The sequence below is a fragment of the Perca fluviatilis genome, chromosome 22, assembly GCF_010015445.1.
Source record: "Perca fluviatilis chromosome 22, GENO_Pfluv_1.0, whole genome shotgun sequence".
Classification (NCBI taxonomy): domain Eukaryota; kingdom Metazoa; phylum Chordata; class Actinopteri; order Perciformes; family Percidae; genus Perca; species Perca fluviatilis.
In genome coordinates this window covers 11419125-11491213 of record NC_053133.1, presented here as the reverse complement: position 1 = coordinate 11491213, position 72089 = coordinate 11419125, and the positions used below count along the sequence as shown (strand labels likewise).

At 38.7% G+C, this 72089-nt stretch overlaps 3 protein-coding genes and 1 long non-coding RNA gene across 6 annotated transcripts; all 4 read right to left on the bottom strand.

The window, feature by feature from the left end:
* Positions 1-4621: 4621 nt before the first annotated feature.
* On the bottom strand, positions 4622-7946 carry LOC120552242. The gene is made up of 2 exons (XR_005637978.1): positions 7835-7946; positions 4622-5189 (listed from the first exon to the last, which is right to left on the bottom strand). It is a non-coding gene; the product is annotated as an uncharacterized LOC120552242 (long non-coding RNA).
* A 6848-nt stretch (positions 7947-14794) lies between these two features.
* zc2hc1a (zinc finger, C2HC-type containing 1A) lies at positions 14795-25014 on the bottom strand. Of its 3 annotated transcripts, none has more exons than XM_039790095.1 (10): positions 24931-25014; positions 24099-24172; positions 22257-22373; positions 22049-22075; positions 19781-19922; positions 18821-18963; positions 17880-17985; positions 17601-17676; positions 17318-17416; positions 14795-16681 (listed from the first exon to the last, which is right to left on the bottom strand). In XM_039790095.1, exons 1-10 carry the CDS (start codon positions 24947-24949, stop codon positions 16546-16548), a joined length of 939 nt encoding a protein of 312 aa, XP_039646029.1. In that variant the 5' UTR covers positions 24950-25014; the 3' UTR covers positions 14795-16545. The 3 variants fall into 3 exon arrangements, with proteins under 3 accessions (XP_039646029.1, XP_039646030.1, XP_039646031.1); XM_039790096.1 differs by lacking the exon at positions 24931-25014 and adding an exon at positions 24757-24876; XM_039790097.1 differs by lacking the exon at positions 22049-22075.
* A 9624-nt stretch (positions 25015-34638) lies between these two features.
* bco1 (beta-carotene oxygenase 1) lies at positions 34639-40121 on the bottom strand. Its single transcript, XM_039789487.1, has 11 exons — positions 39999-40121; positions 39768-39896; positions 39539-39668; positions 38988-39135; positions 38726-38876; positions 38147-38367; positions 37751-37999; positions 37548-37653; positions 37338-37432; positions 35433-35544; positions 34639-35154 (listed from the first exon to the last, which is right to left on the bottom strand). The coding sequence occupies exons 1-11, from the start codon at positions 40060-40062 to the stop codon at positions 35000-35002; spliced, it is 1560 nt and encodes a 519-aa protein (XP_039645421.1). The 5' UTR covers positions 40063-40121; the 3' UTR covers positions 34639-34999.
* A 5337-nt stretch (positions 40122-45458) lies between these two features.
* Positions 45459-65260, bottom strand: LOC120552213 (TLC domain-containing protein 4-B-like). The gene is made up of 7 exons (XM_039790048.1): positions 64922-65260; positions 60066-60235; positions 58601-58690; positions 56501-56559; positions 56113-56207; positions 50293-50366; positions 45459-49969 (listed from the first exon to the last, which is right to left on the bottom strand). The coding sequence occupies exons 2-7, from the start codon at positions 60218-60220 to the stop codon at positions 49651-49653; spliced, it is 792 nt and encodes a 263-aa protein (XP_039645982.1). The 5' UTR covers positions 60221-60235; positions 64922-65260; the 3' UTR covers positions 45459-49650.
* Positions 65261-72089: the final 6829 nt, after the last annotated feature.

Genomic DNA, 72089 nt, shown 5'->3' with positions numbered 1-72089 from the left:
TGAGTTTTATCATAAAAATGGTTTTCATTTCTGTAATAACTGGTTTTATGATTTTCTTATAATAAAAATAAATTTAATACCTATGTGTTTCTTTCTTCCACTCTCTGCCCATGTAAGCAGGTGTCGCTGCACGTGCATGTTTGATGACTAACCACTAGATGGTGCCACTAAGCTGAGATACAACTTGTTATCCAAATCAGTTGCTGAAAATGATCCACACAACAGCATCTGCAAGTTTCTGCATATTTTTTTTTTTTTATCAAAATAAGCACTTATGTTTATGCATTTTCAATAACAATCCCTTGTCACCGTCGGTGTCAAGTTAGGGCTTTAAGATGCTATTGAATTTTTGCACATCCCTCAACATTTTTGCACATCCTGCACTAAACCTTACAGCCATGTTGTATTATACATATTTGTTTCTATGTTTATTGTTTATTTTCCTATTAATATGTTTAATGTGTTTGTGTATGCACCATCCACCAAGGCAAATTCTTTGTATTACGTGGCAATACAGCCTATTCTTATTCTGAAGATGCCCTACAGTAGCCTACATCCTGTTCCTCTTTACTCCTCAGTCTTGAACGTGCATGTAGTGTTTCCACAATTATATTTCTTTTATTATTTTAAATATTTTTTGTATTACAAGTTTACTGAAATTGTATGTTTAAATATGCAAACGAGGCATTTTCTTGTTAAATATGCACTCATTTGCAAACATTTTCAGAATAGAAATCTGAACATTGGATAAAGTCAGATTCAAAATTCTTGTTTCATTTTATTGACATATTAGGGTCAAAGGTTTTTACAGAGGGAATTTAGGATATTTCTTTTTATCACTCCATAAATGAGAATATGGTGTCAACAGCCATAAAAAAACAATTTTTGCCACATTTGTAGGAATACAATTTTACATAAATTAGGCTATGAATGATACCTGAACAAACCCCTCTGTGAAAACCTTCAGAATATAGATCGGAATGAAACTGTAAAGTTTGGTGTATGTAAGTGCTGCTGGCGTGGAGATTTCTGGCTCTGTCTGAAAAAAAATCCCATTTTCAGAAAACGGCCTTTAAAGATACTTGCTAACTTTTGGTGTATTTAGGAGAAATTTACAGGTGCAAATAGACAAAGTGTGGTAAATTAAACATCTAAATTTGTATTTTGGATGTTTTTTTCCCCCAACAGACTGAAAGAAGACATGCTATGGAAGCAGAATAGCCCAAAAACTTTGAAAAATGAAAGAAATTATGATTTTGCTTGTAGTATCTCTCCTTACACTCAGACACATGAGATGTGTGTGCATCTGATGCTACACTACATTTAAATTATGAGTTTGTGAAACTAGAGGAGTCACCGTATAACAGGCTACCTTTTTTAGACAAAAATATGGCAAAAGATAAGTGGACTGTGAGGTACAGAGAAATAGTTAGTCTATACCGCTGAAACAAGACATGAAATGATTACCTTGAAAGAGACTCATAAAGAGTTTAAAGAGAAAAGGTAAATACAATTTGTTTTTGGCATGCAGTATATGTATCTTATAACTCCATATGAAAACTTACTGAGTAGCAGATGAGTGCACAGAGATCAGATCAGAATAGAACCCACAGGTGGATGCTGGGGAGGTGGAGGGAGTAAACAAAAATGCAGTCAGCACAGCGGGGAAGTGAAGCCAAAGCAGCAAAGAAGCTGGAGCAACAGCATCAGAAAGCAGCATCATTAGAGTGCAGTGCAGAGAGAGCAGGTAAACACAGGAGGGCATATGAGCCGGCTAATTAGGCAGGAGTTTTCTTAAGTAGGGAATATATCGGCTTCTGCCAAAGTTTGCTGTCAGAGCATCACATACACTTTATTTAATGAGCATGAAACACCAAATTGCAAGGAAAAGCCCAGAGAATACTTTTAAAGTAAACTGTCAGGGTAAGAGATGTACACTACTCTACATAAAGTGAGTTTATGTGGACAACACAAAGGCATAACTTTGGGTTCAACATTGGGGAGGGTTTGAGATCTCCAGCTATCTAGGGAGGTCCCGGGACATGTCTCCGTTGAAAAAAGGGCCAAAAACTTAAAAAAAAAAATACTCCAGAAAGGCGACAAAAACGTCCAAAAAAGCAACAAAAACATTGAACACGTGACAGCAATGTCCAAAAAAGCAACAAAAACATATTAGGGACCCCCCCCCCCCATCCGCCCTGTATATTACGCCTAGGACCCAACATTACACTCATTCCAAAACCATAGTCATTAATAAGCTTCTATAACAGCCTCCACTCCTCTGGCAAGAATTTCCATCAGATTTTGGCTGCAGAGATTTCCTCCCATTCAACCATAAGAGCTTCAGTGAGGCTGTGCGCTGATGTTGGCCAATGAGGCCTGGCTCGCAGTCAGTGATTCACCCAAAGGTGTTGGATGGGGTTGAGGTTAACGCTCCGGGTAGACCAGATAAGTTCTTCAACATGACACTGGCATTTTTTTTTATTATTATTATTTATACCTGGCTTTGTACATGGTGCATTGTCATGTTGAAAAGAGGGGAAAATCCCTTCCCAAGTTGTTGCCAAAAACTAAGTTAGGAGTGCACTATTGTCAAAAATATTATTTTACAATATATAGCTCATTCCACACACACACACACACACACACACACACACACACACACACACACACACACACACACACAGGTGTTGGGTGAGTGGAAGTAGGCCATCCACATGTAGGCCTTCCACACTGTTTATCATTTGAATGAAACAAAATTGTGAACGATACAAAGAACTCTGCACTAAGATGAAAACAGAGAAGGAATAGAGACTTTTAAATTCCTGTTTTTTATTTCCTTTTTTTTTTTTTATTCACACCCCAAACCTTCCCATTCATAAAATGTGTTGCAACCCAGTTTACGGGAAACGGTCACAGTGATGTACTTTTCAGGCAAGATTATTAAGCAACTATCTATTCCCGGATGTGTTTCAAAGTCACGCCCTCATGTCTGTCTGTAAGCTGCATACAGTACATGGGTGTGTGTAAAAAAAATAACATTGGCTGCAAAAGCAAAATTGAACAAATGACTAAATGTCTACATTTAATTTGTGCACAGCTGACATGAAACACATTTAAATCTACTATTAACGGCCGCAACACTTCATCAATAGTTGTCACTAAAGATAGAGAAAGAATCAATAACGCTTTACACCACTTATAAAAGGTGACGGAAGGAACTGAATAAAATAATATGTAACAAGTCACAGTCTATTCAAATATTTCAATTTCCTGAAATGATCAAATATGCAACAGTAGGGTCCAGTTAGCATAATAGCCTTATTATACATTGAATAATAAGAGCTGTGTTATGACAGGCTCACTGGCTAACAAAGGAGGGAGACACACGCAGAATTTTCAACAACTAACAACATTACAATTATGCTGCCTTTTTTCTACAATAATGTATCCAGGTACAGATAATTTGGGATGAAAATTAATTCAGGGTTAGTTGTTTTAATCTCAAAATGTTAACTCACTGGGAATGGTCCACAACTTTGAAAATGAATTCCAAAATGACATTTTACTTCTTCCCCTGTGCGAGCAGGGTTGCTGCTTAGTGACTGACTCTGAAGACTCACAGATGCCTCTTCCCAAAAGTAGTGTGCATGCTTTGTAGTAAATGAGCTGAAACAAGCCAGAACACTAGTTTGGTCATTTAATGATCAAATACAGAAAATTATGACGCAAACAGACTCCCATTTCCTCCCAACATTTTCACCTGTTCAGCAGCTTTCATCAACAGCTCCCTCACCACTGGAGTCTTTTCATCTGGTATTAGGAAATTATTATCGTCTTATTATTGTCCTATAAAGCTACAGGTCTTTGTCGAACCCTCATACATTCCTAAGATTAATTAAATTCAGTTGCAGTATTGTTTATTGTATTGTTGGAGAATTTGAAGTTTGAATTTTGAGCATTGCCCTGCACAGGGATCACTCTGCTCAAAGTGTCAAATGACTGTGAGCTAAAATTCAACCTGAGACTGTTGAGGAGAGCACTTCTTTTTTTATCTTTTCTTTTCCTTGTTGCTCGGTCTATGGCTAGAAAAATGTCATATTAGGGCTGGGCGATATGGAGAAAATCAAATATCACAATATTTTTGACGAAATACCTCGATATCGATACTGCAACGATATTTTAGTGTTGACTATTGATGCTTTCACAAAATATTTACACAATGAGATTTTTAATAAATGATCATCAGTAATGTGGATATAATGACTAAGTGGGTAAAGGCAAATAACAGAACAGTTACAGTCTGGTAAAATGACATCACTTTACTGTAATGCAGCCTTTAGAACCAGGAAAAGACAACACTTATGCCATATTACGATACTACGATATCCAAAATCTAGATGATATCTAGTTTCATATCACGATATCAATATATTGCCCAGCTCTATGTCATATAAATAAAGTTAATTATTATTAGAATATAACATTACTATATTAAGGGCAGCTTTAATTAATTATTCAGGTTTTGTTAAATGTTCAACCTATTTAGAGGGACAAGTTATGTTATCATTTGTCATTTGATAGTTTGTTGTAAGCGCCCACACCAAATGACACTTTCAAATACATTCCAGTGTTTTATTACTATCCCACGTGCAGTAGGTGTCAGTCACAGTGTCTCTAGATAGAAGATGCAGAGTACAGCATACACAATGTCCTTCAGTTAGAAACACGTGACTACATTCCTGTCAGAACATTGCAAACCTCACCCATCTAGAACTCAATGGTGGCCATAACAAACAGTAATGATTTGCAATGCTTTATGCACTTGTTCCAATGTTTGATATGAATCCTCAACATTACAGCAGAATACAAAACAATGGAAAGTAACAGGTGAAACAGAGGGAAAGTTAGCATCGGCAGCACTCGGACGATAAACGACAATCAAAGTGAAGGCAATGTAACGATTTGAACACCTTTGACGTTCTGTGTCTCAGTACAGCGCACACATAGTTTGTAAGTGAATCATAACGCACCAGGAAATCAGAGGAATCTTCACATGGGACATCATCTCTGTGTTTGATTGCAGTCGTCATGGTTACCCTGGTCACATTATGGGTCCCACAGTGTAATGCTTCCAGACACCGCTGTCATAATCTGATGGATGTCTTTAATTACTGCAGGCTCCAACACTGTTGCGCACACACACACACACACACACACACACACAACAAGGCATAAGAGGCATTATCATAACAGGTCACATGTGAGTGTAACCTTCTATGCATCCTCCAAACTATGGTAAACAAAGAACACAGCTGATCCTATTTGTTTTCTGCTCTCGTGCACAATGACAGCATCTGTGTATTGCTGTAGCAATAAGGTTTGAAACTTGTAGTACACTAACTGTTGCAAAATTTGAACAGAAAAAGAACCTGGAAATGTTGATGGACTATACTTTTTCACTTAGCTGTCAACAATTGTGATATATATGGTTATATAATGTGATTCATTTGCGTAGCAAGTCAGAATATGCGGCAAGGAAGTGATGTTTGCATGGGTGATTACAAAGTTGGCAGGGACAGCCTGTAATCTTCTTAGAACACTGTTTTTAATAACCTAGTATGCTAAGTTTATGTCCCATATATGAAGATGTTTTGCTTTGCTCCTGTCTGTTATGGAAAACTCAGGAGTAGCTCCACTCTGGTTACGTGACCAAAGTTTGGGAGACTTTGATGAGTTACACAGAAACATTTAATAAAATCTTGTGGGAGGAGATTTAGGATTGGGCAGTACAGTTCAACCAGAGTCTAGTATCATGTAGTGCCATCTCAACTCTGAGAATCTGTGTATTTCCATGAGGCATTTATTTCCTGCTAAAGCTGTAAAGTTTGGATTATGCAAATATATCAATGTTGCCATAACATAGGCACTGCAAACACAGATGCTCACCTAAATCTTGTTGTTTTGCCTAGTTCGGTCTATGTCTCTCTGGGGAAAGGCTGTGTCCAGGTGTAGGTGTTTCTAGCTGTCTGTAAGGTGTGTGTGGCCCCATATAGCCTGAACACAACATTCCCTTTTCATGCAGCTGATTTAGCAATGGAGTAGGGCCAAATAGATCTTCTCGGCCTCTGACCTTTGATCTCGGAGTGACCTGATAGTACCTAACTTTTCACCTTGTCTCATCTTACCAACGACATAGTGTTTCTGGAAATTCCACCACACTGTCAAGATTAAAGAAAATGTGCTCTTACTGGATCTGGCAAACATGTCAGATCCAGTGAGAGCTTACTTCAGGATCCAGCCAGTACACTTCACTCACAGTTTGTAAAAGACAAAAATACGTCAGATCTCACATTCTTTTGACAATTGGAGCTCTCATGAGCATTTTGGCATGTTGATTGCATATTGTATTGACCAAACTACTCCAAAATGTTATTACAAGTTTTTCCAATTATGTCTAGCTATTATCAACGGTCCATTGGGCACTGGCTCTGATCCTAATAACCATGGTTACATTCCATTAGTAGGGTCAACATGGTGGAGTAGGTGGACAATAAGTAACTTTTAAAATTTATTTTTTTTCCCGCAGATGTTGATGGATTTACGAACCTAGTCCTGCTTAATATTTAAACAGCTTTTTGACACTATACCGGGTTTCCTATGTTCTCCTCTTTTTTTCTAATTGCATGCTTCCTCTTGATCAATTAAACCTTTCTATTTCCTTTTCATTAAATGCACAGTTGTGCTTGCATTTATAAGAACTTGCATTGCTACTAAATCCTAATGATGTGTGTAGCTTTTTAGCAGTGCAGGGCATTTTTATTCATTACCAGACTAGCTGTGTTCATTTGCATTTTTTAAATGCAATGACCACAACTGTACCTTATGAAATAACAAATACTTTTATCAAATCACTGACCTACTCAGAGCCATAAAATCCTGTAGATTGACTCACTACCTGCTAGCCCACAAAGAATGGTAATGGTCAGGGAGAATAAATTAGGCCTAATGAATGTATGAAACTGTCAATTAGGGAATGCGGGCAAGTCTACAGAGGGGAGCTTGTGTGACCAGAGGATTCCCCCTCAGACCACCAGCACATAAACTCTAGGAGGGGGAATGGAATGACTTGCACTTACCCTAATTGAGCAAGGCACTTAACTAGACCGCAGCACTTCTAATCGGGTTAGAGCCTACAGCTGCACTCAATGTGAACAAGTTCACCTGTAGTATAATATAGGCTATAGCCACATTTACCCTTTTATGTGTATGACGCACACAGGAGCGCTAAGGGTTAAAATACAGTTTTTCGCCATCCATCCAAACGAACAATGTTGTCTCGTTGAATGTCATTTTTTCCACGTTATTTCATCTGAGAGTAAGTGAAACCTCTGCTGGTGAGGACGGAAGTAAAAATCACATGCTGCGCTTGCACAGCAGCGTTACACAGGACGTAGGGAAAGGACCGCAATATCTGCACTCAAAAAGCCACCAGAACCCGGCGGGAAGAGTTACAGGACCACTGCGTCTGTTTCACGATGTGAACAGCAAGACAAACTGAGCATCTGAGCAGCGATGAAGACACGCGAGAGAGTGTCCCTTTCCCACTCGGGCCTGAATATGAATGAAGAATGACCAATGGTAAGTAAAGAAAGCGTACTGAGCGAGTCGGTTGACTCAAGTGACCTGAAGTGGTGACGCACTAAATGAAATTACAATGAAAAACTCCAAGCTCTAGTATAATTAAAGCCGAAGTCAGGTCAGTTTTTTGCGGGAAAGACGAAGCACACATTCAAAGTTTGCCATGAAATGATCCGTTTTCGAAACTACTTACCGGGTGCCGACTGCACGTGCATCCGTCCACTTGCCTTCTCCGCCGAGCGACTGGCTGATTTACTGAACGTTGAAGCCTTTGTTTTCCCAACAGGGGAATTCCGTGTGAATAACATCCCATATCTGCCAGTCAGAAGGAAACTGAAAATGTTTGGGATTTACGGGAATTGGCTTCGGGTTTACAGGAATTGATAGATGGGTAGGACGTGCTTTAAATTCCACATAAATCATGTTTACGTCCAGTAGCAGGTAAGCTATTCAGATTATTTATTTATTTATGTCAAAGTAGGACTAGAAATACTAGCCCTACATTGCAAGTCATGCATTCAACGTTTTGAGAAACTTAGCTTGGGTGAGAAGTCTTAAAAATGTAAAAAAAAAAAAAAAATAATAATAATAATAAAAAATAGTTATAACGAGCCTACAGAAAGTGTTATATTAGGCTAATATTATTGGATTTAAATTGCTGATGCAATCACGTGTAAACAGTATTATAATCGTTTGGTTGGTCAAGGTGTGGCTGTTTCCAATTAGCTACTTTACACTGTACGGTAGTTTATATATAACCATGTATCATATAGTGTGTGTGTTAAATATTAATCTGCAAAGCTATCAAATAAAAAAGTGGAGTAACAAGTGCACGATTTTAGTCTGAGATGTAGGCTAGTAAAGTTTTAAGTAGAATTGAATTAAAAAAAACTGAAGTACAAGCACAGTAGGTTACCTCATAACTGTAGGCTACTTAATGTACTTTCCATAACTGGATTTACATGTGGCATTATGCCATTCTCTAGGCCAGGGGTCTTCAAGGTTTTTTAAGCCAAGGAGACGGAGCAGGGACCCCCTACTACATATAGGCCTATTGTATAAAATTAAATTGCATTTTAAACTGGGCCTACAATAAGGTGTAATGTGACCTAAAGCCTTTATACATACCTGTTTAGTGCATAGAATACTAAGCTATTAAAATAATAATTACACCTTTTAATATAACACATAGGCACGTGGCACAGTGAATCCTTAGGATAAACTGTATCTGGGGATGGCTATCTTAGTGACTACATTACCTATAGGCCAGTTACCCTATCATCAGTGGGGATTTATATTTGCTAATAATATGGTGTATTCATGTTAAGACATTTTAATTTTTGAAAAAAAAATAAAAATAAATTAACAATGATTTGGAGGCACCTGAAGAAGAAAATGAATTACCTAACAGTTTTAGTCTCATAATCTCATCCTGATGTCCTCTTTCCTGTTGACTTATTAAATTCCTATTGTTTTACCTGATCAACAATGTTTAATGTCTCCAGATTTAATTAAGTATGTCTGCCTTTGCTTAAGTTTAGTGTTAAACAAAGCATTTGCTTGATCACTGTGGATGAGACCTTTTGTTTAGAGCTTAGGTTGGCTCCAACAGAAACTCACACCTTTACTAATGAAAGCACTTTTGATTAGTTGAAGCAGACAGTATTGAGTCCTATAGTAGGGGGTGCCTGCTCCATCTGTCTTTAAGTTAAGGCAGAGATCTTCAACAGAGGGTCCGGCCTCAGAGTCGCTGCAGGGCACACATAGTGGAAGAAAAAGTTCTCTCAGGTCCAATTCATCCCCTGCAGTGAATCTGAGGACCCCCTGTTGAAGATCTCCGCTCTAGGCTATTGTTCTGCCTCTTTGAAGTTCATAATGATGGTAGCAAGTATGTTGTGGTTTTAAAATGACGTGCAAGGTCACACAAATGATCATTTGTGTTCCTTGACAATATGAAAAATAGTATAATATCCCTTTAGCGGTTTTACAGGTCTATATCATAAAGTAAAATGAGAACTGCCTCAGCTTTAGACTGCTTTGATCATGCATCGATGCAGGGCAAAGGAACAAAGCTGTGCGAAAATGAATGAATGATTAGGGCCGAGTGTTATTGCGGGTTCATTACATGATAAATCTTCAACTGCATTACATTACATAACATGTTTTTGATTAGTTGACTGAGCTCTCTGTCTCCCGCTCTCCCTGTATCGCTCACGTGACGACCATGAACTCTCAGCCTCTTCTCTGCATCAGTCTCCTTGCTCTTCTGCTTCTACCTCTATCTCTGTCCTGTGTCAGCAAAAGGCCTCTCAAAGAAGTTGGAGACCATTGGTTACTCGTGGAAACTGATATAAATGACGCAGTAAGTAAGACAACAATTATTTATTCTACCATACTGCACACAAGGCCTGTTGTCATCTAGAAAGAAGCGGGCATTACAGCCAGGAAATGACAGCTCAAGGAATCAATCCCATCGACTTTACAATATGTTGTAGACTTTTTCCTGAATTGCACTGATAAGTTGAACCCAGGTAACAGTCTGTTAGGATAATTATTTACCAAATAATGGCTAAAATCACTGGAGTTCTCTTAAAAGTTTGTTTTACTTGCAGGAAGTAGAGTCAGTTTACAGCACTTCAGCATAAGTACAGAAAATGACTGATGATAGTCATTAACAGCAGCTTTTTTATAAGGAAAAGGGAGTAATATTACAAAGCGATACTGTCTTCTTATCACTGGTCAGGCCCGGTCCCCTCCACATGTGCATTCTTATTCTCATGATTATCTCATGAGAAACAGAAATAGTTGCACACAGACTTCATGCAAATAGTTTAACACTAAAATGAAGCAAAGACTATAGCAAGCATAACTTTTCTAACGCAGTCATAATCCTTTAATGATTTCTCTTATAAAATCGTGGATCGTGCAAAAGCAACTGCTAAGTATTAGATGTCAACCATTTTTGTACATTCAATCAGTCAGATTAACTTTCCCCTCTTCCTTCATTTTTTATATAATTAAAGCTATTGGTTACGAAAGGTGCAGCTAGTCAAACGAGGGAACTAAAGCAAAACAAGGAATGATGCTGGTTTGAACATGTTTCTTCATAAAAAAAAAAAAAAGACACTTGCAGAGTGAAAGATGACAATATCCGATAAATATCTGTAATTCCTCAGAAAGCCCACAGCTGCCAGCTCACAGTTTCTGTCAGTGTCAGAAACCCGAATCAGTGGTCTTTGGAAAGTCATTGTACATTATTCGAGGTTTAGACAGTTGCTCAGATATTACAGTGGAACCATTATGTTGTATTTATTGACTTTTAAACGATTGTTTCCTGGATGGGGACACTTAAGCTTAAATTGTAAATATAAAGTGTCACAATTTTTTATATAAAAATAGTTCAAAATGACCTAAATTTACCTAAAAACATGCTTTGAAAGCAATACAATCTTTTTCCTCAAACATAATTAACAAAAGCTTACACCTAAAACTAGCTGACCTCTTCTATAAAAATATTTATTTATATTCCTAATATTTACCACTGTAATGCTTTCATTCATTCAAGGATGGAATTATCGCAACCTCGCTGCAAAACACATCCTGCCCAGCACTGAAACACAAGCTACGCAACTGCACGCCAGACAACGCCGTGAGTAACGATCATTCAGTAGTTGTAAGCAAAATGTTTTGTAATGTATTTTCCTTCTTATTGGTATATCATTTATTAATGCTTGTGTGGTAAAAATATTATCAAAAATGTACACTTAATGGGGTGACCTCTAGCTCACCCAGTAAGAGCTTGCGCTCCATGTTGGCTGAGGCCTTTGCAGCGGCCAGGATTGGAGTCCGGCCTGCGGCCCCTTGCTGCGTGTTGTCCCCCATCTCTCTCCCACCTTTCCTGTCTATCCACTGACACTGTCTAAATAAAGGGAAAAAATGCCCCAAAAAATGATCTTAAGAAAAACAAAAAACCAAGTATACTTAAGTGACCATTAAACCTCCTCCAGCTCTTCATTTGGTATCTACATACACACCTATATGCAACAGCAGCAACTCTATTAACTTTTTTACACATGAACAGATTTATAAAAGTCATGACAAGAGGCAATTCCACAAGCTTACTGTCACAGTTCAATATATGTTTGGGGATTGCTTTGTGAAAATTCCAGTAAAATTACATTATTGACCAGACTACCAGAAACCAGATATCATTCTCATTCTACACTTTTGTGAAAGATTTGCTGCAAGGAGCACCCACCCATCATTTGGCCAACTGCGTGAAGCACAATTGTCTGCACAGTCAGCTGTTGTATAACCATCATGATGGATAGCAGCCATTATCCAGGCCAAAGGTGGTTGGCTGTGCTACTGACCCAGGTCTCAATCTTTGAGGGTGTATACTGTATGACTCAAATGTTAACTCACATTCCTCTATTCTGCAGGATGTTGTGAGCCCCTTGCACTTCCTAACCTGCAAAATGAAGACTTTAAACATTCCCCACACGGATAGACTGGTCAGGACTGTCCTAGACTCGTTACTTTGCCCTTGTTCTGAGAAACCGGTAAGTCTAAGCACATTAATTTGTTCAAATCATACAGATGTGAATGTTCTTCATAAATGTAGTGTTTTATAATGAAACTAGTAGGGGCAGGAGTAAGATGACTAACTTAAGGAACATTACGATCATTTTGGTTTCTCTGTGTGACATATTGGCACATTTAACTGGCTAGGACAGTTTAGCCACATAGTAGGTGACTCAGCCAGGTTATATAGCCTGCTGTCTGTGTCAGTGTATTCAAACATGAACCTATTTGTACACGATTTGTTTACTTGGTGCTAGGCAGAGGCAAGATACAGCACAAAATGTGCATGCAAAATGTGAGGTTGCATTATGCTTCTTGGTGCACTGCAATGAACAAACACTTATGAAGAGTGTTTGACAGTGTGAAAGCAGGGGCTAGAAATGAACACAGTCATTTGGGTGCTTCTTGGTTCCTCAACTTTTTTGTCTTTCTGAGTCACACTTAAATGCCACATCTGGAAATATTACCAGCATTCAGAAGTGTATTTTTCCAAAGAGATGCAGTACAAATAAAACAAGTTGGAATTAAATTAGTATTTTTTTCCACAATTTTATGGGAAACCCCACCCACTATACCACTGAATCTGTTATGTTTAATCAACCTGTACTTAATTTTTAACAGTGTGGGATCAGAATCAAATTTGATGATTCAGACTCACCGTTGATGTCTGAGTCATACAGTGGCATTTGTAGAGCCGCAGGCTGTATCAGACCAACACAGGCTGAAAATACTGGCTCACACTGTGTCAGCTCACACTTTTTTTAAGGCTTGCATTTGAACAAACATACTGTACTTTGATCACACCCCATATAGACAGAATAGTATTCAGTCAGGGTAGTAAGAAGTCAGACTTTGATTTGTCCTAGACAGAGCGTGCACTGAGCCTTGTTTCACTTGATGTTGGTTGATAAGGGATAAATATGCATCAATAATGTGTGCATTGCAGTTATAGAACATATCACATTATAATTAAGCATTATACCTAACTGATGTTCATGAGATCATAGGGACAAATGCCACTCATTAAAAGGACTGAACACTAAGTTACACGTTGTGTTTGTGTGTTGACTATTAACTAGACCAAAGAACCCAACGTGAGGTGGAAGAGGAGATCGACGAGACAAAGAAGAAACGAGCAGAAACAATACATAAAGGAGACTAAAAAACTTTGCAAAGCCAAAGCAATCCTGTCTGCCATAACCACGTGCTACCAGATGCTGAACACTATTACCATGGACACCTGAGACCACACTTAAGCTCATTGTGAAGCAAAAAAAAAAAAAATAGTGCACGTCTTGCCAGTTCTTCTGTACTACGCAGTCCTCCATTGGAATATGGAAGAGGAAGCTTCTACTTTATTTAAGCTATCTTGTCAAGTAACTGTATATCTCTCTTGCAACGGTTTTGGATGTATAGGATTACTGACTCTTCAGATAAGTTTCCAAGCTACACAGACACAAGCTATTAAGCCAACTGGAAAAGAATGTTTCAAGGCCGTCCAACATAGTGGACTCTGGCACACTGTGCTTTGGGCCAACTGTGTGCTGCATATACCAGCCACCACCCTGCAGAATTCACAAGAATGTTTTTACGGACTCCACAAAAGGTGCACGATGAACAGCACAAAGAAGCTCTTAGATGCAGAAGGTGTATTCTTAAGGGAAAATATAAGATTTAAAGCTACAAACATGCAGCTAAAAGTATTTTTTTATAATTTTTTTTTAAGATAGTATAGAATATGCTAGGACATTTGCTTGCACTTAGCGATGACGGCTCAAGCATGGGGGGGGGGGGGAATACGGTTTTACTTTCACTTTGGATGAGAATGACTAGCGATGACAGCTCAAGCATGGGGAGAAATACGGTTTTACTTTCACTTTGGATGAGAATGACTAGCCCTGGCACATCTTGCAATCTAAAGCTCCTTTGTTAGTTTTTGACTAGGGAGTTGTTTTAGGCTGTGTCAAGTCATTGGTACTCCCTTTTAAAATGACATTGGGTTGATTAATCATTGAGTGGGATTGATACTTTAAAAGCACATTCTGCCACAGATGGCTGACTTTAACTCTCTCTCTCTCTCACACACACACACACACACACACACACACACACACACACACACACACACACACACACACACACACACACACACACACACACATACACACACCTTTCTGGGATACATCCAAGAAGCTTTCCTGTCACATTCAGTTGATTAATGACTAATAATAAAAAGTCTTATCAGGACTGTACTGTAGCTTAGGCTATTTGTTAGTTTGAGGGCCAAAAAATGCAAATAATACATAAGCATGCAGCCTTTGCCCCCTGCAGCTATTTTCTCTTCCTTTCTGGGACCATACATAATGCGTTATCATGTAGCTAATTCCTGTTTGTAAAATGTAGCAAGTATTATTGTATATGACCCAGGGCACATGTATTCCAAATATATTTATACCTAAAAGAAAGTAAAGGCTTTTACGTACTCATTACCTTAAATGATCTACAGTAGTACAAGAATATTTTTTTCTACTTGCTCTCTCTTCAACAGACACTCTCACAACACCATCACAGCAGTCTTCATAGAAATTTATTAATGGTGGATATACATGCCATCAAGTGCACATCCGTATCCAGGCTAACGGCTGTTGTAATCAGTACAGGTAAACACACACACGTCCAGTCTGTTCAAACATTTCTTGTTGTGTAACATAGTTTGGTTATTGAAACTTGCAACAAATTCCTTTACTTTTCAAAGGACACTGTTAAAATAGTGTGGCGGTTAATGAAGATTAACTATGCACCTCAAGTTGAGGCCTTTCCTAGTGTCCCACCTGTAAATGAACTGTGTGGGGTCATAAATAGTGTCTTTTATATCAACCAGATGGGATCAACCATACCGTACACAGCATTTATGACTGTAGTACTATTGAGCCTAAATACCTCAATGCATTGAATACAGACTCAATAGAAACACTGTCAAGGAAAAAGCAAATGCAACACATCCAGGTGCATTTAGGTTTCATACAAATCCAAAGCAAAACATTTTAATTCCACAGAGCATTAACAAAAGAGATGCAGTCATTGTTCATTCAGTAAAATCAAAGGGAATACGAAAATAAATACTTACATTGTATAAAATAAGGGGGAATAAAAGGGTTTAAGTAAATGCTACATTTGTCTAGAAATGTCAGGCCTGTGATGGTAACATTAAGATTAGATAGCTAAAAACAAACTTTACCTGTAAAAGGGACCTTAAAGGGAGCACTGAGCTTTTAACAGCGAGTTCATTTTTGGACTGGTCCCTGTCTAAACAATTTATAGCTTTCCAAAATTACAACACACTTCCTTTAGGAAAAAAAAACAGTTTTCTTCAGTAGTCAATCATATTGCACTTCTATAGGAACATACTTGTGAGGAAGTGGAGGCAAACGGGATTAAGGAATGCATTTCAAATCACGGTTGACTGGCGATTGAGATACAGGGGCAATCACACCCAACCCCAATGAGTCACCCAACACTTGTACCCTACCTCCTCATTCAAATTTTACTTACTTATTTTAATACTACAAATTTTGCTTTCATCTACTCTCTTACTTATATCTTCTCTACAGTATTCTAAGGATGCACCAAAAGCTTTCAATTGCTGATACTGACTCCGCTCTACAGGGTGCTGAACTCTTTATTGTCCAGCGGCGATAAAATTAAGTTTTCTTTAGTAATACGGACTGCAAGTGTTTTTTTTAACTGGAAATGTTTTTTTTTCGCTCATTCCAAATTCTTAATCCTTGTAATGGCCTCTAGTTTCACGGCAATAATGTTCATGTGTATGAGCTGGAGGAAACAGCGGCGCGATGCTGTACCAGCAGTAAGGAGGAGGCTCATTGAAAATACTGAGCTGCGTGTCGCGTTGTGCCTGTGTCAGCCATATGAGCTACTGATATCATGACTCTTACCACAGTTTAACATAACTTTATACCAGATCAGTTCGCCACCGAAATTCATCAGCCTCCAGTCACAGTTATCATTTATTGTAGATTCTGGTTATTATATTTGTGTTTGGAAAATGGCAGAATGTGTACTAATTGGAAATTGTAAACTATCCAGCAGAACTGAACAATGTGATACTAGTGGAATGGGCCAGCAAAATGCATGAAGACTAAACAGCAACTAGAAAAGAAAACGCAACAGCAAAGGGTTGTCTGCCGATTACACCCCTTTACTGCCGTGAAATTACACCCAAGCGGGAAAATGCATGCTTTGGCGAAACCCTCTGATGCTAGTTTGAGTCCCGGTGCATCCCCTAAGAATAGCTTTTTGTTATCAAATACACATCCTCCTGATCCCACACTCACAGCAGAACTTGGCGGATTCAACAGGATACTTGGTCCCACAAGCATGACAGAACTTGGTCTTCATCCCACCGTTGTTAACTTCGTCAGCGCCATCGACATGATTCCTGAAGACATTCGACAAACACGTAGCAAGGTTAGAAACTAAGTACTTTGAGTTGTTATTGGTGATATTTCAGTGCTGATACTGTTGATACCAGATTATGAAGGGGTTTTGATAATATTACTATACTATACTCTAAAACACCTTCAAATCTTTTGAATTGAATGGAGTAAATGTTTTAGTGTTGTGATAACAGTGGGTGGGCATGGCCGTTCGATTAGAAAATGCTTGAGCTTTCCTACAAGGTGTACTGCAAGCACTTTGTGGCAATTGCACCGATATATCACATATTTAAGCTTCATTTTATTAAGCTGACAGTGTCAGCACGCCTATAACCTGGGTAAACACAGGCTGAAGGATTTTGGGGAAATCGCATTGCGATTTGTCTGCCAGATATTGCGATTAATGATTTTTTTTAGCTACATATTGAAATATAATAATGAATAGAGGGATAAAAAATGTTAACTCAAATGTTACACCAAACATTCAAACAGAATGGACTCTACAGTTGTATGCAATACAACACAAAACCACAAGAGGACAGGGAAGTTTAGCAAGACTCTATGGTGGTTGTATCGTGCTTTTTTCATTCATTCTCGTATTACTTTTTTTGAGCAAACCTGTTAGTGAACTGGCTCACCTAGTTATGAAGGTGTCTACTTTCTTCTTGTTGAGTGCTATTCCAGACTGAGTGTTCCTCACAAAGCCAGAGCTCCCTGCTCGGGTCTTGCTTCCCACACTGAGAGGAAAAACATAAGAGGAGAAAGACAATGTGTGGATGTGTAAAAGCCTGAACAAAGTTTAAAACTGCAATTTTCAGGTTCAAAACTCCCATGTGACCTGTATTTTGTGTGTATGTGTGTGTGTGTGTGTGTGTGTGCGTCTGTGTGCGGGCGTGCGTGCGTGAGGGAGAGAGCACTGACCCTGATGGAGGGCTTGTGAGGCCGGAGGGATTATTTCTCAATGAACCTGCAGATGACACCTTACCAGATGGAATCCCTAGAGCAAAAGAGAGAAAAGAAAAAAAATGACACAGTACTACAGAGACTTGTGCATGTTACTATGGAAGATGTAATTATCTTAGCCTAACCTGAGTCATTTCATAAAAAAAAGAAGTCACAAATACATAGAACTGAACCGTGTGTGTGTACGTGGCTGTGTGTGTGTGTGTGTGTGCACGATCAACACAGCTGTGCCCATACCAGTGGGCTGTGCGAGGCCCGATCTCTGCGGTAAACGAGAGGAGGCTGAAGGGATGGTTGACACAGCAGGAGAGGTGGCCTTCTTTACAGAAGCAGGAGGCTTGCACTGAGAGAGAGAGAGGGAAGCAATGAAAAAAAAAAAAAGTACATAATACAAACAAATCATCAAAGCATCAACATAGAACACTCGCTCTACAAAGGAATAGGGATAGGACACACAGGGGATACTGTTTATCACTACGCTGTAGCCTTCATTACCAAGAGCAGACCATACTGTAGATGTAACCATACATGGGGCACTGGAAAAGTGACCCCATGATCAATGGCCACAGTTCTCTTATTAGGATGAAAAAACTGCAGAGCTCTTAACCAACATGGTTTGGACCCTGCTGCTTTTATTGGCTTCCAAATAAACTCCCCGGTCATGTGCCATAGCTGTTGCTATGTGACTGCCAATTCTACGCCTGCTGCAAAGTGGGTGTCTCGCTATGCTAATAATGAACAAGGATTATGAATTCACAGACAACCCTTCTTAATTATAAAGAATTGGCAATAACATAAGTGAGAATTGACAATTGCCTGGCCAAGTATTTGGGTGAGAGTGGCTGTGTAGCTACACTACTACTACCCACTTACTTTGAATGCTGTGGGTAAATAATCACAGCTGTTTATATTTTGAGAAGAGAGCTGAAAGCTGCGTGTGCCATTTATCAAAAAAACATTTTTTTCATACTATCAAATTTGTCAGTGCATGTTTAAATGGTTTTTAAGATGGGAAATGAATGGTGTATGTTATTTATATACAGGTGTCCCGACACCCTCCAAATGTACAACATTCAACCAAAATCAACTCAAGTAAAATAGTATTTTTCAACAAAAACACAAGTTGTCTGTTCATGTGCACATCCAATCAGCTGTGCAGTGTGTGCATGTGTGTGTACCGGTGTGCGACCAGGAGGCTTCTTGGCATCTCCTAACTTGCCCTTGGTGGGCATACGGGCGGCCTGCTCCTGGCAGAACTTGATGTGTCTGTCAGCTGCACCCTGGTTAAACCTCCGCTGACAGTGAGGGCACTGGACATAGTCTAAACACAAAACAGGCGGTGAGAAAATACACCTGCTATTGCATCCATTGCATCTTCCTGTACTTGAAATAAAAATAAAAAATAGAATTACCGCCTTGCGGTTGTATGCCTCCGCCGACCAATCAAGTTGCAGTTTATATCCATGTCTGTCCAGACTCATACAATATATGTAGCGAATACCTTGACACGATTCAATAAAATATATTAAGTATGTTTTGCCAAGAAATATACTTAATATGTTTTGTTCATGGATGCTTCACACACATCTTCAACCTGGCAGCACGGAAGATCTGTACAATCAGCACAGTTTCATGGTGGGCACCCATGATTAGAGTCACCAATTCAGTATCCGACCAACTGTGAAATATGGTCACAATCTCTCATTCGGTTCCTGAGTTAGGGCGTTAGGGCCAGAAAAGCATTTTTGCAGAACAATATGATGTCGCAGTGAAGTTTACCGTTGACCTGTTGGATATTAAATGTCATCAATTCATAATTTTATCCTATCAGACGTTTGTGTGAAATTTTGTCATAATTTGCGCAGGACTTTTAGATTTATGCCCAAAAACGCGTTTTGTGAGGTCACTGTAACCTTGACCTTTGACTTCCAAAATCGAATCAGTTCATCCTTGAGACCAAGTGGATGTTTGTGCTAAATTTTAAGACGTTCATTCCCCGGGGGATCCTGAGATGTCGCGCTCACAAGAATGGGATGGACAGACGTGAGGTCACAGTGACTGTTTGGTAACCATAACACAGTGAACGTTTTTTTTCCTGTTTCTTGCTTAAGTCCACTCTCCACAGAGCTACATGTTACCTGGGTCATAGGTAGGAGGAGGAGGTGGCGGTAATGGCCCCCCCTCCTTCATGACTTGAGTGAGGACCTTGGCAGCCCGGATGGTAGCGATGAAGTCCTCATGTTTCTTCCGCCAGTTGGAAGGCTTCTTAGGGGGTTCTGCCTGGAAGGGGGCAACACAGAGGAGATGCACTGTTACACCAGCCTGTTATTTATTTATTTTTTTACTACAACCTTAGACAGCTATTGCTGCTGTCATGGTAAACCTCATTACTGCCAATCCGATGTGCTGTCATTACTTGAACTGAATGTGTCCTCATTATGTATGTGCTGATGAGGTCACCTTCTTACTCTACTCTCTCTAGTTACTCTCTACTAGGGTTGCAAAGGGTCGGAACACTTCCGGAAAATTAGGGAAGGAAAAGGGAAAAAGGGGGGGAACTACACATAACAAAGCAATAATAGCTCTTCTGGCATGTTTTGGACAAACGTATGCCCATTAAATTGAATTGTAGCCAGCACTGCATTCAGCAGCACACTCTGCCACCACATGTACAGATCGTTTGCCAGCATCCCACTAAATAGGATTTCCGTAAAATCACAACCTTCTACATGCATAGTATTTATCCCATCACATGTGCAACCCACACTACTGCCAACACTCTCTGAGCCAAAGGACTACACGCTTTTATTTAACTTTAAATTATATTCTTGAGGTAAATATATTTATATTTTGTATGATATTTCAGTCACCCAACAACTTGAGCGATCAAACTTTATGCGGCCGGTGTGAACACAATATAAGTTTGCACACATTGTCGGCTGAAATTTTCAAAGCATCTTTTTACATTAGTTAACTTGCTAGCTAGCTAACTCACCATATGGCTTAGTTCACGTGGTAGGTATTTGACAAATGAATAGATTTATTTATGATATGGTAAATGGTTAGCGTCTGTCTGCATATGACATGGTAAATACAGCCTGAGAAGATAACCCCTATATTTCGATTTTATTCCCATTTTTACCTCATAAACTCCCCATAAATTCACATAAGTTCCCATAGAACGTTTCCACCTTGAATATTCCTGGAATTTTTGCAATCCTACTCTCTATCTTAAACAATAACTGAGGATGCATAATTTTAATGATTATGTCTTATTTCTATCTTGTTTTTGACAGAAAATTCCTATAATTTAAGTCATGGTTTTAATGTATGCAACTCTTAACAACACGTTTCTGACTCTCATAACAAATTTACTTCATTCCTTAAAAAAAAAAAAAATCCCCTTTTCTTTCCATAGTGGCAGTCTGAGTCTTATCTAAAGCTGATGCTTTCTGACAGAAGTAGTTCACTGAGCAGTTTCTGTGGCAACATGATAGCCCGCTGACTTCCTACTTCCTCCTCTACAGTTATAGTCTTCAATAAGCATGTTTGTCTGACAAACACAGATGATTCTGAGAGAACTAAAGCAAATGTTCCTTCACTCCCTCTAACCATGCACCATGAACCATTTACAGTATAGTACTCATTCCTCAAGAGCTTGACTGTTTGATACATTTCTATATCATTGTATATTCTGACAACTCAATCAACATGTTTTATCATTTTTGGCTCCAAATTAAGGACTTCCAAATTGCCAATGATGTCATATAGAGAGAATCACATAACAACTAGAGGTTTGTCCTGTTCATGCCAGAACACTGAGAACACAGTTATCCAGCGGAAGGGCAGTGAGTGTAAGAGTTAGTTGAAGCCAAGACATCAGAAAGAAGTTTTTGAGTTGACATTTGAACAACTGCCAGGCAACAGACTTCAAATTGGGAACAATAGGATAAGCAAGTCTTGGTTACTCAGTGTGAGCACCTTTAGCTTTCCTGACAACGTCTATTAAGGTAGTACCATAAACAAAGCTGGGTAGATTTAAGGTGAGTTGTCAAAGAGTCTATGACAGGTTTAAAAGAATTAGTGCAGCTTGAGAAGATAAGAGGTAAGACGGTCAACACAGGGATGGTTAAAGGAAAAGAAAATATAATGGCCTACATTTGAATATTGTCAGTTGCAGAATGTGGTAAGGTAAGGAAAATACCACATATTTAGTGTTTTTTGTAAACTAATACAACCACTAGTATGAGTTTACACACATCCAGACTATTTAGGCCAATGATTTAAAGCAAGGAAACCAGTATTTATAAAACCAGAAAGAGTGTGTGAATGCATTTTGAGCTGTGCCACTAAAACTCATGTACACAGAAAGGAAGGACAAATGAAAAATAGATGAATCAACTTACTTTCTCAGTAGAAGATGAACTTTGTGACTGAAATACAATTTAAAGTGCCTAAATTTATTTAGGCTGAATTACACATGTTAAAAACACTGTTGTTCTTACAGAAATTTCCGGACAATTTCCAGACGGAGATGTACAACTTTGAGCATTTTTTTTTTCTTTTTCTATCAATAATCAAATTGAACTCCCCCCTCCTAAGGTGTGGTCTTACCTTTGGTTTGATGGGTTTGAGTGTGGGGATGTCTGTTCCCTCAGCTCGCTGTCGACTGGAGTCAAAAACCTTCCTCCTTTTGGTTGCTGACTTCTGGCAGATTTTAGCATGCTTCTCCTGTAGGGAGAGAATAACAGATGCACAATACGCAGTTACTACATAAACTTAATCTGTTTCTGCATGTTTTGAAAACACTTAGAAAACCCTAGCTGCCGTTTTGTTACAATCACATTTCCAGAAGCAAGACAAACATGATTTCTGTGACTGCAGCTGCAAAGTAAAGAATGCAAACACATCTTTCAAATAAAATCTAGCTACAATCTACAAAGTTGGTTGTTTAACATTAAAGATGGAGGAGGCAGTTTGTGTTTGTTTTAATGGGCAAAGACTCCATAATAACCTTTTAGCATATAGTTATTCAAGTGGATTGAGATTAAACTAGACTTCAGCACCTCTTCTTGGCATTCCTATTGGTTGTTCTACAGGTGCATGTGCATGTCCCTTCTGGTGATGAAAGCCTGATTAAATGGCAGAAAAAGAAAATCAGCAGAAAGTTGCTATTCCAGCATTGGCAACTGCCTACACTGCACAGTAACCCCGAAAAAGGAAGATGGACTTATCAAAAGAGCTCATGCCTGTGACTAAGCTCAAGGCTGCAGTTAGCAGAATGCTAAACTATTAGCAACATCTTCTCTCCACCTCTCTTATAGTTTAGCCTTCTGCTAACCATAGCAAAAGGCTCACGGCTGCGGCTAGCAGACGGCTGTGGCTAAGTCTCATGGCTACGGTTAGCAGAAGGCAAAACTACTAGAAACATTTTCTCTACATCTCCCCCTTATAGTTCAGCCTTCTGTTAAAGGAGGGCTGTACCTTCATATTATTGTTTTGCCTTTTCCAGAAAACTGCATACTCCAACTTTAATGACACCAGTATTTTTTTTTTATTAATTCTTTTAAACCTCCTAATGTACACAAATACACACATGCCAACAAAAGAATGCATAAAACATTATTGCAGTTATTGCCAATGATGAGGATGAGTGCTTGTGTAAGTGCACAAATGTGTGTATTGGCATTACTGGGAAACAATATGTTCCAATAACTTATTGAAATCATTGTGGCTTTGATGTGATCAAATCTAAAACTGTATTATGTTTTGGTTTAATAATACTTAAAGTTATGATGATAACAGTGGTGGTACTAAAAATATGCATCATAATCGCCTTTATGTATAAAAAAGTGTTGCAAGTCATCTCAATAGTGCATAAATCTCATTGTTAAAAGTGGCTTCAAGTGTACAAACCCAGTATTTTTTTTTTTTTTTCTGGTTTGATTCCTTGGGAACAAATGTCATTACATAGCAACCACTATCTACAATCTGCATGCCTAGATTTAAATTTGACTTCATGACTTCTTCATTTTAGCACTGCAGCAGGTACTTAGTCATGGTTGTAAATCATGTAGTCTAAAATTGTACTTTAACTGTTTGCTTTAACGAAAAGCTTTAGTACTTTGTTAAAACCCTCCCTATAAAGAGCTCTTCACAGGGCCCTACTGGGACCCTATTTGGATTGTAGCCAATGTCACATCCAAACTCAGCTGAAAATAAATGGAAAATATTGTCACCACAGCAAACCCAGTGCGTCTATACACGCTTAACAAAAAAAAAATCATCTTTTTAGCCAAAAATATTGCCCATCAAGTCTCAAATTTTAGATAAACTAAACCAACTGCATCATCTTCAAAATGTGCCTGCTAATACATCACTGTACTTTTCTTCTGGTTATTACAGTGTATCACTTTTATCTCTATTAAGGAATGTTAAAAAAAAGTATTTGTTTACCAGGACTTTAGGGAAGAAGCATCTTTTACAGATGTGGCATTGAGCCAGATCCTCAGCTGGAGAAGCTTCACCGTCTGCAGGAACAAAAGATGACATTCTGATTATAGTGAAAGAGGTTAAATATCAGAGAGAACGGAAATGGACCACAGCTGGCCACCGTTGTCCTACTGATAAAATGACCAGGTGTAACGTTAGGGTAAGACAAACATTGGGTTTGTTGACACAGCCCATATTAACATTAAATGCTAACGTTAAAGTTACTTTCGCTCACATAAATTATATTGTTCCCACAATGACCCAACCACAATGTCATAATTAGTTTCCTTGATTAACGTTAGCTAGTTCATTTTAAACGGATTCCAACACTGATTTCCAAATGCTGAAAACTGACTAGAAGTAACGTTAACTTAGTAAGACAGTAACTGATAGTTTACGGATTTAAAAACGTCGTTCAAATATTTGTGTCGTCAGTATAACGGTAGGTACTATTATCTACATGTAACGGCTTAATGCAATAACGTTACTATGCTTTAATTCATGTCAAGGTAGCAGCATGCTAATGTTGTACAGCTTCTATGGCTAATGTACATGCCAATGTGAGGATCACACCCATTCAGAGACAGTCGGTAGCTAGCTTCATCTTTGGCCCTGACGTTACCTAGCATTACTTGGGCTAAATCCCACAGAAAAAAAGCGGTCGCTGACAAAAACTGTTGAGCTAAAGTATTAATGAATCCGTCAATTTAGAAGGATAAAAACGGAGAGCTTATGAGCTCGACTTTGCCACAAAACAGTTAAAATAAACATATAGCTAGACGACAACTTATATCACCTTCAAATTCTTCCATCATTGGGTTCTCTTGTCTGATTCTGCTGTTGTTACAGACGGCCAAAGTAGCCAGTGGGAGTGAGACCAATCACCTCTGCCCACTTCCGGCTTCGTGAAAATACGGGGGACAAGTAATTTGTTGGTGACATTACCGCTATTTTTTCAGAAATATTACAATACATGCGGAATTTAGCAATGTGTAGGGTCTTTGTAAGGTACTGATAGTGTTGTGACAACTAATCATTTTGCTTAGATCGTATATGCACAAGGTTATGCCTTATATTTAGAGGGTTAGGCTATATTAAGAGGATTTATTCATAATATTATTGCATTTATATATCAGCTAGATACAGTTATAAATAATGCTTTATTTATATTCAGTTTGTAGGCTATTTTACCTATTTGACATTATAATTAAGTTCTAACAGACACTGGTTTTCATTGGCTGAGATTGAGAACTAACTATCTTGATATTACTTATCTTTGGCTTCCAATAGCAACTGATTTGTCTGATGCCGCTTCATGTGCTAACATCCGAGCATTTCATTGGATGTTACTGCACTGTTTATAGCGTAGGCTACTTTGAACAGCGATCGGGCGTGGTAGGCACCATAGGGAGGCAACCCCATTTCTCGCCTTCACATCGTTTTCCCCAAATATGGCATTAAAGTAAATCAAGTAATTTGCATTTTTTGTAAGGCGCCCTCCCTCATTTTACTGAAATCTAGTCAATTCAGGAGATGCAAGGACCTAATAATGTTAGCTTGCTACAGTGATTTAGGCCTAATAAATATAAATATAGCCTAAGTGTTAAAATCCCCAGATTGAAAAAAATATTTGACCATATGATATGATAGACAAAGACACATTTTTCCTACCTATGATTCAGCTTAGCTAATTGTCTGTAGGCTTGGCTATATACAACTTTTACACACTACAACAATATGGTCAATGAAATTAGGCTTTTCTTCCTATTTCAACCTTGTCTGATGACAGACCTAATTTAAGGATGACTGTGATCACAGTTTACGAACAATGAAACTATTGTATCCCCTTGTTGCATTTGTTGGCTCAAACATTTTCCCAGAGCACTTGAAGGTTCCAGTTTGGCATATTGAGCACATGTGTCATCTGAATGGAGTAATTCACAGCCAGATGCTATGAGACCACAGTAACCGTGTTACTAAATAGCTTTAGCCTCTCTGCCATGTCACAACAAGATCACTGTTCTCAAATACTCTCTGCTCTCTATCTCTCTCTTACACACACACACACACACACACACACACACACACACACACACACACACACACACACACACACACACACACACACACACACACACACACACACACACACACACACACACACACACACACACACACACACACACACACACACACACACACACACACACAATAACTGCCCTGTTTGATCTGTCATCTGACCTTTTTGACTTTCATTGAAAATTGTTAGGGTGATCTTTCTGGGTTCATCTGAATAAGGACAATCCAAGCCTCTTTTGGACGTCTTAAGTAGGGGCTATGCAAATGTATTTTAATTTAATACATAACAATAACATAACTGTGCAGTTGGCATTACAGTTTCTTTATATCACTGTGATGTAGGCCTACAGTTAGTTAGTTTTTTACCAAATGCCCTACATCTGAATGGATGCAAGTAGGCTACTGATCTGGTTTATATGATCAAAATAAATTAATAAATAAGCCAGAGGAAACTCAGAGAGCAGGCAACTTGGCCGGTGATGCAAAACGATTTCGACGTGCTCTGACTGTAGGCTATATTACTTCACAATAAGGGCTTTATTTTGAAATTTTACCCGGAAGTAGTTGTATTCTGGCTTTGACTTGACATTGGTAAATCCTCTTTTGTGAGTGTAATGGGGAATACCGGATGGCATTTAAACTGATGTGAGTGACCCCTGCGAATATTGGGAAGCCCATTAATCCAAAACAGGTACCCTGCTGCTGATAATAATAATAATAATAATAATAATAATAATAATAATAATAATAATAATAATAATAATAATAATAATAATTGTAGGAATAGATTGTGCATGCCTGGCATCGTATTGTAATTCCATGTGTAATGCCATGCAGGCTGGGTATACTAGCACTGACTGAGCTATATGGGAGTCTTTGTCATCATAGAAATACATGGTGACTGTTGATTTATTATTAGAAACATTTTGTCGATCTTCTTGTGCCAGCATGTCTTTAGGCTATGTAAAGGTTAGGTTTTTAGTGTGTCTGTGTCAACAATGCAAGTGATTTATTAGAGGACCTAATTGCGCAAGACTATAGCCTACTGGATGCGCTACAGCGCCTCCACTTAGTAAACTTAGCCTTTAGAAGATGATACATGATCAAGACATACATTGTTTAAATCATACACTAATAAAGGTTTTCAATGAACTAAAGACAGCTCATACATAATCATAGCAAGGGCATTTAATACATTACTTAACTAATCCTGTAGCCTGTAGGATTTAATAGGATGCTGTAGAAATAATTTGTTGTATTAGCCTATATATAAATTGTACTGAGATATTGGTGATACGATAGTAAGGTATCAAATTAATACTTTTTTAACCCTTGTGTTGGATCAAATGTGACCCGTTTTCAAAGTGTTTTAATATCAGAAATATGGGTTTCTTACAACCAAATGTAGTGGTTTCAAAACAGTGTCAAGACTAAAGTTTGTCATAAAACAGTCTGTTATTTACTCAACATCCTCTGATCTTAACTATTAGTCAAAACAATGCATAATGTCTGCTTTTTTTAACTCAAAAATTAGGTATAATGTCATTTCAATTAGTTTTGATGACCATGAATTTAAAAAAAGCGCTGAGAAAGTGGGGGACGGGAAGACAACACAAGGGTTAAATGGTTGTTTAGAAGTGCAGCGTGTGTTTGTGTGCCACACTCACTGCTCTCTCTCCCCCTCCCCATACTCACAAACACATTTTAGTCAGTGATAGAGAGCATGCTGGCCTGCTGTATTATTCACTGATTTGATGCGGAAACATTTGTTTGGAGGATGTGAAAGATATATTGGAGTTCAGCCTGCCTGAGCTCCATGTTCCCACTTGGGAGTAAAACCGTAAGGACAGCCCAAGCATGCCTCTGCAAGGGCAGGACACACACACATGCACACAGCTATGTAAACTCTAAATTAATATTTCATAGAATATGAGCATAGGAAACACATGCCAATAATGTTCTGTTACTAAGCATTATGTTCTATATAGAAGATTTGGACAAGAATGTTGTACCTCATTTCATAGTATTTAAAATTTTGGAAAATGACCTTAATACACTAAACTAAAACAATTGTTATTATATATATATATATATATATATATATATTTTTTTTCTTTTTTTTTTTTTTTTTGCTGAATGTACCTTCTCCATTTGCATTTTGGTTAACACTGAAGAATATTCATTCATTTTCTAAAAGGTATAACTATCATGCAGATTGTCCTATTTGCAAAATCCAGCGATACACTATCGTCACTGACTCAGCATTACTGTTTGTCTCTGAGAGGATACACTGAGTCTCTATTTTTATATTGAAGAAAAGTCATCCTGTGTCTCTTGCTTCCCCATGTTAAGGCTGGCGATTGTATATGGACAACATCTGTTGGGTCATCCCGTCTTGACACCATTTTGAATTCGACAGCTGAGTGGGAGCGTGCTCAGATGATGACATAGGAGCATACAAAAATAGCCACGGTCAATCACAGCCTGCTCGGCTCTGGAAATAATATGAGTGGATGTGGGAGCTGAGGTCATTTTTGCAAATTTCCTAAAAACCCAATATTGGAGTAAACCCAAACCATTCTTCATACAGTATGTCAAAAGGGAAATGAAATCTCAGAAAAGCTTGTAGTGCATATACTGTATATTACTAAATGATTGGTATTGTTTAAAAAAAAAAAATTCTCAGACTGATGGATTTTAATTACTGAATGGAGCAGGGAAGCCAGAACCTGCTAAGTGGTGAAGGGTAGCCTCACCCAGGCAGATTGATCTAGAGAATTAGAATGTCAACAGAGGGCTTTAACCTAAATCTCTATGAAACACAGCTCCCATCGTGCTCCATGCTTACTCCAAGTGGGATGACATTTGAACACAGTACTGTCCTCCCTGGTGCCATAATTACCCCTTAAACGGTGTGTTTTTGGTTGCTGTATTGCATCAAACGCATCCTTATGTGTCTTTCTATCCATTTTGCAGAATGTGTCTCCTCTGCATGGGTAATCCATTGTCATTTTCTTTATGTCAACATAAACAGATGACTCCTCCATTGTGCAAAGCTGCTTAGGACAAACGGCACAAATTCTTAGCATTTCGGTCGTTTTCCTACTAAATGTATCACATGTTCATTTTGTGTGTGTGTGTGTGTGTGTGTGTGTGTACCTGTGCTGCTGCTTGTGCCAGGCCCTGCTATGGTGAGGTGTGTTAGCAATGACAGATGTGGAGGCGACCTATGAGGACTTTATCGCATCTCGGCGGTCTGGCCACAGGAACGCCATCCATGATATCCCAGCAGCCCCTGTAGCAGAGGGAGCCACTGACCTGTCACAGAGTCTGGTGCAGCTCACCAAGTCAGCTGAGGAACAACCCTATGGTGATCTGCCAAGGAAATAAAGGAAGTGGACTGCTATATGTAGTGAGTGACTGATGAGGGAATGAGATGCAGGTGAGCAGGTGGGCGGGGAAGACTGCAGAGCAGATGAGGGGAGTGGAAACGGGGGTGTAGATGGGTGGGGCAGTCAGGTGATTGTGAAAAGAGGGAAAGTACGAGGGCATCTGGTGGACGGATAGAAAATGGCAATGACGTGGACACGGAGAGGGCTGAAGATGGGAACAGAATGAGCAGCAATATGCACACTGCACAAGTGAGGCAGACATCGACACAAACAATTGAATAGGAAAATGTTAAAAACATTCAAATGTGTTTCAATTGCATTAAGAGGACGGTGTGTACATGGACGTTGCAATGTCATGTTTGTTTCTTTGTGCTAGGGATGCCAAAGCACAAAAGTTAGAATTTTTTAATTGGCTTTAAAATGGCTAATAAATGGCAGTAATTGGCTTTGTATGAATACAAAACATGTTCTCATTTTCCACTGAGAGAGAAAAAGCATAGTGAAAATTAAAGTACCGGTCCACTCAAAAATGGGTTTGGCTTTTTGGTTAATTCACTTAATATATCATATTCTATGACATCACAACTAGTTTGGAATCCCCGTTTGTAAGTGTGTAATGTGGAATGACTTGATAATTGACATTTCAGTGAAGTAGGAGACATCTTTTGTCCAGTGCTATAGTTTTTGGAATGAACAACATTTGCATTTAAGTCATAGATTCCGTCATGACTGCTGTCCATGGTGCTGAATGTGGGGCTGTCCTGGGCGTTTCCCACACATTCTGGCGGCTGGGAATCCCACTGGCCTCTTCTGCAAAGAGTCTTGGAAACCATAAGTTCCCTCCACACCAGTCAGTTCTGCCCCATTAAAGCTACAGCTGGTAATTTTCAATAGAAATAAGTTGTTGTCGTGTTTGCTCAAACTATCACTATATCCTGACGGTACTACGTGAATCAGGTCATCTGTTTCAAAACGTTCCTCTGCTCTTTCCGGTGCTCCTCATGGCATTAGGAAACCAGTCAGAGCAGAGGAGTCTCTAAAGCAGTGTCAATGACTGCTCGTGAATTGCAGTCAAACTATAAAACTAGGCAGCGCTGATCACACTGTATTTCCTATTTCTCGCGTCAAATGTTTTCAGAAACATATTTTAGTGTGCTGTTTAGCTTAAAAAATGAGAGTTTGCTCCTGCCAGTTGGACAGTGGGCAGAGCTTGGTTTGGGCGCGACTTGGTCACAAACCTTCTTATTTTACAGCTAAACAGTACACTAAATATATGTTTCTGAAAATATTTGAGGTACGCAATGCAGTAACAGCAGTCATTAGACTCCTCAGCTCTGATTGGTCGTTTTTTTTCCAAATGCCATTAGGAGCACTAGGGGGGAGGCAGAGGAACAGATATTCTGCCTCATTCCCTATCTCAGCATATAGGAAAGGTTTAAGCAAATATTTATAAAAGTTATACAGGACATTTAAAAAGGTTATTTAGTGAGTTCACTGCCTTTTATCTGTAGTCAAAAATGATGTGTGTGTGTGTGTGTTGTGTTCTCTGCACTTGTGTCCCGTTAAGCTACATACATATTCTGTATATTTTATGAGGCGAAAGGTAGGCGTAGTACATGTAAATTTAAGATTTTTTTTTTAACAGACTTAGACATAGTATTTTTATATGTCGTAGAGCATGAGCTTTTATGAGTTGAATATACACTTGTTCTACTTTGGTGACTTCTGTTCCTGCTGTTTTCAAGGTGAAGGGGAGACTCAAGCTGAGCGCAGCTAAACTGACATTTGTGGACTCAAACACCTGCATCTTCTTGGCTTCCTGATCCCTGAATGCTAGGCCTCTAACTAGCCAGTTGCTAATGACTGTGAACAGGCATGACAAAAATCCTCTACTGCCATTGTCCCGCCATCATTGCTATGGCAACCACAGTGCAGTTTCCCTTCTGCGCTTGATGTGTTCCAATTTCCTTAAAAAGCCTCCTTTCCTTGCTGCCTTTCTTTCATGGCTGCTGAGGTTGCATGAGGTTGCTCTGAGATTGCATGGCAAACACCATGGTGAATGGCGTCAACAACCACAACCAGCACTGTTTCACGGTCAGTGGAGTCAGAGGAAAGGAAAGAAGGGAAACAGAAGCCATTTAAGGTTTTTGGTGCAGGCTTAAGTGTTCGAACTGAATTCAAATGTTGTCACCCACTATTCCTCTGCTCCTCTTGCATCTGCCTGGACATGTGTGCTCCCTCTTATCAGTGCTCACTGTTGACTAATTCCAATCTCCCTCAATGATTTTCTTTTGTACACGTGTTTTATTTAGGCCATTGATCTACTAGCTTTATCCATATGTTGAATTTTGGGTGAGCTTGCTGGACGTTATCTCACGATTGCCATGGGCCAGGGTTTTCAAAGTTAAACTGAAGATCTCAAGGGAGAAGGTTTTTTTGGTCATCTGTCAGGTGTGGTATCTCAGACACCACTGATTCAAATTTAAAGAACTGTGGTTAAATAATGCTGTAATCTGGCACTTTTAATATTACAATAATTGGTCGGACAGGGCGAGTCCAAATCAGGTCAAAACACAGGATATACTGGGAACAATATTGATCCCTTTCGGTCACTCTTGAGCTCTTTTACACTGAATATTCACTAGCCTTTTTTGTGCCCACAGGCCTCACCATGCAGCTAGTATGTGATTCTACTAGATAATGCATATGTTCCTCCCCGAATGCATTTTTTCACTGTACCACGCTGTACAACGCTTGTAGAATGTGATAACGATGGATGCAGGAGTTCTTTTCGTAAGGTGTAAAGTTTTTATAGTCTGCATACAAAAAGTGTCCATATTAAAATGTGTCCTAGTTTTTTTAGATCAATACACTGCCGTTTAGCATATCTTAATGTTTGACTTAGTGTTTGTGTGTAAGGATGTGTATGTTTTAAATGTGATTTGGTTTACGGTGGATATCGAGATCAAGAATTTATTTGCCGCTGAAGATGAGAGAATTTCTAACACTGATTGCATTTACGTATGTATTATATTACTTATTGGAATTGTGTATTTCTCTGTGTTATGGGGTGTCTATTAGAATGATTGTTGTTGTTGAATTTGGACAGACTACCTATACATTTTGCATTTCCCATTTCTCTCGTCAGTCAACCTTTCATTTTGAACTTCAGAGAGAACCACTCCTCTCAATACTTCAACGGTAGCTACGATACACCACCTTTTTCTGTTACACCAATCAAATATGTGGATACACACTCCAGAACTTTCTATTTTTTTTTAAACTGATGACATCACTTGTTTGTCTTGGTTTGTTTTATTACATTTTAAGACAGAATAAGGAATGAAATGACTTGTTAAAAGAGAATTGGGCATTTTCACATTGTCTTTGCAGGTCAAGAATAACTTGCACATATAGTCAGGTATAGTACTGTTGCACTGTAGGAGACCTAGAGCTCCCTTGATCATGTTGTATTTTCTATTTTGTTCATTCATGAGTCATGTGTTGACAGTGCCCTTATATTTGCTTTTGTCTTTTTTTTAAGATAATCTTTTGGGCATTTTAGGCCTTTATTTTGACAGGACAGCTGAAGACATGAAAGGGGAGAGAGAGGGGGGAATGAAATGCAGCAAAGGGCCGCAGGTCGGAATCAAATGTAAACCTCTATATATATATGGGCACCCGCTCTACCAACTGAGCTATCCGGGCGCCCATATTTGCTTTTGTCGACTTTAGTTTTGACATGTTTGATTAAACCTCACCGGTGAAAAATGAAAAAGCATCAAGATGAATTAATGCATGTTGTCCTGTCCACAGATGAGAGGGCTGAGTAAACATGGTCCTTGTCTCCCTCTAGTGGACAGCCTTAGACCTATACTATCCAGCCACAGAAAGGCCATAACGCTGGTTGCTTAGGTCACTGTGACGCCCTATATTGGAAGTTTAGCTCTCTGTGTTGGGATAGATACTGAGATTGTTGGCCCATGTGATGGAATTGGTAATCTACATTTGTAGACCAATGTAATACAAAGAGAATTAGGCCCTACTGTGTTTATAGACCATTACACATACACATTCTAAATGTGCCCAAGTTGATTTCCTGTTGCAGTGTATGTAAATGGCATCACATGACAGGAAGTTAACAAGGGTCCAGACTGTTGCCTAGCAATGGTCTATAGACATATGTGTTAAGGCTAGACTTTATGGAACCCAAGTGCAGAACACGGAACTTAGAGACAGTGGAAATCAAAGTATGTGTGTGTGTGTATATGGGTGAGAGATAGGCCAGGGAGAGGAGCAGACAATTGTCCTTCAGTCCATTGTGGGAGTCCAATCTCCAAAGGTCCAGTGTGCATGAGTGGAGCGGGGGGGCAGGGGATTGATTTATTCACTCTTATATAATCCTACATATCTAATGTATAATGTCTTTCTCAATATATAATCCTTCGCCAGAAAGCTGTGACACAACAATGCAACTTTTCCACACTAGTGAAGTTCAAAGTGTCCCTATTTTAGATTACCAGGTTAGAGGTTTATTTATCTTAGATTAACATGTCAGAAGTTTCTAATACTAGGTAATTGAAAACCAGGGGCTTTGACAACAGATGTTCAGGGGTTCATTCTTATATTCTTGTGTAACTGAAGAATGGGAGTACATCTCAGTACTTTACCCAGTGTTTCCTTTAGGATTGTTTTTAGCAGTAGGGGCAGGTCCAAACACATATATTTATTCAACTTTATTCACACACACAATGAGGCATATTTTCAGTTCTGATTGAACTGTATTTTTTAGTTACTATATAGGCCAACTTTGATCTTGACATATAGGCTAAGAATTCTGTAGCAAATAACAATAAACCCACTATTAATTACATTATCTCAATGCAGTGTAACTACTTCAGCATGTAAATAATGCACCTAAAATACAAATGTTCTCCGACATGCAGTCTAACAATGCAGCCCTATTTCTGATACTGTGGGGGGCAGAAATGTTGCTGTGGGGGGCCACCACGGTCTAATCAACATAGAGGAAACACTGCTTCACCTGTTTTATTTTGTTAATGAAAAGGATTGATCTCACAGCACTAGAAAAATTGGGATTACAGAACAACCAGTGATATATACATGCTTAAGTGACATAGTTGATCCACGCAAAATCCCAAATCTGCATAATCTTTTTATATAAACATACCGATAAAATATGCTTTGATACAATCACAATAATTTGACAGAGATGAGGTAATACATGAACCCATCTACATCCTCATTATGATTTTGTCACAAGGCACAACACTGTTCCTCAGTGTGTTTCTCAGTGTTCAAATAGATTCCTGTGTCATAAAGGACAGTTTTTGGAAGTTCTCCAAAGGCATTTTTTTCATAATACACAACTGACTAATTTCCATGTGGGATAAAAAATCCATGCATATCCTTCTGGAGCGCAGAATTCACGTATGCTCGAGCCACTTCTTTTAATGTTCTGCCATCAAGAATCAGGATGAAACTAGACTGGCCTGGGTTGGAGTTAATAACTGATGCTAAGACCACACCTGCAAATGGAAAGAAAGCGGTTATTGTTAGAGTGCAAAGCACAATATTAAAAAAAATCAAAGGAATCGCATGGAATGACAGCAAGTTTATAAATGTATTCCAAAATACACTTAACATACAGTCTCATCAATAAAGACGTAATCCATGAGTGATCTTATTTTCTTCAGGCTAATATTCCTATCCATTTGTACTTTAGATGACATATAGTAGCATTCACACACAACATACTATATATATATGTCATATATTGTACATGCAAATCACACAGTATTCTCACCATCATCCTCTGATTCTCCATTTGGTCTGGGGACAAACACAGGCTCTGACGGTATGCAGTTGTCCTCACTCCAGTAAATCATTTCCTTGGTTTCGGTGTCAAATTTGGCAATCTACAGTAAATGAATAGATTAGGACGAATAATTAAGACACGCTTTTTACTCAGCATGTACAAACAGATCTTAACAAAGCACTAAAAACTGCTGCTCTGAATTCATCATGTAAGCTATCTGATAACGCCTTCAGCTTGTGATCAACAATTATTTACAGACATAGGAGAGGGCAACGTGCCCACTCAGTTATAAAAAAATAAAAAAAGGTTTGGGAGCTACTTTGGAAGGGAAATTACACAAATACAAGCAGATTTTCAATAAGCATGTTCATGTTTTTACATTAAAATTAAAAAAGCTCCCGAACAATGAAAATATTGTATCCCATTGTTGCATTTGTTGGCTCAAACATTTGCCCAGAGCACTTGGAAGTTCCCAGTTTGGCATATTGAGCACATGTCATCTGAATGGAGTAATTCACAGCCAATGACTTTAGCCTCTCTGCCATCATCACAACAATATCACTGTTATCAAAGACTCTCTGCTCTCTATCTTTCACACACACACACACACACACACACACACACACACACACACACACACACACACACACACACACACACACACACACACACACACACACACACACACACACACACACACACACACACACACACACAACTTAGTCTTTCCTTCAATTTCCATTAATGGAACCTTGCATAGAGAGCTTATCTTGTAGAATGTGCCCATGCAGTACTTTGCCCCAGCTACAAGCCATATACTTACTTAAGAGCTATCAATGCATGAAATAGACCTTCTTAGTACTGTCAGTAGGCACAAGGAACTGGCAACAACTTTTTTCCTAGTATAGGCTGGGCTGACTATACTCACAGTGACTAAAAAAGAGGGGGTTTATAATAAATAGCCATCTGTTGAGTTAATTAAGAAAAGGGGCTAAATGATGTGTTGGGGGCTCACAATAAGGCAATGATCCGAGGTATCGATCCGATTAATGCATACAACGCTCTTTAAATAGGTTTTTATTAACGCTCACTTGGTCACATTCTTTAGATAAAGGTGGCATGGAATTAGAGTATGATGACTGCATTTGTGTTTGCATTTACAAGTTTTTTTTCTTGGGTATGCAAATTTTAAAATTTGATCATACAACTCATCTGTAAAATGAATGAGCATATTTCATCAAATGAATGACATAAATGTTCATAGTTGGTGTGACAACTATTCATTATCCTAAGGTTTAAATTTTTCCTTTTGCTCGTCCTGCTTTTCATATCACAAACACCCTTAAAATGCTGTTGTTGGAATTCTACACCAAGTGGGAATGAATAAAAATATCTAACCAGGATGTATCCTTTTGTTCCTTCCTCTTTGCTGACACTATACCTCTGGACTGTGGGTATGCAGTGAGACGCAAGGGAAGCTCTTTTCAAAGGGCTTTGTTACTCAATACTTTGAAGCCTCACTGAGTTTATCACTTCTTTCCATTGTTTCAGGTACCTTGATGTACAAGTGTACCCAACGGAAAGGACATGTGCGCATTACAGCCAGAGCCATCAAGTCGTTTGGTCTTTGTTGGAGCAATTACAGTCACATCAACAAAGTTTTTCCTACCTTCTGTTGTGCCAACTGGTAATTCTCAGTTCTGCAATTTGCTTGTACCACTGTAAAAACAATGCTGCCAGGAACAATCTGTTTCCCAATAACCCTGCGTTTAAAATCTTGGTTCTTCAAGATTCTGCAAGTTTCGGGTCTCTCTTGGCAAATAACACTTAGATGGATGTTCCCACCAGTGCTGTTCTGCAATAACCACATTTAAAATCAATAGGGAATTTGACCTCTTTTGTCAGTGCAGACACCTCCACACTGTTGCCGTAGACAAAGCGGTGCCTTTTGCCGTTGACGTCATAATTGATTCTGGGTAATTCCAAACCTGGTAGGAAAAAAATGAATTTGTAAGAACAAATCAATTCCTCTTTATAAAGAAGACATAATGTAAGAAATACTAGATTTGTTCTAAGGGTCTATTTGAGTGGCATTGGTTTTACCTTGCCGTAACACCTCTGCCTGGCACATCAGTTTGCCTTCTTTCTCCTTCACAGCGCTGGCTGTCGTGTACTTGAGTTTCACCAGGTCCTCTCCAACTGCCACTGCCTGAAAAACCCAGTCAAAAAGTAAAAATAAAGTGTTGAAGGAACGTCTTCTCTAAATTTCAGGATGAAATTAATAAATGTTTTCTTTTTAATCCCACCTTGTCTGACTGGATGGGAAGTACAAATCGTTTGTAGCTTGGCTTGGAGTAGGAGTCATTACTGATTTCCTTCAGCTTGCTCATGTAGAACATATCATAAAGGCTGTTGTCGCGGTAGGCGATGACATCGAAGATGACATGACCATCGTCCTCGAAAGCATTCACGTGATGGTAGACGACCATTGCCCCAGCGTAGTACTTTGTCTCGACCTCTTTGCCGGTCTTTCTGTCTATCAGGTGGATTAGAGTCTGTTGAAGAAATGAACAGTTATGTCATCCGAGGTTTTCTGTCCATAACGCTGGTAGACTTGTGCACACTGATATCTACAGCTGTGTCATACTTAGTCCAGTAACATAAATATAAAGAACAGCATACAAGACAATAAACAAACTTACATTTTCCTCGGGACAGAACTTCATGCAGCTTGCCCAGTTGACTCCCCTCATGTAGGCAGTGGCCATCCTGAGGATGTCCAGTTTCAAAGGCTGCTCGATGAAGATGAAGTAGTTGTCCGTCATGCCAAAGCTGTGGTAGTAGCTGGGTGTGAGCATGGAGCGGCAGGGAACTGTGCAGATCACCTCCGCATTCTTCAGCGCCGGGACATTCTTGCCTTTGTCTGAAGGTTTAAAGTAAAAGTTAAAGAAAAGTACTCTGCTACTGACTGGCTAGTAGTCCTTACCTAGCTACTGCGCAAGTGCGACTCCTAACAAAGATGGGACAGAAGTGCGATGCCTCACTCTGTAGTTAAAACAGAGAACTCAACACACAGGGTGAAAAGAGGAGTTGCAGCAAAGTGCAGTACAACAAAAATATGGTGTTTTTTTTTATTTAATTAAACCATGTAAACCTATTCTAATATAACCTCTAAATACAGTTATGAACCTGAAAATGAGCATTATATGAGCACTTTAACTTCTTTGACAAAGCACAGCTGATAGGAAGGACAAAGTAGAGCAGGTCATTAGGGTTTATACCTTTCTTAGGATCAGCAGGGACTTTGAACAGTAGGTATTTCGTCTTGCCCTTCTCTGCTATTGAAGTCCCAAAGTTGTAGGCGTTGCCCTCTTTGTCGTAGTGTGGATGTGACGTAGCCAAGTTTACCGGCAGGTACTTCAGGTAGTCCACCTGTGTGAGACAGTTCAGCAACTCATCAGCACTGAAATCAACTATTCACTTGTTGGATGGGATCTAAATGGTGATCATTGGTGAGTGGTCAAGATCGGTGGACGATGTTACCTTGTCCTGAGTTTCCAGTGTCACAGGATCAATCTTGCGGATGTAATTAGTTTCAGAGGTGGCGTAATAGTCCTCTCCGTATTTCATGAAATTGCTGGCGCCGTTGTCAGTAAAGTCGGGCACTGTGTGGTTGAGAAAGGTAATGGCCCTGGAAAGTAAGAAGAAGAAATTTGAAGGTATGCTATAAGGGGAAAGGGGGTATCCAACACAAATGACCTAATGTGTTCATAGAGAGGGTCCTGTAGAAATGTGTGGACTAATTTGCATCGCATTAAGTGAAACAGTAGAGGGTTTCTCAAAAGACTGACGATCCTCATATTGAAGATCCTTTAGAAAACTGTTAGTTACTTGCATCTCACACACACACACTTTACAAGACTGTAACATGTCATTGCGGATGTTACAGAACAGTCAACAATGAAACCTCAGAATGTTGGATGGCAAACAAATACTACAATATATTAGAAGTTTGAAAATAAATATCAATAAGACTACTTTAAGAGGAATGCAATACTTAAAATGTGGTTTGAATAAAGGAAGAGCATGCTTACTTGAAAATAAAATTCTTGCTTGGGTCTGGGTACGCCATTGTCCCCATTTCAGATACAACTATTCTGTTTGCAGCCATGTTAGATTTGTAGGTGTCACTTCTTAGATATCTGCTTCTGTGGGTCACTTCACCTGTTGGCAGAAAAAACATGTTTGTGAGTTTAATGGGCTGCTCTCTTCACTGACCTGCAATCACAGATCAACAACTGTAAAACAAACTTTTAGACTAACCATCTTTAATGGCGAAGCTGTTCATGATAGCCATCCCATCAAACCAGTGGTCGTAGCTGGTGTCCCCCACTGAAAATATGCCGGGGCCATTGCGCAGCAGTGTACCCTGCAGCCAGCTGGGAATACTCCCTAAACGAGAAGAAACACACACAAGAAAAACCGTCAGTGATGATGTAATTAAAGTCCTACATGTATTGGTTATTCAGAGAGAGAAAAATAAACTCGACCTACCCTTTACTTCTGCCTTACAGGGCTCCGGGCTCTCCTCTGCGTTCCTGGAGAAATTAGTGGCCATGTTTTCTGAGAGGAAGCGCAGTGAATAACACTTGGAGGTGTCTAAATGCTGAAGTCAACAACAGCGCAAACCACTCCTTTTAAAGTTTGTCCGTCTTGGGGGGGCGGAGGCACTGAGCGGAGACGGCCATCCTCTGTCCTCTATTTCATGGCAATGTTGCTGTAAAGATTTCTTTGAAACCTTACAGCGTAGGCTCCTTCAACGAAATGCGTTTCTCAGAATGAAGTCATATAATGAGTAATCGATCGATTGATAACTTCGTAGCCTACCTGTCGCCAGGATCTTTTGCCATTTAATTTATTTCAAAATATACAAAATTACTCCAAAATGGCTTTATCACCCAGGTCTCGTTTAACATATCAATCAATCAATCAATCAATCAATCAATCAATCAATCAATCAATCAATCAATCAATCAATCAATCAATCAATCAATCAATCAATCAATCAATCAATCAATCAATCAATCAATCCATAACCAGGCTGCTTCCTACCTCACAGACCGGCTCCACCGCCACACTCAAAACACACCTCTTCAGATTAGCTTTCCACATACAATAATCTTACATTTTTCCCCTGATAGTTACTGGTTTTATTGTTTTTAATTGCTTTTAATATGCTTGTATTATGTGTTGGTATTTATTATTATCTATCAATTTTATGTGTCACATTACTTTAAGGTACAATTCCAGTACAATGTAATGCCATCATCTTCTTCATTTTGTGCATAAATACATTATAAAATGTAGTTCTCCATCTACAAATTGATTGACAAAGGCATGAACAATTGGAATGATAAAATAAAACATTTGTGAGAGAGTTGACTGAGTATACCTCTGGTGTGCAGGTACCCCAGTTGGTAGGGTGAGGGTTCATATGAGCCATTAACTGTATAGAGGTATAAAGTTTTGGTATGTTGTCTCCTCATACTACACCTTTGGCTTCTCTGATTAGCTTGTATAATCTGCAATCCACTTTTATTGCCGTCCACCACGTGCATATTTATGTGCATATTTTGATTCAGTTTTTTGAGTTAAATAATTGCTCCTTTCTGGATCAGCCTGGTAATTAATATGTAAAAACACACATGTAGGAGTTATATTTTGGTTAGTGTAACACCCTGCAGGGAGTTATAGTGTGAATTTTGTATGATATCTTAATTTTAATCACTAGTATTAATCTGCTTTAGTGACTAAAGTTGTAATAATCGTTTATGGCCTGACACCACCAGAAAACTTGTTGATCTCTTCACTATTATTGTGTGGCATTTTTCTTTCTTGGAAGGATGTTTAGTGACTCCATGACGATGAAGATGAAGATTACCAGTGAACTCATGTTTGCTGCAGGTCTGTTATCTTGATAACACTAGTATATTGGGGATGCCTTGCAGTGTCAAGTTAACCTAAAAAAAAAATAATAAATCATATATGGATGTTAAAGTCCAAATGCACATCACCTCTGAGGGTTCTTGTCTGTATGTTTCCAAGAAAAAACATCTGATGACATAACTACATCCGCACTGAGATGACCAGAGGCAATCTACAGAGTACAGAGAACAAAAACAATAAATAAACAGTGGCATGTAATATGAAGTCTGTTGCCATTCTCTCGGCTCTCAGAATACATGGTGACTAGCGTAAGTTAAAAAGACGTCAGCCTGCCACAGGGCCTTTCCCTATAGTGCCCTCTTTTTTTGGAATAACCTCCCTATGGACCTCAGACTGCCAGACTCTGTTGAGGCCTTTAAATCCAAACTCAAAACTCATCTTTTTGCCTTAACTTTCAATGAATTGCTTATTCTTTTGTTATCTGGCTAGCAGGTTAGTCTCCGCCTCAATTTATCATTAAAGCTTAGAAGTAGTTTTAGTCCTTGTTTGTCCTGCTGATGAGAATAATACAAACTTTCTGAAAGCCACTACATCTCTATAATCCTCTGGCTCTAGCTGTTTGGAGACACCTGCAAGCTGCTTGCATCCTCCAGGATCCATTTTCTTCGTTATTCAGTTCACACATCTATTGCATGTCAGCCCGTCCAGGGAGAATAAATAAATTTGTCTTTACTTGACATCACAAAGTGGGAGGTTAAAAAAATATTTTATTCATGTTTCAATTCTTTCAGACAGCAGGCATCTGCTCTTTCTGATGATATCTGCATTTTGATCATTCTGTGTGAAGCCAGCTGAACAAAGTCATCATTCCCTCTATTGGAATAAATACACTGTCAATAAAAAGTATATAAAGCTCAATCTGATAAAGGGCCCGGCTTTCTATGACTGACAACCAATCAGACACTGAATCCAAAGTCCCCTGATACAGAGAAATGAACACATCATGCCCTCAGTAATACCGGAAAAGGTCCCTTTTTTCTGGATATTGCTACATTTCATACAAAACATGCAGCTTTAACACCATTACATATTTATTACTGTGCTGATGATTGTTTACATTCATGATTTAGATGATGTTAAAATAACAGTTTTTAACAATATGACATGTTTATTATGAATGCAATAAAATAACTTGGTTCATAAATATTATCTGTTGCAAACTACACAACATTGGCTATACACAGATAAAGCAGTATTCCAATAAGCATTTTATGTGTACTTAAGAGTTTTATTGTTTGCTAATGTAGACAAAAAACAAGCTAGGCTCAGCTATCTGCAGCCATGTGTCTCATGGAGCTGCATTATAGACGTTCACAATCCCAATCTGTGTCTTTAAAACCAGTGCATCAGACTTCAATATATGCAGGGCGCCTTTTGGAACATTGCGCCTTACAATGCATTAAAAGCCGTAATCATACAGGTAAAAAACAGTAATACATTTACAGACACACGCAGACAATCAAAAATAGAGACATATGGTGAGCATGACGTGCAGGAGGGGAGATAAAAAATTTTTTTACAATTGTGGGGTTAATAAGAATCGGACAGAGAGGGTGGGTAGTAAAGAAAGTAGGCCAGTTTGATCAGCTGAGTTTTGAGGTGGAATTAAATGGAGTTATGGTGTCAGACTGTCTGTGGAATGTATGGGGACAGGGAGTTCTAAAACCTCTTGCACCCATGGTGCTGAGGCATGAGGATGGTCAGAAGACCCCCTGAGGATGAGCGCAGGGAGCGGGAGTGGGGGGGGGGTACTCCTGGAGGAGATAAGTGAGATAGGTGGGGTTTTGGTTGTGGAGGATAAGGTTGTTGTAGTCCTCAGTCTTCATAAAAATACATGACAAAACAGATCATGTCATCATCTTTTGTTAACCACAGATGTGTTCTCTCTCTCTCTCTCTCTCTCTCTCTCAGCTGTCTCCATGATGACTGTGAGGGCTTGTAGACTTAGTTTTTATTTACTGTGACTAATGTTTGTAAAAGAATATATATTAATATAATATATATTCTTCAGGGAGCAGATGAATGTAGCTTGGAGATGTGGGTGCCTCTGGGTCCAGCCAAAATGACTCTAAAACAAGTCCAGGACAAGTCTCCTCAGCTGGATCTGTGGATGGTGCAAGAGCTTAAATGCTTTTATCCTGCCTCACAGGTTAACAGAAAAACAAAAAAAACAGAGTGAAGCCAAACCTCCACACGCTAGTGTTTCCACAGTCAGTATAATTCTACACTTCTCTTTCAGGGCTTTTTAAGCCTGTCCCTCAGCGGTAGCCAATTTGTCGTTAACAGTAAATGGCAACAGCAAACCAACTTGTCCAATGTCCTTTTCGTAGTTATTGCTCTATAAGTCTTTATTTCCCTAAATCCTTGCCTTTAATGTCATGAAAATGCTAATGTGGACACACCTCGTTTTCACATGTAAATATCATCCTCAAATTTTGTTTAGCATGATGTCTCTGGAGATAGCTCAATCTCACAACTCCTATTGTGAGGAAAATCTGTTCATTCAAGTTTTGTAGAGGGAATGTCATTCCATTGTTAAACACTGGCAAAGCTAAGAGACAAAAGAGTCAAACTATACCACAATAACACTAGATAACACAAGAGGAGATGAGTATATTTAAAAAAAAGAGTGGATGGTTTGCAGTATAACCACAATGTCCCTGCGAATGTTCTACAGTACAGGTGACTAAAGGAAGAGAATGAAGAGAAAAGGTGAAAATACTTCAGTCTTTTCTTCAGCAACAACATTAGTGTGTAAGGCCTATTACAGGTTAGGCAAACCTGCACTAGAATAGACAGTAGTAATGTTATCGTTTGGTTTAGCCTTTTCATTGATAACAAAAACCTGCAAACCACAGCCCCATTGCACACCGCAGTATGCAGTGCCTACAAGTATTTTAGGTGAGGCCAGAGAGAATTGAAATACATGGCAACGCTGTCCTCTAGGGGCTTATATGATACATTACCTGTTATTGTCATGAATGACTTTGTTACAGTGGCTCTGGTGCTGTCAAGATCTTTTTGCTGATTATATATGTAATTGATAAATTGTGACAAAAATAGAAGAACGGTTTGGAATATGAGCTAATTATTGTCTTAACAGGAAACTTTCAAAAACACCTTCACTAAATAAATGTAGCAAACTGAGATTCCTGTGGCATTGTTTGACAAGATTGTCCTTCTTTTACCAGCAGGGGGCAGTAAATATAGAGTTGAGTCATAAATGCATAATTCTTTGCCAAGTCCTATTGTCATCCAAAAGCCTTTTAGTGTTATAACTTTTTTGGTCAATTTGGAAAATGAATATTAGAGTGTGGAAACACTTAGACAAAGTCTTTGCCATGTAAAGTGGAAGCTTGATTATTGTTTCCAATTTCAATGTAATACAACGCCTTAAATGGTTAATTTGCCATGATGTATGACTTTCAAGAAATTGTACGTGAGCAAAATTAAAACAGACAAATATGTCTGTAAATAATGGTGTGTAAGACTAATTGTTATGTACCGCTCTAATGTTTTTGGCAGCGTAACAAATCCATATTGACAGGTTAGAGGCTCATTAATTGATTCAAGCCTTAACATGTTTGAACCTGAATGATAAGTGATGATTTCTCTATTAAGTAAGAAAAAACACCAATCATATTACTACAAACTTTGTTTCACACAATATAGAACTCAATATAGAAAATCTCTATATTTTGTGAAACAAAGTTTGTAGTAATATCATAGTTTTTCTTAGCCCAATGGTGCAACATGATTATCTAATCATCATCAGATGTGTGACAAGGGTTTGGCCTACAGTATATAGTATCAGTGCATGTCTGTCTTTGATTGTTGATTTTAAGAAGGCCTAAAGGGCCGAAACATCAGAATAAATCGAGAAATGCATAATGGAGCCAGAGTGTGCAACAGTTTTTTCTTACTTTCAAGTCTACTTCCAGTGATCAACGCCTCACGACAGCCCTTGGTGTGTGTTACTTTGTGCGAACATGAATGATACACATCACATCAGTTAATTTGGTATTTATTGTAAAGAACAAATGAAGATGACAAATATTTCCTCTTCTCCAATACATTCATAGAATGTCACTAAACACTCCACCTACTCGCATCTCTCGCCCATACAACATTCAGAACAGAAACACCAACACCAGTTTACCAAGCTGACACCATGTGTTCTATCACCATAGCATCTGCTTTGTTTTGGGTCTACTTCTGTTGAAATTAATAAATTAAAGACAATGGTACGCTTATAAAGCAAGATGCTCATAGGATTAATGTTAATTTGCACCGTCCAGATTGTTATAGACTGTGCTGATTATTAGTGTTCAAGTATTCCCTTTATGATTATTTCTGTGCTGGATATTATACTAATTACCTGCTTTATGACATTCAGTAACACTTAATAACATCACTAATAACTGGTAAATTGATAATTAATTAAACTTAAGTTAATAGTTTACTGTTAACAATTAAATAATTAATGTTCACCAATTATTAGTAATGCTATACGCTATGCTATTTTAACTGTTAACAGTTTATTGTTGCACACATGATGACATTTATAGAGTAGGCTATATTAAGTATTGGTTAATGATTACCAAATTATTCGTAAACCTTTAAGAAAGAGTTTGTAAACCGTCAATAAACATTATTTGGATGGCTATTGCAACTGGTGATTATAATACCTTGTTAACGGTTAACACTAATAAATACTTTGTAAAGCATCTATAAACATTATTCAGATAGCAATTATCAGTGCACACAATCAAATAATCATCTTTTATGGATCACCAAATTAATGTTACTTGGTGCTTTATAAACCACTTATTAACCATTAACTTATTATGATAAGCATGAGTTGCAACGTTATAATACTTTCCAAAAAAAATTATCTATTGACATTAAAGTATTAACTATCTACATGTATGAACTAATTCTTTTTTGGCACTAAACTACTGATACAATAACATAAATAATAGCATTACTAATCATTAGTAAACATCCTAGATCATAATTTCACTGTTAACCGTAAAATGATTATTAACTAACATTTAATTTATCAATTTACCATTTATTAATGATGATTATTGTGTTACCTGATGTCCTCCTTACCCTTATTGTTATCATGTGTGGATTACATTATGTGGCACAGTACAAGAATAACGTTTAAGTAAACATTATATACATGTACTAAGAAAAGGAAAAGAACAAAACTTGCAGTCTTGCAAATGTATATGCTATTTTGTTTACAGTGCAATCCCCATGCAATACCACATGCAGTTATAGAGGGTGCATGAAGAAGACCATATTGACCATGCATACAGAGCCAGCCCTGATTCTAATAGAAGTGGTCTGCTGTCCTGAACCCCTTGCATGATTTCCATTTAATTCCAGTGAAATATTAACACAGCCTGACTCTTTTTCTAGATGTGAGATATAGCAAACATCCACCCAAATCCATCGTGGTCCAAACACAATGCCTATAATCAAACGGCATAAGTGAAAGAAGTCTTTCACACTGTTTTACCACGCCCAACGACACAGAGCCTTATCATACTGTGACTATCAGCTACAGCGTGCAGAGAGATGGTTATTTGAACAGAATTGGTCTGAACCACCAAATCATGCTTGCAAGTTGGCACTGTTGTATGAAAATGCTAATGGCTATGAAAAAGAAAGAGTCTTTTGGAGTAGTAATGGCTAAAGCGCTGGCAGAAATACGTAAATCTTTAAAATTGTAACAAAAGCACTAAAACAACCAGCCGTACTCTTGGTTTTACATTTGGAACTATGACAAAAGGCCAAACAATCACATTAGACAGGCATCAGACGTGGAACACATATTTCAGTGTTAATGTTCAATGTTAACGAAATATTTTTAAAAAGGCAACAAAATAAAATGCTGAATATAGCAAGGCGTATACTTTCAAAACTAGCAATCCCTGTTTGTGTTTCACAAAACATTTGACAGAAGCTTTCGATGTACAGCTCATATAAAGATACATTTACAATGAAAATTCAAGTACACATTTCATAAATCATCGAGAAATCGCAAAATCTAATTTGAACAAATTTGACATGGTCTTAAAAAAAACAACCTTCGAACAGATTTGTGTTCAGTGTTGTACGACGAGTAACTACTTTGTCAGTAGAATGATGAAAACAATTAAAATGTGGAAATCTTTAAAACCTTTCCATATTCCTGTCCACTGAAAACAAAACACAATCCCTGTACCAATCTGAATAAATATGGATTTTCACATTATGTTTCACAGCTATACTGAAATCAAATGTAAAATGAGACAGAAGCTAATGTGCTAAAACAACTACAACATATTTGTTTCACATATACAGAACTACTGCTACTTGAAACAGTCTTTGATTTGACATAAACTTAAATCTGAAGAAACAAAATCAGTCAAATGGATGTACTGAAATCATGTACTAGTTTTAACTTGCTGGCTAAAATGTCCAAATTCTTCGTGGTCAAAACACACAGCAGCAAGCAGCTTGTTGGCAAATGTTGCCTGTGGGTAAATTTATATAGTCTGTGCCTAAAAAGATATCACAAATAGGAAGTGTGAATAGTAAATAAACACCTGATGCTGGAGACCTAAAGGAGTGTCAGATCTCCCACCAGCCCTCCTAGCATACACCAACATTTCAAAGCAATTGCTCTTTGTCTGCACTGTTTTTTTTGTTTTTTTTTTAAAGGTTTGTCTGCGACACGGATTTCAAATCAGCACTCCAGATGTGTTTCACCCCTTAACATGCATTGCACAATGTGAAATAATATAATATATCAGCTCCCACAAAACAGGGTCAAGTTGTATACATATTTAATCACGAGGATTTAAATATCGACTGAAAACTGTTCTGCCTCAATATTAAGGAAAACTAATGTTAATGCTTTGCTTAATGTCAGCGTACAAACAGAGCATTGACATTCAGTTTACCTTTTTTCACATTTTAAGGTACTCCGCCATCTGTCTCCCTTTTATCCAAATCAGTATCTTTAATTGTACTTTTAAAAACCCATTTGCCTCGACCCCAGCAAAACAAAACAAAAAACAGACTACATACAGCTTAACAATGCCTGTTTAACCCTATATTATACTGTATAAATCAACAACAAATGCAACCTCATGATATTCCAATGCATGTCCTAAAAGGCTGTTTTTTAAATGAATTCTAAGTAATGACAACAAAACTGTCGGTGTGTCCACATGATACAAGCCTTCTGTGATTGCGCACCACCCCCACCCCTCCTCAACGCAGTTGCTAGTAGTCAAGGAGGACACGGAGAAGAAAAAAAATGACGGACTCTTCAGAAGAGGTAATTATCTTCTCTTGAGTTTTTGTGCGCAAAAGTCGCTGGACAACACAATCTTCTAAACAAAGCCATACTGAGAAATACAGAGAGAGTTGTGTGGAGCTGATGGTCTTAATTAGCATTTGGCAATGGCTTGAATATAATTGACTTTAATATTAAAAAGTTACGCACTAAAGATTTAACTGAATGACAGTGGGTGAGTGATGAACTGATTTATCCATACTTATTCTTATCTGGATTGCACTTGATGTAATCCCATCTTGTGTCAGTCAAGTCCCTGCAAATTTACCTCAGGATTTACTGAGGAAGAAGAGATGCTCGACCCTTCTCCTCAACAGGCATCTGACAAATGAGGAATCATTGAGGAATCACTGAATCGCTTTAACAGGTTCCCTCAAATATTTGCATCACCATCAACATTGACTCATATTTCATCATTTGTATTGTGGGACTCAGGCAGCAGTAATAATAATTATTAAAAAAAACATTTTACTTTTGTTGAACACTACTTATGTAAAGAACGGTAAACTTTTTGACAATTTGTGGTTGGGTTTAGCAGTCCGTTGTCCCAGAACGAACACTTTAGTGTAGTGGTAAATTGTTCAAGAGAAAAATAAGTGGCCATGCACACAGAGTATTGCTAAGAGGTCATTTCATGGCTTAGGGGTGGCCAGTTAAACGGTCCATCGGTACATCTCAACGCCTGTTCAAAAATCTCAAATTTCCCTCATTACATTCGGTCCTGTGATATCACTCGTCCCAGGTGTGACAGTAAGTGTCCAAGCTGCTGCTCTACAATGCACTGAGAGTGACATCATTTTGTCTCTGTTGTGGCATTTCCTCACCACTGACACCCCAGTTCCCTTAATCCGTCTTCCCATTCTCCTGAGGCGCGCAGGCTTTGCTCTGGCGTGCCGAGCGCAGCACCTTGTAGCAGCCGCGGGCGATCTTATGCATCCACATAATGTTCATGATGTCCAAGCAGATACTGGAGCCGATCCAGGCTACACGGCCACCCCAGGGCACCAGGTAGAAGGCCTCAGTGCCGTAGACCACATACATACGAATGTAGTAGACTGGCATGACGGCGATGCGGACCATGAAAAAGACTACTGCCATGGCAACACCATTCGCCATGTTGGGCCGGGACGACTTGGGATAACCTAGTACCTCAAAGAACCAGCTAAAAACACAACACATAGTTAAGAAAACAGTGTTTCTAGCAGGATACAGATGTAAATATGTGTAAGACAACATCAAGTAACTAACAGTTACAGGTCTTGTCTAAAGTATGTTTGCTATGATTTGATCCAGATAAAAGGTTTAAAAAGGATTTGGAATCAAATAATCTAAGCACAAAGAGAACATGCAAGAAGCAGTGGATTACCTTAATGTGATTTAAATTCCTAAGAATTAATACAACTTCTGACATCTCTAGAATTGTTGTAAATTGAGCTCCAACTCTGAATTTCTACGACCCAAAGCAATTAACAAGCAGGTACATACCGCTGGTTCACACATGGTGTAGAAAACTCAGCAAGCAGACGGAAGTTAGCAAAATAAGGCAACATTCCTTCACCCTGGAAGAACAAGGTAAGAACAGGAAGACAACGAAACATGAAAGGGACAAAAACAAGGCAGCGAGTCATTTGAATAAGCAGGCATGAAGCTCATGTGCCGCCTGCACAGTAACTAGGTGTAAAATACGTCTACAATTTCAAGGCATCCTCCAACATATGATATTTCAAGATATACTTTTACTTTGTGGCGAAGTCTAAAACTAGATGAAGTCCTTACCAAATATAGACCTATTTGGCAAATCTAACAAAAGAGCCTTCTCCTTCAGGGCACACAATTAGTCTTTAGCCAAAATTAGACTGGTCTTTAATTTCCCTTCCTAATGACTCATTCTTCTCATCTAATGCAAGCAGAAATTCCTCCTTACTATAAAAGGAGCACAAAGAACTAGTGATGTGGAAAATAACCGATCAAAAAGGGTACATTTTTGAGGGAGCATGAATGTGCTGACCACATTCTATGGCAATCAATGTGTTTAATTATTACATATCTTGTATGTAATGTTGACATTTTTGCTTGTGAATGGCACAATTGTCAAAAATTGAAATGGTTTATCCTATTAGCAGTAGGAACATATTTAGGGTTCATCCTCTAGAAACCATGAACACCCACAGTTAATGTAATGGGCTTTAGAATGTTTTGAGATACCTTATAAATTAAGTGTCAATCTACTGAAAACATTTTACAGCAAATTATCCCCTAGGAACCATGAATATTAACTTCAAATTGAATGAAAATATGGCCAGTAAGTCTAGACATAAACACTAGAGAGACAGATTTACCAACCAACACTGGGCTCGCTTCTAGTGACACAAGACATGGAATTTGCTCATATTTAATATCAGTGAATGAGCAACATCTTGATCATTTGGTCTTTGAAGAAACGCAAAGGGCAACATGCAAGAATGCCCACATAAAGTGAAGCGGTATTGCATTTATTAAGGTCACAATCACTAATGCATCCTTGTACCAAACTACGTATATGCCAACTACAGCTAACTCACATTTTATGTCTTTTCATCCAGAGAGCAGAAAAACATACTGTGAAGACCACACAACATCTCAACATTGAAAAAGGTATTGAGCAAATTTCAACACAGCAAAGGTTGAAAAACATACAACCATACATACATACATACATACATACATACATACATTTAGCCAGCCACTATTTAAAAAGGAGCAATCAGAAGCCATGCAGAGTAAAAAAGCGATATGCTTAACTGCCAAACATGTCATTGATTAGAAGATCAGGGCCTGAATTCCATGTGTATGAGATCATTTTTAGCAAGTTTGTACCTAAGCTCAAAGCTGAATTATTAGTGCTTGAAATTATTCCAAATGAAACGAACAGTGTCTGTATTATTACCTGATCAGAATAACAGAATTGCCCCTGGTCTTTAAATCTGGATGGAAGCCCCTATGAAGCTTTTTCATTGATCCCACTATAGGATAACCTTACATAGCTTTATTTCCATTACACATTTTCACTTGCTGCTAAATAAAATGAAGATGATCTTACAACCAAGATGCTTCAGGATACCCCCATCTCGAACACCTTTGAGCCGGCCTACCTCGCTAAATCAACTTTTGGACATCAAGCACTCAGATTAAAATGGTGTTCAAATTGTGCCATTAGCCAAATACATTTGAATGAAGTGTTCTGACTGAAATACTATATTATAGAGACCGAGCGCTGTAATTTGCATCCTAATATTAACTGCAATTAATATTGTTTGAGTTTGACTTATGAGTTCCAAAATTGTATGTTGTTTCTAACTCCTGACCATACAAATTCAGAACATGAGTCAAACTCAAAATGAAGAGAAAAATCACAGCATTCAATTTCATTAAAAGACCCTCAAAGAACACGTAGTTCAAGATAATTTGGCTAGCAGCTTACTGAATGTAAAAAAAAAAAGACTTACCTTCAGGGCTGAAACAAAAGCTGGCCATTACAACATACTTACTATGCGACACAAACAGGGTACATCTGCATTGCAGTTTTTGTACCCTGTGATTGTGAACTTCCCACCTAGCATGAGCATGCTAGTACCTCTAGGAACTGGTAAGTCCATACTGTGACTGGGTATCATATCTGCTCAGTGCAACACAACAGCAATAGTAGCAGACAAGACAGGAATGGGGAAGTCCCCCATCTAGATCAAGATCTGCTCTGGGTTTTTAAATGACACACAACCCTTTTGATAGTTTTTGCATGAACGGGGATGACACAACCCGACTTGATGTTGGTAGTTTTTGCATGTAAGGTTTGAAGAGGGGCTATTTATGTTAATGTCAGCGGAGGACACAGACACGGACAGACAGATATATTAGAAGAAAAAAAACAACAAAAAATACATGTCACCACAATTAAAAGGAAATTAAAAGCAACACTTACGACACCGACAACAAAGCATGCATCTAATTCAAATATTTACTCAACAGTTATGTTATCTTTTTGATTAAGTTGTACTTGAAGGTTAAAAACACACACACAAAATACAGATTATGCTGCTATTAAAAAAACCATCAAAACACTGTTTTGACCAAGACATTAGTGACTGATTAATAAATTATCAAAACATACGAACAAGCTCATGACATTAAGCTGATTTGAACTTCTTTTTTTTTTTATTTTATTTTTTTAAATACAGGTTTCCCAAATAAGTCGATTCAATTAGGCCTTGATTTGGCTGTGTGCCTCAGGGTTTAATATTCGTATTGAGTAGGTGGAATTTATTGTGTATTTGACATTCAAACTTTCACATAAACACACCCAAGACATTAACTAAAAATACTTTGACAACGTATGACATGTTTGACTAGGTACAAAACTAAATTAAATGAAAACGACATCAAGGGCTAACCACTTTTATTGTGGTTTTATCGCAAACGTAATATGCTTCACAATGTGTTTTCTACCACAGTTGACTAACACGGAGCATTCATTGTGTTATCCCACATGACCGAGGAAACAGTCATGAGTGTCCAGTAACAGTATGGCCTACTTTGCCTCATTTACCTAATTGTTTTTTTTAGATACAGGGGCTTGCTCTGTTTCTCCAAATGAAAGGCTGGATTTACAGTCAGTTATAAATCATATTTTTATTCCAACAATGTGACACTTGTGTTTTAATCGTATTATTGTTTAGACACAGAAAAGAGGAAAAGTAATATTCCTCAATAACAATGCAATGAAGACAGACCAAAAAAAAAAGGATGCTAATATGATATGTGTCACATTAAAGAAGAAAAACAAATCTGCAAATACAGCCAGTAGACAGGGGTAAGATGTGAATCTGGACTGCAGGGTTTACACTAAACATGTGGTTGAAACCAAATGTCCATAGTGCTTTACTGCTTTTTACTAAGATTTCCTAATCATTTGCCAATGGCATTGTAAAAAAGTATGGGGACTCAGGCAGAGCAATGCCTTATGTCCTTTTGCATTCCCCCCTGTATATAAAATACAGAGCATGTATTATAGGGGAACAAACTGAATTCCCTGTAAGTTTGCTTAACTAAAATAAAATGAGTATAACAGGTAAGAGCATCAACACCCGTACACCTGACAGAATACATTCAACATGGTATTAGAAAAAGGGCCTGGCTATGTGGTGATGCACTATCATATTTGAGTCATGTTGCTGACATTATTATGAGTGGCTTTGTCAGTTTTCCCTCGTCGGGGAACATCAGGAGGGGTTTAAGGAAGAGAAAGAAGAGGCAGAGCTAGGCTCTGGCACAACAACAGACAGGTAGAAGGTAATGTAAGTAGGCAGGGAAGTCATTATTTAAAAAAAAAAAAAAAAAAAAAAAAAAAAAGAGTTAAATACTGTTTGTTGGCATGCACAGTAACAAGAAAAGGAACCCTGCCTGTGTAGAATGCTTTAGAACTGCAAACATGCACACAGTGGTTACAGTTTAGCATTTAGCTGCGCTAAGCTCAGAAAAGTCCAGCTTACGTCAGATTCACACAACATTAAAAGGGGGTCAGTAACACAAACAGAAAGCATAGAAATAAGGGCAAGGTGAGGGGGAGGGGGTCATCAGCCAGTACCATCATTGAGCATTCCATGCAAAAAATACCATAGTCATTCATTTCTATACTAATTATCAACAGATCCTGGCGACCTAGTGGGTTTCAGATTGAACCAAGAGTGAACAACACTTTCCAAAAATGCAGAGGACACTAAACTATCTCTATATCTAAGATATCTTTAAGAGCCAACTGTATACTAGTGATGCAGCAATAACCAGTAAGTTAATAATTAGTACTTCCGATAAGTTGTGCATTATCAAGACAATGCCCACCACAGTTGATTTCGCAAAAAAAATTATATAGAATGAATCTAATAAAGCCGTCACACCAAATACCTGATTTGGTTTATTATGGGAGACAACCATTATCTTCTTTTGATAAGAGGGCTTTTACAGTGCAGCTCTAACAGCTGCTTAACCTAAGTGAAATGTCAAACCCTTGAAACCTGCAGTTATAAATGTTGCTCTTGCAATCCTCAGAAAAGCAACCACTTAATACTTACGCATCTTAAAGGGTAATTTCGGGTTTTTTTTCAACCTGGACCCTATCTTCCTATGTTTTTGTTTGTAAGTGACCGATAGAAACAACAATTTTTAAAATTGGTCCAGTATTAGGCATGAACACTGTAAGCGGCAGCCACAGACGGGCTGCAATGTAACCCTATGGGGCAAATGTTCAGCGGCAGTTTGGTCCACTAAAAGTGCTTTTTTTTGGCCAATGAAAGGCTTAGATTATTATTTTAAGTGTCGGGCAACATTATGAATAGGATCTCTATGGAGACAGGCCTTTTTAAAACCTCTTTAAGACCTTTCTGTCTAACCAGAAACAGCTCTGAGTTCGCTAGTGCTAAACCCACCAGACTCCATTTAAAAAAAACAATACTTTTAGCGTGCATAGAACCAACATATTTTCATATGTAAATCGGTAAACTATGTGTTTATTTGAACCAAAACTAGCTTTTCATAGTTTTATTTAGTTTCCGTCGACTTTGAATTAAGTGTATTTTACAATGCTAAAATTACTGTTTATTTACATTGAGTCTGGTGGCTTTAGCCATTACAATTTCGAGGATGTTTTTATGTTTTAAAAAAGGATTGTACTCTTTAACAGAAAGGTCGACCTCCTTAGAAATCCTTTCCATAATGTTGTCAGACACTTAGAATATTAATCTGAGCATGTCAACGGCAAAACAAGCACTTTTGTGAAGGTAAATACAAGCTGCACAATTGCCCATAAACCTACATTGTAGTTTGTTTCGCCACTGCCAACTGCAGCGATCTTGCTTAATACTGGATCAGTGTCAAAAATGGTGGTTCCCATCAGTCACTTACACACAAAAACAAAGGAAAATAGGGTTCCAGGTTAAAAATAATTGTAGTTTCCCTTTAAGATCGCCAACACCTCATTTCCACTGAAAGCATGAAGCCAAAGTGGTGGACTTTAAACAACTAAAAGGTTTCCTTATCTAATGTGTTTGTACAGTTTGGGGTGAATCACTTGTCGCACTTGCTGACTTTGCCCTGTGCATATTTAACTAACCTATATGAGCTGCATGGATGCATGGGGACAGTCCTGGACACATACTGAATGCTAATGCTAAATGAGGCAAAAGACCCAGCTCGAGAAGGATACAGCTGTTCACCCTTGGTTGTCTCCTTCCCATCTTGCCTGCACGCTCTGCTATTGGACAATAGGGCACTCACCAGTACATAGTAGTAAGCATACAACGCTGCCAGATGGTGAACTACAAAAAACTTGTCGCCTATCGCCTTCCAATAGAAAAATATTAGCAGCAGATCTGAAAAACAGAAGTACAGGGGAAAGAGAAATAACATGTCATTAGTGCAATCCAAACATTTAAAGTACACTGATAAAGACCATGCTGTAAACTTTAAATACTTTATTTTAAAAATGTCAATGTGTCTGTTATTTTATTTCTGACCAGCAGCTGACACACACAGTAGGGCCCAGACTCTACAGAGTCATCTAAGCATTACGTTTATCACATCACATCACATCACAAATTACGTGCATGTTCTTTTGGTCTCACTTTCACAAACGTTACCTGGGTAAACTGTATGTTTGTCTTACCAGATATGAGGTAGCCTGTTGTGATGGCAACATTAGTCTTCACCAGCGTAGGATCTCCCCTATTGAAAAAAACACATTTGGTTTGACTGGGATTTGTGGGATTCCCTATATGTAGGTGTTGAAAATGTCGGACTTTAGTGACACCTAGTGGTCATATCAAAAAAGAAACTTAGGTGGGCAGCACCTGAATGAGTAAACCACTTCCAAACTGGCAGGGGATTTCCCATTTCTACCAAGCAGAGGTGGATTTCATCTGTAAACCCTACCCACTTTGTTGTTGTTGTTGTTGTTGCTATAGATAGACTTAATCCATCCCCTTGCGGTGGAACCTATTGGACCACCTGACCTTATTTTGGTAAAAATATGTACGGTAGTGAACAAGGAGAGACAACTCATCTTCATCGTGACTCGGGGACAGAGGTCTCCCGTCGGGCAATGTTCCAGATTAGGTGGGTATGAAAGGCGGCGTCCGCAGCCGCTTGCGATCCCATATCTTCGCGAGAGGGATAAAAAGGCGCATAGGAAACATAAACCTTGACAAAATGATATAGGACCCCGCCAAATCACAAACATGTCCCTGTAACACTTAGTTTTGTATGAAACCGCTCAGTGATCACTCTTCTCGCACAATATACGTCCCCTTGCTTTCTGCAAGGGGGACGTATATTTTACCTAATGCGTTTTAAGCCGAGAAGCAAAATATAGCGAGTTAGAACCGTTGCTCATGTGTGCAAACGTACGTACGAACGTTACATCCCAGTATAAAACACACAGGCATTGTTGCTTCAGCAAGACGTCACTTACGTGAAACTGAGACGACGGACATCATAAGTGTAATTCATGGCTCAATTCAAACAGAATTAAATAATTGTTTGTCTCTCGCTGTTCAATACCATACATATTTGTTCCAAGAAGGGTAAGGCTAAAATGCCCAAAAAATGATCTTTAAAAAAAAAAAAAATATTTGTTTCAAGAAAAGGTCCCATGGTGGTCTACCGGAAGGGAGACTTTGCCTCTCTATGCCTGTCATGCTTTCCATGCTAGCACAGCACATTAATAAGGGTGGAAGATTTACCGCTCAAAATTCTTGGTAATTTTATATAACAATGGCTGTCTGATGTAAAATCAGAAACACAAGCAGGTTTCTCTTTTCCAGATTTTATCAGCTCTAGCTAGCTAGCAAGTTAGCACTAACTCATTGAACTGGCTGAAAACTCTGTCTCCTGTTGACTTTATAGTAATTTTAAAACGAGAACCATGCAAAAAGATCTTAAATATGCACATGATGGCTACATGCACAATATAATGCTAAGAGACTAAAGCTTAAGCTACATGTCAAGATCCTCACAAGTTGATGATCCATGTAGAAGACATGGAAATAAAAAGCAGCACTGTTCTTGTATCGCCAGACAGCTTATCCACTCTAATGTTACAGTATTCTGAAAATAGAATAGAAAATATAGAAATAGAAATGTTATTTAAAACATAGCGCAATTACATTTTTGGCTTTCTTGTTCATATTTATAAACAAGGTGGTTCACTTTGCAAGGGAACTAACACGTTTTGTAACACTGGGCTTGGCTAGCAGTGTTGGAGTGCTAATGTTATCCTCAACTCTGATATCGGCATGTCTTGGCTCCCACAGTTCCCACAGTTCTAAAAAGGGGCCCTAACGAGTCTAAACCCACATAATAATGAGGTTAGCTATATGCTAACGTTAACTCTTGGCCCTGGAAGTAATGCTAGGTTACTACAGTAGGTGGTCAGCTAATTAGCCGGACATTCTTACATTTAAAGCTTACATTAAAGCAAGCTGCTTAAACCATTTCTTACACTTTTGCTCTTGTGCGGTTGGTTTTGGAAAGGGTAGAAAATATAGACCATCCTCAGAACTTCTTGTATAACTAGAATCCCTCTAACTAGAACCCCATGCAGCCCACTCCAACAGGTCCAAAGCTTGACAGACTTTCTGTGCCTGCTGTTGCTAAGCTACGACTGGACACTCTGGCCATCTGTGAAAAAAAGCTAGCACACTATAAAATCCCCCAAAAGTCTGGAAAGTAAAAGTTGAAAACATGCAATTCACTGCCAAACACTCACCAGACTGGGTCTTCATTGACGGCATCATCAAAGAACAAGATGTAGAGACAGAAGATTCCCACCAACAGTGCGTGAAACGTTGACACCGTCCTGAAATGGAAACACACACAGCCGTGATGATCTAGCTACTTCGGTCTGACAAGGGCAGTACTGAAACGTCTGAGATTTTGTGTTCAATATGCTTGCCAATATTTTAGGATGCCTATTGTCAGCTGGCCGGGGACTACAGCTGGAAATTAGCCATTGAGGCTAAAGCTGCTCCTTTTACTGTATAGTTAATTAAAGGGGACTGTACACGACATTATAAACTAATAAACTAAACTAAAAGGAATAGTGAGTATTTATTCATGTAAGGTGCCTCAGAGCTGCTCTGTGGTTTACAGTGCTCCGATCACGGCTGCAGCGCACACAGATTCAGACCAATTAGACTAAGAGATTAAACACTGCTAAAGGGTCAGGCAGAGCAGCACGAAGTCACAGTCAGACAGTCAGACAGTTCTCAGCAATCAGTCAGTAGGACACATTAACAGCCACACTGACTGGAAGACTGTTCCAATAGAATTCATTAAAGTCATGGGCATCAACAAGGATCCCCATAGCCTGGATTCATCAACCCACTAATCGTTCATTTTCATTTTCTCATAAACCCTGTGACCATTTCAATTTCACAAGTGCTCTCATGAGTAATAAAGTGAGTATGAGAGAAAATGAAAATGAGTGATTCATGCAAGTTGGACAAGGCTGGATCCCTTCAAACACTTGTCCCTGCTGAATATCTGATGGCCTTCGATCTACAGTACCGCTTTTGCTGTTCTCATAGTGCTTAAAAGATCACGGCAGCCTGCCTGTCTCACTTAAGACACAAACACACTCCATCTTTTCGCTCCAATCTAGTTATTCTAGCCAGTATCTGCAATGTTCCCATAACAAGTTGGCAGTTGAAACAACACGACAACAGCTAACACTTGGCCATTGTTTGATCAAATTGGCTGTTCGTCAGTATAAACACTATGTCCCTGACTCATATATTATTGCATCAGTAAAATACCATGCCCAATAGGAACGACTGTGACATGCATGAAAACATGGTTGTACAAAACAACTTTTGTGTTTTGAAAAAGCACAGAAACATAAGGGAAAACTGTTTTTTTTATGAATAATTCAAAGACTGTTAAAACTTAGCATGGTTTTATTGTCAGTTGGAGATTGGTACTTGCTAAATCGACAAAAAGCAAAGTTTCCACCATGCTGCCGGCACCTTGAACCAGTGGCATGTAGAGCAAACATTTCAAAATGCACAATGCATCCCACTAGTGAGTCAGATACTAGTGTAACAGGAAATATGTGGGTGGACTGAAACAAACCCCCACTGGCCAACATGTGAACTGAGAGCAGGGTCACACACTGCTGTACACGGCATGTCAATATTCAGTCTCATTAGGATCTAAAGTTTATGTCGGGTCACCTTGAGTTCCATTCCACCTTCTGCTTGTCACTGAGACTGAGGAAGCTGGGGCTGATGCGCACGGACATCCAGGGGCTGACTTTGTGGAAGAGCCACTGGAAGGTGAAGAAACTGGTCACCGAGATGGTGAGAATAAGCTGGCTGAATGGGTCCATGGCCACCCAACCCCACTGTGGATAGATGGAGAGAAAAAAAAATGTTAGAAAGAAGAAGCCATGCTCGTTTTTTTCATTGCAAAATTCTGAAAACAACTACAATGCATCAAAAAAAATCACACCTGCCAATAGAAGGGTCGCCACTGGCCTTAACCAGACATGGTCTACCAAATACCGTCTGAAAAATGTATCCAGTTGTATTTATGACAAGCTGATGTATTACTTCCTGGGTCTGTGTTCCAGAGGATGTGTGGCTCTTCAGACAATACAAACGTATCAAGACACACTGCCTGTGTGCTGGAACCAGTCTTTGTGGTTTCACAGCTTCTAAAACCACACACACACCTTCACACAAAAACAAAAAAAATGGGCATGTTCCTCTTCCTCATCTACTACCCAGCAAACTGCCACATAAAAATGTCCTTTTTAACCCACCCTGGATTTTGTTTGCTTAAAAAAAAACAGTATAGGTCGCTATGCCCTACTTTACAACTTAACACAAAGCTACAGTATGTGTAATGCAAGTACATTCGGAGTGACACAAAACCCAGACTTTCCCTTAGTGTACTGCAGGGAAGAGTGTATCTCCAAATGAACATCCATTGTTAATGAGTGGCAATGTAATGACCCTTTCAGAGCAACTCATAAAGAGCTTACCGGACGTGCACACACCTGGCACAAAGTCGGTATACCGCTTTATATTTCTCTCTTACCAGCAGCTAAATGTTGTGTAAAGCACAGAACAAAGTACACAGGGCATTTATGACCATGCGCCAGAGACACTGTTTGCACCCACGAGCGTGTGCGTTTTAAACAACACCAAAATAACAACCTGTTTGATTATTAAATCAAATACAGACTCTGTTTTAAATAGACAAGTTAGTGACTGAATGAAACTTGGATTATCTAAGTGCACATGCTCCTGAGCTGTTGTGTTCACTGTTGCTGGTTGACATGTACACCAACATGCCGGAGGAGTTCAGTGAATGCTACACAGCAAAGTGCATTGTGGAGTGAAATACTGAGGGGAACAAATAGCTTTCTTTCAACTTTTGGAGGATCTGACGACATTACAAATATTGTGTGTGTGTGTGGATTTCTTTATTTCTTAAATTGGAGTTTACGTGACCCTCCGTCCCCTGTGGCAATTTTGCGCTTGAGTTGTATACACCATTAGTCAGAGCATCACTAAAGCTGCTCCATTATTTGGATTGCATTAATCCCACCATGTACAGAATTTTTATAAAATAAATAACAAAATAAATTGCCCTGCTTCTTTTATTGGTCTGGTATGTGTGTGATTTAATAACACAGTTCATGGGTGGATCATTATGACTAAATTAAGTGTCAGACCAAATACTATGATACCAATATACATCAAAATCACATTACAATATTTTTGGAATGCCTACTCGTGCTTTTTTTAAAAGAAATTTACAAAAAAAGTGACTTACAATAAAACCACAAAAGTAAAAATCCACATCCCAATATTACAACATTAAACCGATATATTGCACAGCTCTACTACATGCTAATAGTCATGGGAGACTGGTATCACAGTTTTGCAAATGGAAGCGTGTCAGCCTTGTGTTGGAAAATGTGAGTGGAACATGGCTGGTATAAAGGATGATCAGCATGGGATGGTTCAATAAAATCTATTTCATATTGATGCATTATTTACTCCAAATCTAAGCCTCGAAGTAACAGGATATGTAAAAGAACTCATGAATGCATAAAGCCACCTAAAGATATATTTTGTCCTTTCTAGTTGGATCAAAAGTGAGTTTCTATACAGTTTTTTTATTATCACTTTAGCACTAATTTCAGAACCTTGATGACATTTTTCAAAACTCTAGACACAAAACTCAACCAATGATCAAAATGCACATTTTTCAAAACTCTAACACTTGTTTCAATTGCTTGGATACAATACACATAAACCTAAGATCATTTGTTCATTTAACAAAGGTCACCTGTTCAATAAAAGGCAGGTCACCTGTTAACATCAAAGTACTATTTCAAAAAGCAATTCACACATTACATTTCAGATGATTGTCTATTCATTCCATTACAATCATCTAACTATCAATTGATACAACTGCTCAAAATGATAAGTAACTGTTGCATTACTCTTATTGCATAGTTGTATGGAAACAGACAAACAATATTCCATGTTTAGATCATCATTCTTTAATGTAATGTATTACTGTTTATCAGACACGGTTTCTATGCTCCCATGTACCACCTTTGAGACTATTTACATTATTGACAGTACTGCGCTGTATGCATGCAGGGCCTTGGAATTGCTTGTCCAATTCTGCCAACTCGTCACTGATGATTGAGTTAGAGAGATATAGTGAGAGATATAGTGAGAGAGAGAGAGAGAGAGAGAGAGAGAGAGAGAGAGAGATAGATAGATAGATAGATAGATAGATACACATATACACATATACACATATATATATATATATATATACATATATATATATATATATATATATATATATATATATATATATATATATATATATATATATATATATATATACACACATATATACTCATACCACATTGTTCGCCATGCCTGAAGGTTTTTTCCAAGATGTTTGGCTAATTGCAATGTAGATGACAACCTGTGGCCAAATCCACAAGACAGAGTTGATGAGATGTAGAATACAGTAGTCACTTCTTTGTTTTGCTTTTTAAAGTACTAGCAAGTTGAGGAACACTGCATTTGATGTTTTACAGTACTGTCTTTTCTTTTCTATTTCCTAGCTATTTATTTTTGCTTTGATTCAAATCAACCTATGTTGTGATTGTACTCTATTGTTTTTCATAACAATACATTTCAGATTTTGTTCAATGATTCCAATTTGTCTGCAGTATTCGCTCTACTACTGCAGTACTTTCACAGGGATGTATTTACATGTAGTACCATAATGAAACATGTATCAACTATTTTGTAATACAATATGACACATAACGATGACACAGTGAAACTATGTGTAGCTTGAGTGTGGGTGATCTAAAGTAACGTTTCCATGGTATTTCACCATAAATTAGTTTTTTGAACCAATGATTGTCCAAATGCAAGATTTCTTTAAAGATATGAATGCACAATGCAATGTTTGGAACATTGGCTTGTAGCCAGTAAATGTATGTCAGTGACAAAAGTCCACTGTGGCCACTGTGAGTCAAGGCCACTGAACTGTTTATTAGTGTCGCCTGAACTATTTGCATATGGACTGATTTGACTCGACGCCAGTTCTTGAAAAGAGGTCGAGTCAGTCAACATAAAGACATATTTACATCTCCCAAGCAAAAGAATGGAGTATATCCCAGTCCCGGCACAGGCATACTTAAAGAAAAACACACATTTCACTCCCTGGAGCTCTGGCCTTAGGTATTGTATACCTGCCTTTGTTCCTGCGTTACGCTAAAGAAATGTTTGAGGGCAAAAAAATAAAAAGTATACCTCAATGAAACAATTTAGCCAAGAAAAAGTCACCAGGGAACTGAAAAGGCCAATTCCTCAGAGTCCTCTCCTTTTGTCTGCCTGTGATGCATTAGCGGGCAGTGAGCAGAAGTACATAAATGTAGCATGCTGCAAGGCAGAAAGATTTTTTCTCATTGGAGGAATAATTCAAGAGTCCATACTGGGATTTTATCTGAAGAGATATCTGGATCTAAGTAGGACTACCTTCAGCCATTCTTACAAAGTGCACAGAAGGATTGTTTTGGGACACACGTTTATTGCATACCCTGTTGCCAAGGGCAAATAGTTACACAGGTCAACTTGAGGATACAGAACAGCTGAGACACCATGGTGAACCAAGCACTACCAGTGTCTCACAAAAAAAATCTGTGTTTTAACAAACACACTTCTGTTTCTTTGGCAGATTTATATATTTGAAAGCCCACACAAACACTGAGCTGCTTACACACAGGGCTGGATTTTATTAGCCTTAATTCAAGGTAGACCAGTTGTGATAAAGAAAAAGGGGACAGAAACTATAAACTCCAATCAAGACTCAAGCAAGGCATCACAACAGTCAATAATTTTTTGGAAAGCTCAATTTTCACAAAAGCAGATGTGCATATGTCAAAATGATATAATGTCTAAATGGATCTGGCTATAGCAGGGTATAAATAATGCCTTTAGAGGAATTAACTCCAACTATGCAGTGTTATTCAGAGCCCCACTAATATATTATTGTCTCAGCCATATAAGGATAGGTGGAATGTTTGGGTCAGCCTTTAAGATAGGCCACGTTTTCTGTGAAGTGACGTTTAAATCCACTCGACAGGACTGAAACAGGTTTTTCTTGTAAGATTGTTTGCCAGCTTCATGTCGGGTGGACTTCTCTTTTACGAGGAAACATAGACGCACGAAAATAACTATGTGCATGTGCATCACCGGGAACGCAAATCACAATCGATTGCCCAAAGCGAACGTCATCATAGAGGTATTCTGGTTTTCTTTAAAGCAAGGCATAGAACAATAACAACACACACACGCCGCACTGCATGGCCAGCTTCTGTTGTTGTAAAATAGCGTTTTTGGAAAAAAATAAAAATAACACTGGCCCTGTCGTGTGTGTGTGTGTGTGTGTGTGTGTGCGCGCGCGCGTGCGTGCGTACCAGCCATATGATATGACGTTATGGAAAGAGTGAAATGATAAGATTCCCAAATGGACCTACCTTATGACTTTCATTAAGATGATTTGACGCCTCACTCTCTCAACTGGTTATGGCTTCCAGTGTCGTTCGCGAAGCCGTGTATGTTGAGTCAACGACACAGCCATGTCGAGTCATTTTTGATAAACAAGCCCGCCTCTTGCTCCTGTCCACACACGCTAGCAACTTGTGGGGGATGCGACGGGGCTGGAGCTCCGTGTGTATGACAGCTTTGCGGTGTTTAGCGAGAATCCCATCCCACGCCGAACGTGCTTAATTGCAGAGGTGCAAATCATGCAGCTCGACGCTCGATTACAGAAACAACGGGGTGGGCGGTGGTGGTGTGTGGATGCTGGACGCTGGACGCCTTTTTTTTTTTTTTTTTTTTTTTTTTTTTTTTTTTTTTTTTTTTTTTTCTCTCTCTCTTTTTTTTTTTGCTCCTATAGAGATCAAATTACAGCTGAATTCTTAAAGATACACACACATGCACACTACCACAGTGGTCTGACTAAGAACTCTCACTGTGTCTATTTATAGCCCAGGCTTGGTGAACCGATCAGACAGGATCAGCCAGTAAAGCAAACTGCAGCCATGGCCTACTGGTCTAAAAATCAATGAATCCTCCAATGAAGGCCTTTAAATCTACTCCTTCACTGACACCATTACATCTTTTACATGAATCTCGTTTTGCCATGTATTAGTCACAAACAGATTAGGCTACTTTGTATGAATTGTTTGACAATCAGAGGCTGTGTGAACCTTGTCACTTATTGGGTTGTAATTCAATAAAAGGTTACATGCATTGTCAAAGGGGAGTTTTACAAAAGATAGAACAGCCATAGTGCACCATGTCCACCGACACATTATCAGAGCGGGCAGGTGAGCAAATCCAATATTTTTTACAGCCCAGATATGTGTCTAAATCACAATCAACAGAGCTACCACAAATTAAAACAGATCATGTCAAAATCGCCCGTCCCCAATACAGAATTCATTTAAAAGAGTATTTTTCACCATCAAAAAAGACCTGTCCTCAACCACCTCACTGCTGGAAAACATTAACTGACATCAGAGCAAGCATGAGTAGACAGAGTTAAACATGTTTAAAGTGCTCCTATTATGCTCATTTTCAGGTTCATAATTGTATTTAGAGGTTATATCAGAATAGGTTTCCATGGTTTAATTTTCAAAAAACACCATATATTTGTTGTACTGCACATTGCTGCAGCTCCTCTTTTCACCCTGTGTGTTGAGCTCTCTGTTTTAGCTACAGAGTGAGACATCTCACTTCTGTTCCATCTTTGTTGGGAGTCGCACATGCGCAGTAGCTAGGTAAGGACTACTAGCCAGTCAGAAGCAGAGTATGAGGGAGTGCCACACTAGCAGCTAGGCGAGCATTATAACGTGTGTTACAAAGTGACGCGCGTTTGTCACAGAAGTAAAGGCTGGACTACAACAGAGCTGTTTGGAGCAGTTTGTGAACAGCATTTTCTCTGGAAGATGGTTAAGTCCCTCTGGGGTGGACTTTGGGCTTTTTCACTTTGTAAACCTGTAACGTGCACAAAAAAAGATATATAACACAAAGGAAAGGGAAAAGCATAATATGAGCACTTTAACATATATATATTTTATATTATTGGTTGTTTGGCAGGTTTAGCAGGTCTTGCAGTTGTGATGAGCCCATTAAGAACCAATTAAAGACTCCAGATCAATTGTAGCTCTTTGCTAAGGATAATACTTCTCAATATCCTAATGGCTTGCTGAGAATTTCTGTCGGGCAATAAGCTTACCAGGCACTAAGAATCTTTATTATTTTCAACCCATTTCCAGGACAAAGGTCATGGCACGGCGGTTCTTCTCACAGCTGAGGACGATGCAGAGGTGTATAAAGTACTAGAGACCCAGATACTTGAGTAAAAGTACAAGTGCTCTATCAAAAAAGTGACTTGAGTAGAAGTAGAAGTGCTCTTTAAGCACAACACTTAAGTAGAAGTACTAAAGTATTCAAAAAATTTTGTACTTAAGTATTGCAAAGTATTTTAAAATGTACTACTCAAGTATTGAAAGTAAAAGTACAAGTATTGTGTTATTTAGTTATTCAAGAAAGCAGTCAAAAGTTTGAATATCATATTGTTTATATTATGTCAAATGTTTAGCCAAGTCTGTAGCCAAAGGAATTAACAAATATTAATTATATTAAAAATAACAAATATTAACAAATACTGAAATAAAATGTACAATTATCACACTGTGCAAGTAAAATGAACATCCTCTCCAGCACAGTAACGATTAAAGCCCCAAAAAACGTATCACACACTGGCTAGCTAGTAACATGTGTGATGAACAGGAAAGTTAGCAAGCTAGCAACATCCAGATAAACTAGCAGCTTCACATCACAGGGTCAAACGGTTAACATTCAGGACTCACTGCAGACTCAAACAACTCAGGAATAGATTACTCTGCTGCAACAATGGCTAAATAGAAAGAGTACAGACTTATATCGTCTCTGACTTCTGAACGGGCAACCGTAATGAAAAGAAACACGACGCGATCTCGGGGATTTCTTGCGTAAATTACATAATTAACTAACCTACACAGTCTCTGTAGTGTGAGGAATTCACAACAGTAACAAGTAACGATGCAGCCAAGGGGGTAAGCTTCGCTTCAGAACTCAAACCTCCTATGGCGCCATTTTGACGCTACAAAGAGATCACCTCCAGTTAGCATTCCACTGACTAGCATACATTTGACGCCACTTTGACAGCGAATAACTTTACATCTGAAGTGTTTAAAGACTGTATTTGTCCATTGTTTATTTCTAAAGAAACACGACAATGTATAAAAGGCTCCATTACCTTGTACCTCACGTTACGGCTCCGTAGCAGACATTTTTATAAAAATAGGCTAACGATTGTGTCATAACCAAGTGACTTACTGTCGCACAGTAGAGGAATTACCGTATAGTACAGGAGAAGCTCGCAGGCAGTTTCGACTTACGTTAGCTGTTTAGGTTTAATTACTAATGTTAACTAGCATGTTGGTGATCAATAATTAGCCTGTGCCTATGTTATCTCTTACATATACCTACGCTCTCCGTCTCTGTAAGATTGGGAATGATTGATATTTCTCTTGGCACATCTACCAGAAGACTTACAACTTTCAGACACGTTGCTCTTGTCACATTTATGTTGTCTCTGTCAGTTGGAGCCTGCGCAGTAAAGCAAGTGATCACCGGAAAAGTGCTTCTAATAGCCTTCACTGGTCTCTGTCCAGAGCAACGGGCTTTGTTGGTCCATTTTATATATGTCAATGGATGCAGCACATAAAAAATCTATCGGAGTAAAAGTATTAAACTCATCAAAAATATGCACTCAAGTAAATCTAATTGATTTTAGTTTGGTAAAGATACTGCAAAACTGTGATTTGATTTGCTATCTCACAGCATGCACGCAACCAGACGAGACAGAACAGGATATATGACAATATAATGTCATTGTCCACTTGGTCTAAAAAAAAACAACAATATTAACTTTTTTAACTATGATGTGATGAGTGTGGCATGAGCTGTGTTCAAGTCATTTCTCTCACTTTATAATAATTTTTAGTAAAGACCCAAATGTTTCCAAATGACCAAATAGACGTTGTAGTGAAATGTTAGCATTAAGTCCTATTTTAAAAGGCTAGCCAAGACCGTCAGTAACAGGACTTCTACTCTGAAGATAGCACCCATATGAATCACCTCTCTTCTTTCAGACCACCCAGGAAAATTCTTAGAAACCACGAGGTATAAATAGGGCTCGCTGACATATCAAGTTAACTTTGGATGTTGTAGCCTATATGGCTTTCCCTACAGCTTTCAACTGCGGGCGCGAACAACTTATGTCTGCGTGACTTGCAGTGAGAGAAGTTGCAACAAACAACAGTAGCTTTCTAATCAGGTTACCTCCCAAACCTACATTACAGTCACAGTGCATTCTGGGAAATATGTAAAGATGCGCAGGTCGATGACAACAACCACATCGCGCTTCAAGGTAGAATTACTCTCCTCTAATGGTATAGGTACTTTGACAGGAGGAGGGCTGTTATGGTTTTATTTGTTGGTTAATGTGGACAATACGTTCACACCGCAAGTCTTAATGCCTGATTCTGATTTTTTGCTCAGATCCGATTTTTTGTTTGGCTGTTCACATTACCTTTTAAAATGTGTCCTATATCAGATTCCAGTGTGAACTGTTTGCGGTTTTGAACTGACCCGCATGCGCAAAAGAACACTAACAATGACATCAGACGCAGCACGCTGTTGCACTAAAGTCAGGGAGGTTATGGAGGAAGTCAGCATTTTCGCTTTTATTTATTTATTTTATTTTATTTTTATCGCCCTCGCACACGCTCCACCTCCCCGGCGGTGAGGCGACTCGGGCCGGTGGTGCGCCCGACCCCGAGGGACCGGGATCCCACCTCAGCCGGCGCACGCCGGCTTTCACTTTCATTGCACCACGAGGTGACCCTGACTCGCGAGCGCGTTAAACTCCTTGGTCCGTGTTTACAGACGGGTCGGGGTTGCTGACATCTCCTTTTTACGTGAGCCGATCCCCGCCCTGGCGATGCGACGCGTGGTCGAGGAACACTGAGGACAGTCCGCCCCGGTTAACAGCCGCACTGGAAGCAGGGGGCCCCGCCCCTCCCCGCGGTGAGAGTGGCCGCAGCGAGGGTTTTTGAGGTAAAAGTCACATCAAATCCGCCTTGGCTGTTCACACTGCGGTCGCATTGAAAAAAATCTGATCTGGGTCGGATTCAGGACCACATGTGGAAGTGGCCTGAATCTGATCTGAAAAAATCAGATCTGGGCTAGATTTGAGTGTTCACACTAGGCTACTTATGAAGAAGCCTGACCTGGTCACTTGACCCCAAAAAAATCGGATTTGGGCCACTTTGGCAGTCTGAACGTAGCCTAAGTGGCCCGCTTGCTCACAAAACTTAAGTTCAATTGCGTTGTGTTTTATTTATTTAAAACGCAAAGCATGATAAGATGTGCCAGCCCGGCTCAATATTCTATTTCTATGGCCCAATCTAGGGAGGAATGCGCCTAAAACGTTTTTTTTTTTTTTTTTTCATTCGCTTGATTGTAACATTCCACATCATCCCTGCGTTACATAGCAGCCATGTAGTTACATCAGAGGTGGCTGTCTTACAGTACTGGCCACTGCCACACAGCGGTGCTCCATCTCCATGTTACTCACCCTGCAATTGTTTCCTTTATTGTGGTTTTATACACTTTGATAGATTGGTTATGGTTGTTTTTTAGTTTAGAGAACATTTTAGTAATTCATTTGAAATTATTTTGAATGTTTGTTACCCAAGAAAGTTGACTTATTTTGTGAGGAAGTGTGCTGTCACAGAAACTAACTTCTTCAAAATTATAAAAATGTAAAATATAGTTTTTATTATTCATAGTGAAATACAAAAATTAAGATACATGCATTGGTAATGGCATAAATACAGTAGATCAACATAAAAAAATGTATATATATATATATATATATATATAATATAAACAGGAAAAAAAAATCAGGCTCATGGAATCTTCTACTGTAACAGCTCCTTTCGTTGGTGGGAAACAACCATGTGCCTGTCATGTACAAACAGATATTATTTTCACCTTATTGTACTGAGCAAAAAGAAGTAAAAGCAAATAAACCACATATACATCATACCACATACACGGTGTACTTTGGTCAATAAACAAAAAGCAATGCCAAGAGGCAGGATGATAAATGCACTGATCAGTGGACTGGATCATTCAGATGTAGTATGAAATATGATATACAATATAAAAGTAGCTTTAGTGATCAATGTGGAATAGTCAACAAAAACATTGAATTAGTGGTAAAAAAAAAAAAGCAATACAATGAAAGCTAGTTGACCAGAGCAGCACAATAATCAGTCAGTTCTGATGACTAAAAGCCTCTTGAGTGAGTTTAGTTTAGTGTACCATAGATTCCTTCTGCCCGACATCTTAGAAGACAATTTAATCCTACAAAGGCTCTTTCTCACAAAACAACTCAGGACCATGTGTCCACATAAGTGTATTCTCGCCAGGCAGTTTTATACTGTATATAGACACATGCAGCTCTTACAAATATAGATAATATGCATGTCACAATACTGTCACACAATATATGATAAAAAAGGCACAAACAGGAGTTTTGAGTTGATAATATATCATAACTGTTCACACTTGTTTAAAACTAACTACAACAAAATGTACAAATATCACAATTGTGGGTCTTATAGGTCATTATTCCTCATGCTTATTCAGAGATGGGAAGTAACGAAGTACAAATACTTCGTTACTGTACTTAAGTAGATTTTTCGGATATTTCTACTTTACTTTACTATTTTTTTTTGTGGCGACTTTTTACTTTTACTCCTTACATTTTAACACGAATATCGGTACTTTCTACTCCTTACATTTAAAAAATTGGCTCGTTACTTTAGTTTTGTACAAGAGGTCGTAATGTCGGAGAATAGCGCGACGCAGAAAAAAATGTGAGAAAAGAGACTGCTGTCCGGAGGATAATCAGTTGAGATGGTGTGTGGCGTCCTTGAGAACTGTAAGTCGTATAACTTATGTTGTCAGTTCATTTAAGCCTGTTGTTGTATTGGTCTATAGTTCCTGCACAGTTAAAGTAGGTTAGCTAGTGATTTAGTTGTTTGTGTTCTTCACCTGTTAGCTAGGTTTCACGTTGCTTGTAAAGCATCAAAAGAAAGAAGTTGTCTCTGTCCGTAGCGGTTCCCCCATGGGGGCGCGAAGTTTGAAACCAGCATCAGCTATAAATACGGTCCTAATCTAGTCCTCACTAGCAAGTTTCAAATAATTTCACTGGAGTTACCGTTATTATTTTTCACGTGATCAATACCGAATTCAATCTAATTGGATGGGAATATACTGTAGGCTACATTGCATGTAACGCAACTACACAAGACCTTCGACAGATTCGGCCGCATTCTGCATTCATTTGCGGCAAATAATTGCAGCTTGATGGTGGTAACGTTAGCACTATTAGTATGGACGGCGACGATGATTGAAAATGAAGAAAACAGAGATCCCAGAGATTAGGCAGACAAGCAGCAAGACATTCCCAATCATCCCTGGCCTTATCTGAGAGAGATGTTTGAGATAGGCTAGGAG

Coding starts and splice junctions, on each gene's coding strand:
- zc2hc1a (XM_039790095.1), bottom strand. Junction 17,417..17,600: donor CTCACAAGCCCTCCATCAGG/GTCAGTGCTCTC, acceptor TTTTCCTCTCAG/TGTGGGAAGCAAGACCCGAG. Junction 16,682..17,317: donor GTAGACACCTTCATAACTAG/GTGAGCCAGTTC, acceptor GAATGTCTTCAG/GAATCATGTCGATGGCGCTG.
- bco1 (XM_039789487.1), bottom strand. CDS start 40,062: ATGGCCACTAATTTCTCCAGGAACGCAGAGGAGAGCCCGGAGCCCTGT. Junction 39,669..39,767: donor CAGCTTCGCCATTAAAGATG/GTTAGTCTAAAA, acceptor TTCTGCCAACAG/GTGAAGTGACCCACAGAAGC. Junction 35,155..35,432: donor TGGAGAATCAGAGGATGATG/GTGAGAATACTG, acceptor TTCCATTTGCAG/GTGTGGTCTTAGCATCAGTT.
- LOC120552213 (XM_039790048.1), bottom strand. CDS start 60,220: ATGGACCCATTCAGCCAGCTTATTCTCACCATCTCGGTGACCAGTTTC. Junction 58,691..60,065: donor AAGGTGGAATGGAACTCAAG/GTGACCCGACAT, acceptor TTTCCATTTCAG/GACGGTGTCAACGTTTCACG. Junction 56,560..58,600: donor GTCAATGAAGACCCAGTCTG/GTGAGTGTTTGG, acceptor TTTTTTCAATAG/GGGAGATCCTACGCTGGTGA.